This window comes from Podarcis pityusensis, assembly GCF_964106645.2.
Source record: "Podarcis pityusensis genome assembly, chromosome: 6".
NCBI lineage: Eukaryota > Metazoa > Chordata > Lepidosauria > Squamata > Lacertidae > Podarcis > Podarcis pityusensis.
In genome coordinates, this window is record NC_138030.1 from 70,306,551 (window position 1) to 70,367,754 (window position 61,204).

Genomic DNA, 61,204 nt, shown 5'->3' on the forward strand with positions numbered 1-61,204 from the left:
TGTTCAAGTTTGCTTCTGGCTGAAGAAGAGAGAGAAGAGACCAGAAATCCTTCGCCTTAAAAAAAAGGGAACCGAAGATGAACTCTCAGAGAACCAGCTGTTTCGTCCTGGCTTTTGCACTCCTTCAGTTAGTAAACAGGGTAGGTGTGGACGTTTCTTTCTCATTTGCTGAGGATTCTTGCCTTCTCTGGTCTGCTGTGGGCAGAAAGGTGTGTTTTTTTTAAAAAATAAGATATAGTGTGGCTTTGGGGACGCATATACTTAAGTTGGGAGAAGGCAGAGGCAGCCGGCACGCCTGTTGTGAGGGAAGGGAGGAGAATGTATTCTTGCCAGTTCATAGAAATATAAGGAACTTGAGCTCTGAAGTGGCAATGATCAAAGGTGACGTGCCTGTGTTTTTGGTCTGCATTTATGGCAGGGAGGCCGACTGTTTCCTGCTTTGCTCAGTTGTACCTGTTTGTGTCTCACCAAACTTTTTATCCATCTCTCCTCCCCAGGTGCTTTCTTCTTCTTGCCCAGCTGCTTGCCAATGCCCCCTGGAGGTCCCCAGATGTGCCCCGGGAGTCGGTCTGGTCCTGGACGGCTGTGGATGTTGTAAAGTCTGTGCTAAACAGCTCAACGAGGACTGCAGCAAGACGCAGCCTTGCGATCACACCAAGGGACTGGAATGCAATTTCGGCGCCAGCTCCACAGCTCCGAAGGGGATCTGCAGAGGTAAAAACCTTGTGGCTTTGGCTCCCTTTGAAGTGTATATATATAAATATATATATTACCAACCAGTCCTTGTAGCGGTGAAGTTTAGTAATTTTCAGTCCATGTATGGTTATGCTTTGTTGTTGGTAGATTGGCAAAAGGGCATATGACTTCAACAGTCTGGAATGCAATTCACTATGTCTGGGCTGCACTAACAGCGCATAAGGAAAAGTGATTCCTGACTAACTTATTGTTCTAGCCTAGAGCTCTTGGGGATTGCAGGGAACTTTACCATAAATCGAATTTAACAGAGCAGAAAGAAAAGGGGGGGGGGAGAAACACACACCCTGCTTCAGCAGTCTGAGCCCCCATTTACAACTCTCTCCTCTTTCCTAATCTTTGCAGCACAATCAGAAGGGAGACCCTGTGAGTACAACTCCAAAATCTACCAGAACGGAGAAAGTTTCCAGCCCAACTGCAAGCACCAGTGCACATGCATCGATGGAGCGGTTGGCTGTATCCCGCTGTGCCCCCAAGAACTCTCCCTTCCTAACTTGGGCTGCCCTAACCCAAGGCTAGTGAAAGTCCCTGGCCAGTGCTGCGAGGAATGGGTCTGTGATGACTCCAAAGATAACCTGGATGACCTGCAAGGTTTCATGGACAAAGAGTTTGGTCGGGATGCTTCCGAAGGAGAGCTAACCAGGAACAATGAGCTCATAGCCATCGTGAAAGGAGGGCTGAAAATGTTACCCGGTGAGTTTTAAGATGACCAGGGTCATGTTGTTCTTCTGCCAGGGAGGGGGAAGGGGGATTACCACTGGAAATTCTTTAGTGTGGGGGGATTATCTACAGTGTTTTGCTATGCATGTTGATGAGAAGAGAAACAAAGAGCTTGTAAGAATGAGAAATTTATACTCTCCCCCGCTTTCTTTTAGTCTTTGAATCTGAGCCACGCACTCACTTCTTTGAGAACCCAAAGTGCATTGTGCAGACAACCTCGTGGTCCCAGTGCTCAAAGACCTGTGGGACGGGCGTCTCCACCCGAGTCACCAACGATAATCCCGACTGCAGACTAGTCAAAGAGACCAGGATATGTGAAGTGAGACCCTGCGGACAACCGAGCTATGACTCCTTAAAGGTAAAAACAACACAGCCCCCTTTACCGTCCCACAACAATTCCCAGTTTGTTCTTTGGGGGTGGAGGGAGCCTTTTGGCTGGAATTGCAACCTAACTTACGCTGTTGATCTCTTCCTTCCAGAAGGGGAAGAAATGCACAAAGACCAAGAAGTCCCAAGAGCCAGTCAAGTTCACTTACGCAGGTTGTTCCAGCGTAAAGAAGTACCGGCCCAAGTACTGCGGCTCATGTGTGGACAGCAGATGCTGCACGCCTCAGCAGACCAGGACTGTCAAGATCCGATTCCGCTGCGACGACGGAGAGACCTTCACTAAAAACGTCATGATGATCCAGTCTTGCAGATGCAACTACAACTGCCCCCATGCAAACGAGGCCTATCCTAATTACCGGCTATTCAATGACATCCACAAATTTAGGGACTAGGTTGTGATTTGTGCAGGCTTGAGCGGAAGGCTTGCTCCAATTTTTTTTTTTTTTTTTTTTGAAGTAACAGTGGAGAAATGAACTCTTACGGAAGTGGTGCGTTTGTCCATTGGAGGGCAACACTGAGACACACAAAAAATGCACTGTGCAACTGGATACTAATGCAACAGTTTGAGCATACTTAAAGCTTCATAGTACTGGAGCAATCTTATTGCTTCATTTTGGAGCACTTTCATGATGACTGATTTCTGTTTGTAACTGATCTGTTTATACTTTGTCCGTCTGTTCCGGTTATGAAAACCTTCATTTTCTTACTGTTCAACATAATATCATGCTTTAGTTGTTGTTCCAAACTTTTGTTCGAGGTTACATTCCTTCCTATGGTGGGCACTTTTGGAGTCCTCGCCTATGGCAGCTATAGGCACCAGCTATATATTTCATACCCACAAACAGAAATCGGTTCTTTTTAAAGCTGAATATTTTATTTATCAAAATGTAGCTTTTTTGTTTTTTTGGAGGAAAAAAAAATCCCTAATACTGGAATAAGTTGTAAATGATTTAATTTTATATTCAATGAATTAAGAGAATTTATTTATGAAATTAATCATTTAATAAAGAAATATTTACCTAATTTCATTTTTAATATGGTGTGTTGATTTAGGGAAGCAGGAGATGCTTATGGAATTTTAGATGGCTATGGGAAGCAATTTCTAAGAAAAGTTAGTCTCACTAAACTTATTAGCACTAGAGGGCTTCCTTTCAACTAAACATGTTCAGCATTGGCTTTTGAGGCTGCAATCTTATACACACTTATCTGGGAGTAAGTTCCATTGAACTCAGTGCGGTTTATAAATAGACATGTATAGCATTGCATTGTTAGACTTACTTTAGTTCTGCCATCATTTTACCAAAGAAGTTAGTAGCTCTTGCTCGATTAAATTATACATATCTTTGTACTTGTAATCTTTAAACACAGCATTGTGCTTGTTCCAGGTCAGTTCTTAAGGATTCTAAATCAGATCATATACTGATTGTTAAGTACACCGTGAAGCCAAAGTATTTTTTCATTATTGATGGCATTTCTCTAAAATGCAACTCACTCTGCAGCTAAATAGGTTGTTGCTAGTGCTTTTAAGGATTTCTACTGCTGCTGCTTCTTGCAGATGAATACATTTCTTTGTTTGTGGGGGAAAGGTTTCCTTCAGTCTGCAGGAGGTAGTTTGCTTTCACTAAATTCAAACTTAAATGAGCTTGAAGCAATTAGTGGTGTTAATCCTAAATAACATGGTGATTAAAAGTAAACATGTTGTTAAAAAGGAAAAGAATGCTAGGAATTCATAGTATTTTTCCAGCAGGCCAATAACTAGCCTCTCCTTTTGCCTCTGCTTCTCTCCCCACCCCCCTACAATGTAACGTCGTCGAAGAGAGAGTAAAGGAAACAGAACTATTCAAAAGGAACAGAAAGCGAAAACTTATATTTATTGGTAAGTCTCAACTGAGTTCAATGAGGCTTCCTCCCAAGGAAGTGGATCTAGGTGTGTAGCCAAAGTCTAAACAATTTCAATCCTATTTTCTGGTGTTCAGAGTGCTTCAGAGTCCATAATTTATCAATCCTCAACAATCCAGCAACAAAGCTAATTTATATTTCCATTCATAGTTGGGGGCTTAGAGCTGATGGACTGGGACTTGTGCAAGGCCATTCGGCAAGCAGAGCTCACACAAATGCTATATAAAGGTAAAGGTAAAGGTAAAGGGACCCCTGACCATTAGGTCCAGTCATGACCGACTCTGGGGTTGCAGCGCTCATCTCGCTTTATTGGCCGAGGGAGCCAGCATACAGCTTCTGGGTCATGTGGCCAGCATGTCTAAGCCACTTCTGGTGAACCAGAGCAGCACACGGAAACGTCGTTTACCTTCCCGCTGGAGTGGTACCTATTTATCTACTTGCACTTTGACGTGCTTTCGAACTGCTAGGTTGGCAGGAGCTGGGACCGAGCAACGGGAGCTCACCCCGTCGCGGGGATTCGAACCGCCGACCTTCTGATCGGCAAGTCCTAGGCTCTGTGGTTTAACCTACAGCGCCACCCGTGTCCCTAAATGCTATATACCTAGTCTTAAATTGGGCCAAATTGGTATTAACAGCATGAGGCTCTTAATCTCAGGGTTGTGGGTTCAAGCCCCACGCCGGGTGAAAGATTCCTGCATTGCATGCCCCTTCCGACTCTACAATTCTTTGGAAACCCTTTGGCTCAAGCTGTATCATCCTTTCAGTTTCTGATGTTCAGCTACGAGTGCTGATGCCTCGATGCAGCCAAATGGTACCACCCACATACAAGTGGGAAGTAGAATAGAAGGCTTGGGTGAACCTTGAAGTTTACAGAAACACACACACACACACACACACACACACACAGCCAGCCAGCCAGGTATTTAAAAACAAACAAACAAACTAGTAGGTGGGAAAACCCCAAAGCAGCTGTTGGGGGCAGGGTTGTATAAAAATGTCCGGTAGGAGGGGAAATAGAAGAGAACATTCTGAAGAATGGCATGGCTGGCTGACTGGAATGCTGAACTGGAATGCATTCCACACTAACACTTTCCTGAAGGGCCCTCTTGTTCATATTTCTCTTCGCACCTACGTTATAGAAAACTCTGCTAAAAGGGATTCAATGGCTGCTTTTAGATCCAGCCAGGTGGAGACACTTTCCCATGGGATTATAAGAGCACCATGTGCAGCCTCAACACACCCACTGCTAATCATCCATTTTGTAGGTCTACAGTAATGCCTTGAGGGTTTGAGGTCCTGACTGGTTGGTTAGCTCCTAGATGGCTTTAAAGCGAGGCGGGGGAGGAGACGAGACGAATTCATGGACGACAGAGCTACCAATGGTTATTATTAGCCATGGCAGCTAAAGCAAACCTTCCCGTACGGAGGTAGCATACCTGTGAACACCAGGCATTCAGGAAGCACAGTAAGGAAAGACTTTTGTTTGTTTGCGGCATTTCTGAGTCTCCCCGGAGCCAGGGCTCTCTGGGTGATGTACATAACCTTCCTTAAAAGCTTCCAGATGCATTTAACTGTTCTCTTTTGGAAATGGGCTGGCCTGATTTGTCAGGACAGGTCTTGTGAGTCTATATGTACAAGAGGCTCTTTAGGCGGAGCAATTGTTAAACACAAGGCTGGTGTCAAGAGTCTGGCACGGCTGGGAGTCTGCCAAGGCCCATGGTGAAGTGGGAAGGCCCCCTGCCAATTCCTGGAGTCTCCTGCTCTTGCTGCTCTAACTACCTGTTCACCTGCACTTTCTAAGTGAACAATCAGGGAGAGGAATGATGAGAAGGAAAATAAATATTTGCTTGCCTTGTCCTCTTTTCTCTGGAAGGTGGGGCAGGCTGGGGCCAGAGGGAGATGTAGCAAATGGGCCGTAGTGACAAGGAACAGGTGGGAACATCAGTGGGAGGTCCACCGAGAGCATCTTGCCCTAAGGTGCCCCCAAAATAAAAGCGGTGTGGGTCATGCAAGCACTTCTTATATGGATAAGCCATCAGCTGAACACTGCAGCTTGATCAAGCAGGTCTAATTTGATCCCTGGGCAACGTGGAGTTGTTATTCTTTTAAAATAACAGTCCAGTGAGGAAGTTTCGACAGAGGCAGACAGGTGGTTAAAAAAGCTCAGCGGATATTTGAACCCAGGATTCCCTTTCAAATCTAGCATTCCTCACAGCTTCACATCTGTCATCATATGCACATGGGGGAGCTGTGTTGCTACAGTTTCACAACTGTCCTGGAGACATCAGCTATGGTTTCCAGCACCACGCATGCATTCATTCATACATTCATTTTCTACGAAGGTCTAAGGCAAGAACGGACCACCAAATTGCTGGTGTACGTTCGACTAATAAATGTAATACATCACAATCAAATGACTAGCCAAGGGTCTCGATAAGCATAGCTTCCACTTCACTTTTTTATTTTATTCTAATGGCCGCTCTCCTTATCTCTGCTCAGTCATGTTCCTCTCCCCGCAAGGCATTCGAATCTTGAGCTGGTTTGGAATTTAAGTACCACCTGGCCACCAGTCGCAGCTACATCTGAACTTGTCTGTACAATATTTTTGTTGACAAGGGAGGTTTGAAACTAACTGAAGCATGTTTGGCCAGGCTCCTATTTAATCCCGGGAAGGAGCAATGTACTAGTTAAAAGAAGACTAAATGTTGTTTTTCCTCATGGAGCAGGGCGGTGGGTATATGGACAATGAACTGCTTTTTTGATACACCTGCCAGCTGATTTCCTGTGACTGTGCGGAGACGTTCCTGTGCTCAAATGAGTGGCAAGTTTGCAACCAGCAGTTCCTTGAAAAGTTACAGGAATTCACCAGGTATTTCTGTTCGGTGTTTCACCTGAGCAGTGCATCACATTGAATCAAGCCCCTTCCAGCTCAGGGGCAGCTGACAGTATTTCTCCTTGTCCTTCTGCTCTTTTCCTGGATGTTAACAGAGGCAGCATGACTGTTTCTTAAATAAGAAAGAATTATTATACACAGGTAGGACTCTGCAGTTGGGTGCTCAGAGTTGAGGCTTGTTCTCTCACAGTTTGAGGGCCACCACAGAACACTGCAGACTGCAGAGGGGAAAGAGTCTGTAGAAATATGTGGACAATCCTGTAAGCTGATGCCAGCAGGAATTTGGCATGCAAAACTGCCTTAGTTTATTAGACTAACTGGTTGATCTCAAGCACAGTACTGTTTGCACAGATTGAAAGTAACTCTGGGAGGTTTCAGGTAGAAGCATTTCCAAGCCCTGCTTGCTACCTGATGGACTGGAGATGAAAGAGACTGAGGCTGGGCTGTTCTCCATCCAAGGTGAGTGTCCCTGAACTATGGCTCCTCTCCCCTTTAAAGGTTGCCCCATGGAAAATCCACGTGGATGACACACACACACCAACAAAGCATTCTTGGAATGCCTCCCTCCATGGGGTTACTAAGTCCAAAGACATTATACTGGAAAAGACAGAATGTTTCAGGACGATCCAATGGCTTACAGAAATTGCAGTTTGCCGAACTTTGGTTGCTCAAGCTCTTTCATAACCTCTCGTCGGGAAAATTCTCACGATTGCCATTCCTGAAGTCTTCTATGCAGCCAAAGACCCAGCAGTGTCAATATCTTCAGTGGCTTCCAGATGGGTTACAGATATCAAAAATTCCCTGCCTTTTTATATCCCCCTACACCATGGGCAACCCCGGCTCATGAGATATGGAGTGAAAGCAACATAACTGTGGGCAGAAGATCCTATTAATCTTCCAGTTGCCTGACAAATTCAATGGTAAAACTGAGAACGGAGAAAAGAGAGAGGAAAAAGCAATCTATTCTGAGCTAGGACTGTGATTGTAGCTAATTATTTATACAGCAGTTTTAGACTGCACAACACTTCACAGTGTTTAACTGTGCTGGCCCACACAACAGTCTGTGTTGTAGGAGATTATTACTCCCATTTTACAGATGAGAGACATGATGCTACTTCTGCTCTCACGGTGCCTAAATGATCCCTTAGCTCTACTAGCGCTCTGTCCCTTCCAAGGTCAGCTGTGAATACGCAGAGAACATTGTGGAGTCCCAGAGAGACATTTCATTTACATTCATCACTGGGCTTAAAATACCATCCAAAATTAAGGGACTTTCCAGTGAAATATGCAGTCCCCTTCCATCACTTGTTTCTCCCCACCCGCCTCCAGCCACCACAGAGGCACCTCCTCCATCCCAGCTGGGGTACACCATAAAAGGCAGTATAGAAGCCCCAAACGTCTGCCTTCACAGCCACAGGGGGATATCTCTGTCTTTATTCAAGGAAACAGGCAACACTTCCCAGCAAGTCTTGCCCCTGTGGAGCAGTTGCCAGGACTGAAGGTTGCTTCCTTCCATTCTTTCTAAGGCTCCTCCTCTCCTGGATGTTTCCAAAGCAGTTTCAATCTGCGTCTGCACACCTCTGGTCTCCGTTCTGCCCTCCTCATTATTCTGTGCGTTCTTGGAGACCGGGGGGAAAGGGAGCTTGTCACAGCAGGAGCGGGAGAGTCCCTGGCTTCTTCAGCAGCCTCTTAAGCCCCCTCCTCTGCTTCAGCCTCAGAGTCTGAACTGCTCCCTTTCACCAGATCTTCCTGCTCACTAAACCCCGTTGCCCCTTCAGCACCTTCTCCCAATCCTCTTCTTCCGACTTCTCCTCAGTGTGCCACCACCAATCCCCTGGCTCTGAGCCTTCCTTCTCTAGGGTTTCCCTTGGGGGTTCCCCAACTGGTGTCTCCCTCCAATCCTCTTTGTCCACTCAGTCCCTGACATTATATCAGCAGCTTCACCCAACTATAATTTCCTGGGTTTGTTTGTGTGTGTTTTTAAGTGAGCCTGTATATTTTTTACTTTTTATCCAGGTTGATTAGGGCCTTTCACATTTACCGTATTACAATAGAACAGTATACCAAGTCCCTTAGCCTCCCTCCCTCCAACCTGATTCATGCCTTTAAAAAAAAAAAGCTACAGTATTATCACATCTGATATTGGGTTGCTTGGCATGCTTTACGGTCCTCGGATTTGCATGCTCAGAGGTTATCCCCAGATTTCATGTCAGTTAACTTGGCATAGTCTATGACTCTGTAAATGGTTGATAGAAAGGATGCAGAAGACTACAACTTCCACCAGCCCCCGCCAGAATGGCCAATATCAAGGGATGATGGGAGTTGTAGTCCAAAACCGCCTGAATTAAAATAATATGAACATTACTTCAGCCATCTTTCTTGTGAACTTCTATTCCCTTTACTGAATTGGCTGGAAGTCACAAGGAGCCACCCTTGTGCTACAGCAAAACAGGCAAGCCTGGAAGCATTCTCAAGAGAGCATGCTAGATTATGTCAGCTCAAGAAGCACAATGATTTATTACTGGGTGTCAATGTGGTATCCATAAGTAAGTAACAAGGATGCTCCCCACTCCCTGCAGTTTCCTTCTTCCGAGATTACAAATTACACGAAGAATTTTATGTTGTCATAAACAGGAAAAAACATGAAGCCCATCCTTCGCCCACCCTGGTTTCGGCAATGCAGTAATTGTCTTAAACGTCTTGCTCACAAACATGACATCTCTCTGTCTGCACATATTAAACCTTGCAATACTTGTAATATTCCACACTCTGAAATATTTCGCATACCCTCCAACTGCCCCCAAAATACCAGGATCGTCACAAAGAGTCCCGAATTCCCAAGGGACAGCGTTTCTGTGTGTTACTGGAAGTTCAGATCTAACACATTTCTTAGCTCTATCCCTCCCACTCCATTCCCTGCCCCACTCAATATGGCGTCACTTCCTGTTTCTATCAGTTTTATAGATGATGATGATACTACTACTGAGTTTGACTAGATGGTCCAACTCAAGTGTAGTCAATATGGTGGTGCCTTTCAGTCTTTAGACCACAACTCCCATTGAGCATGGACAATGGCCAGGAATGATGGGAGCTGTAGTCTCCTAATTCATTATTTTAGCAGATGGGGAGAATTACAGCCTTGCCGCCCTGCTCCACGCAACTCTAAATTGCACAACTGAACCCCGGAGCAGAATCCAAGGAGGAAGACTAAGGAACACATAGAACTTGGGAAGTTTGCTATGACCAGCCTGCAAAGCACTTCCCAGATAACGGCTTGCATCTCTTCCGGCTTTGGCTGTTTACAAAGTGTGCCGGTGGTATTTATTGCTCTCTGTTATCAGGTTTCTATTCATATCTTTCAGCTTGTTTCGCCTGAGAATGCGGACAAGATTCTTGTTGGAGTGCAGCCAACTATGTGTGTGTTTGACCCTTATTCATCCCAGCTGATTAGGACGGCAAGGCTGGGAAGGACCGACAGGTCGCCAGAGGTTGTTAATGCATCACTGAGGGAGGGTCATGTTCCAAGTGTTTTAAAGAAAGTGGCAATACATCCCTTCTTGGAAAAGTAATTGCTCAGACTGTCCTGATTAGGGTAAATATAATCCATTCTTCAATATTTCACCCTTGGGCCAAGGGTCTGGTTTTAGGGGCAACACAGCAACACCACGAGGCATCATGACACCAATTTGGAAGCTGGTTAAAGCAGTTGTCTCCACATGGAGATCTCTTTTCAATTAGCTGATACTCTGCTGAAGGAATTAATAAAGCCATGTTGCACAGTTCCTTCTGTCAGCTTAGAAATATAGAATAAAGTTGTCTAGATGAGCAGGGCTGGCTTGTTTCCTGCTGCCTCTGGGACTGCTGTGGTGGTGAAGGCCTAGAATTGAGGGAGTTTCTACAAAGGAGTTGTCTGTATCTGATGTACCTAGCTGCACATTATGCATTAGAATGAGGGCACCAATTGGCAACATTGCCATCATCCAAAATATATTAGGGAGCGGTTACCAGGCCTTAGCTCCCCAATATACTATGTGTTGCTTTGAGCAAATACTAACATTATATTTCTACTGGCAGTAGGGGAAGCCATAAGGCACCCATGTTTATAGAAATCATGGGTGAGAAGTCTACTCTCAGGCATCTGGTGAGCTATGATGCTGTTGCTATTTCTGCTGATGTTATCTGCATTCATTTTCTATGAGCTGGGGTGAATTTATTACTATATGGATGACTGGTGTTTTTATCACCTTGTTTTAAATCCTGTATATCTTATATTTGTATATCTTATAGTTGCTCTGAGACGTCCTGAGAAAGGTGTCTTGAGAAATTTAAAACGATGAGGATAATTATAAATGCGGGCAATCGAACTCTCACCAATTGAACAATATGGCATATGGTAGGGAAGCCGCTTTGGAAATGAATGAAAAAGATGAGAAATGCTCTAATTCATTGGAAGTGTTGGAGAAACAGAATTGAAACTGGCAGTACTCCACACAATCAGATGATTTCTGGGAACAGCAAGGATTGGTGGCATCTGCAATACAGATGTAGGAAGAAATCAACGTGGAGGACCAAAGCCAGTTGAACCTAGTAAGGAGGTACGATTCCTAGTAATGGTGACTGATGATTAATAAATGCTGAGTATGCATTAGGATTTCTGAGCTTTATGACATTTACATTCCTGACATTTTGAGTCCAGTCGTTGACAACTTTATAGGCTCGTCAAGGGGTTGATGAAGTCAGAATCTGGTGGAACTCTGCATGGACAACCAGGTTTGGCTTAATGACTAGTCTAAAGGTCATTTGAGCCCAAAGTGGGTCTTACCCCACCGTGTAGGAATCACTGGTGCAAAGTGTGTGCTACAGCCCCTGCATCACACATTCCATTGGAGACAAGGTGAGAGGAGACCAAAGAAGCATCACACATAAGGGGGCTGTACAGCAACAGACTGCATAGGATTTTGTGTGTGTTTGTGTTTGTACATTGACCGAATTAGTCACACAAACCACCTGGGAAACTCAAGTGCCTGGCTTTTGAATTCCTTTTCTATTTGGGTTTTTATAGCAACCTGGTGGCATGTCCAAAGCATAATGAAGGCAAGCAGGCATGTAGCAAGGACAGTAGCAATGGGTTTCCCAACCTTAAAGTTTGTGCTTTTGGATTGTTCTTGACCCCGAATACAGAAGTCAAACTGCTATGCCTTGCCGACTGCCTTCCCCTCAAAAGAGAGTAGCAACACAAATCCAAGTGATGGAAATGAGTGCAAGGAAAATGTTTCTTCCCTGCCAAGGCAATCCACTGTGCTAGCAGAAGCTGAAAGGAGTTGAAATTTGAGGCATCGACTTGGAGGCAGCAAGTTGGGAATGGCTGCTAGAGGCAGTTGTTTCCTCCACTCTCCTGAATCAGTACTCCCATCATCATCATAAAAATATATTTATGAAAATTATTGGTACACTACCTTTGATAGGGACGCGGGTGGCGCTGTGGGTTAAACCACAGAGCCTAGGACTTGCCGACCAGAAGGTCGGCAGTTTGAATCCCCGCGACGGGGTGAGCTCCCGTTGCTCCGTCCCTGCTCCTGCCAACCTAGCAGTTTGAAAGCACGTCCAAGTGCAAGTAGATAAATAGGTACCGCTCTGGCGGGAAGGTAAACGGCGTTTCCGTGCGCTGCTCTGGTTCGCCAGAAGCGCCTTAGTCATGCTGGCCACATGGTCTGGAAGCTGTACATCGGCTCCCTCGGCCAATAAAGCGAGATGAGCGCCACAACCCCAGAGTCGGCCACGACTGGACCTAATGGTCAGGGGTCCCTTTACCTTTACCTTACCTTTGATTAAAAAAAAATCCACATAGAATAACCAACAAACCCACACCAAACAATAAAAACACTATCTGTAAAACAGCATAACATTAGTTGCAATAACACCCAGAAATGCCAGGAGCAGGTAACAATAATCAGGCAAAGTCTGCATGAAGAGGTATGCTTTCAATTTATGGCCGAAGCACCCAACAACCTGTGCCCACTTGATCTCTGGGATAAGGGGTATCATTCTACAAAATAGGCGCCACCAGAAATAAAGCCTGTTCTTTTAACGCTTCAGGCCAATTTCCATATCAAGAAGATATCCCCATTCCAACCCCCCAAATCAACAAGGTTTGCTTAATCACCCTTCCGTAACCCCAGCAAGTGTTTTGTAACTGTGCACACACAGGAGAGTCCCGAGCTGCTCAGAACCAAAGAAGCCACGATGGTATGAAACAAACAAACAAAAACCCCACGGAAAGCCAAGCAAAGTCCCATCCAATTTGCTCACGAGGCAGCTAATGCAGTTTGTCAGCGTTATAAATCTCTGGATTTGTATGAAGACCAGGATTGCCAAGAAGAGTCCAAGTTAGCGGCGGGGCTCGTTTTATCTTCCGCTCTCATCATAAACGCCACAGAGAGGCACAGTCCAAAAGACTGCAAAAAGGCACAATCATAATCATGCTTACTGGTAAAAGAAAAAGTAAGCAACACGGTGATCTGATTTTTAAAAAATATTTTAAAATCAAGGCCTGGCTGACTGCTAATCCTCTTTGCATCAAGGCCTCAAAAGCAGACAGTCAATCAGCCATCCTTCTAAACAGAGGGCAGACAAGGTTATAGGTAGGCAGGCCAGGGGAACTCCGCCTGCCCCTGAACATTGTTCCATGGAATTTGCACAGCAGGGTAGATGGGAATTTGGAGGCTAGCCAACGCTGGGAAGCCATACAAGTCCCTGAGCCAAGCCTTTCACCTTCCTGCATTTCTGAAGCATCAGGAAGCTCCTGGCCAGCATCCCAGCTTGGTAGAACCCATAGAAAACCCCCAGTATTGTAGTATAGGAGAAAGGGCTTGAGCAGAGGGGGGAGGGCAGGAAAGATGCTCATTCAAGATATTGCACATAACATCTGTGAAAAATTATTAGAGGCAACATCAAGTTCATTGCTTGCATTCTCTGAAAGCAGTTGTCTTGATACGGGGGGTGGGGTGGGGACACTGTACAATGCTGCTATCTGCCGGTTAGGGTTGGCAACCGTTAAGATATTTTATCTGCCCAGTTGGGACTTTTGCCTCAACTTCAGATTAAGGTTTTTAAAGAAAAAAAAATTATTTTAAGAAGTGATCCCCTCCCACCCTCACACTCTGATCCACCTTCAGGGGAAGGGCCAGAGCTCAGTGATAGAGCATCTGCTTTGCATACTGAAGGTCTCAGAATCAGTCCCAGGTATCTCCAAGTAGGACTAAGAATGTTCTGTCTGAAACTCTGGAAAGTCATTGCCAGTGATTGCAGATAGCCCTGAGTTAGATGGACCAATAGGCCGCTTCCTATACCTCCCTTCGATCTGACTAGCCCCCTCTCTCTGGTCTTATCTACCAAAAAAAACCCCAAAAGTAAACCCCAGGCTGTACCCTAACCTGCCAAAATCCCACCAAGCTCCCCGCAACTGCACCCCCTTATCTCAATATCTTTCAAAACACACCTAAGAACAATACCTGAGTGTTTCGCTTTTCCTCCAAACTAGAAATACCTGCTTCCTCTCTGGCCCCACTAACCACCACAGCTATCTTATTTGTGTCATCCTTTCCACATCCAAAAGGTGTGCCAATCAAGGGATGTAGTAGTCAGACCACACGTGGAGTCCTGTGTGCAGTTCTGGGCTCCACAATTTAAGATTGGCAAGCTGGAACGTGTGCAGAGAAGGGCAGCCAAGATGATCAAGGGCCTGGAAACCAAGCCATATGAGGAACAAATTGGGTATGTTTAGCCTGGAAAAGAGGAGACTGAGAGGAAGTATGATAGCCAAGTATCTTAAGGGCTTCTACAGGGAGCATGGAGCAAGCTAGTTTTCTCCTGCTCCGGAGGGTAGGATTTGAACCAATGGCTTCAATTTATAAGAAAGGACATTCCAATAAACACCAGGAAGAACTTTCTGACTCCCACAAGCAGAGGTGGATTTAGGGGAGCACAACCACTTTGGTCACGCTGGGTCATGGAGGCACCACAGAGGATGCTACAACTATTATTTAGAATGGAGTACGAGAGGCAGTGGGGCACCGTATTTTGGCATTACACATGCTGGTCGCCGCTGAAATTTGAGCCCCTAAGGTCTTCCACTGCCAGGAGAGGTGGTGGACTCTTTCCTTGGAGGTTTTTAAGCAGAGGTTGGATGGCCATCTGTCATGCATGATCTACTTGAGATTCCTTTTTAAAAAAGAATGATTACCGTATTTTTTGCTCTATAAGACTCACTTTTTCCCTCCTAAAAAGTAAGGGGAAATGTGTGTGCGTCTTATGGAGCGAATGCAGGCTGCACAGCTATCCCAGAAGCCAGAACAGCAAGAGGGATGGCTGCTTTCGCCACACAGCGATCCCTCTTGTTGTTCTGGCTTCTGAGATTCAGAATTTTTTTTTTCTTGTTTTCCTCCTCCCAAAACTAGGTGCGTCTTGTGGTCTGGTGCGTCTTATAGAGCAAAAAATACGGTATGCAATACTGTCTCCACAGAGAAAAGAACATAGCATTAAGTTTATGGCATTAAGAGATTCCTTCATTGCAAGGGGTTGGACTAGATGATCCCTGGGATCCTTTCCAACTCTACGATTCTATGAGAGTAGGAGTGTTGGCTTCCTACCAAACAATACAGCTTGGCAGGAAAGAAGTCTACCTAACATGTCCGGCAATTACCTTACCTTTCTCATCTCTGACTACCCATTCAATTTGTGCATCTATGTGGAGCTGTATTTGTTGCAATTTCTTGTTTGTTTGTCTTGCATGCATCCGATTTCCTTCCATTTCACTGCAAACGTCCACGAAATAAAACCATATGCTCTGCCATAGCAACATTCTAATACAAACACAGACTAATCTTTGTTCACTAGAGTACACAGTTCTTTTTTATTTCTTATTAACACAATCTGCATCTGCATACAGTTCACCCAAATTCCATAGCAACCACACAAATACAAATTAATGTTTTGGGGGGTTTTTAAAAAAAAGTTTTCCGGGAAATAGCTTGGAACTTAAAAGGGCAGAATGCAATGTTTGTAAGCAAACACAGCTTGAATTGAGTAGCACTACTGACTATAATTTTTTTCTGTGTCTATCTTCTTGCAAGTTGAGGACTTCTATAAACTAAAAATATGCTGAAAAAGAGTGTCTCTTATACTAATATACCTTATACTTGTCATTAGAAGCAGCAGAGGCAGAAGGAAAATGCTACACAAATAAAGCTCTATTTCTGAAATTACTTGCAAATCCCAATGCAACTAGTGGGATTTATTAAGTTGCAAGTGGCTTGAAGAACTGAAAATAGATGCTTTGGATGCTAAAGCTTCCCTTACTTTTGCCATTATATGCAGTTGAGAGAAGGAGGCAAAACCAGTCAGAGGCAGCAGCACCAAGTGTTAAATCTCGCAGACCTTTCCTATGACAAGGAAGCACCTGAAACATTCCTGAAGGCTATCTGGAGCATTTAAAAAGACTCAAGAGTATATTGCCTTTTAAAGCATCCTTTCCATGCCTATTCATCCATATTCCCAACTGCATTTGAAAATTTAGCTTCCAGTGATTATGCTTGCCAAATACCTAGGGCATGTTGGTTGTTTTCAGAAGGTGGTGGTAGTAATATATTGTACCAGAAAGCACTGTGTACCATTGTCATGTAGGGATGCGGGTGGCGCTGTGGTCTAAACCACTGAGCCTCTTGGGCTTGCCGATCAGAAGGTCGGCGGTTTGAATCCACGAGACAGGGTGAGCTCCTGTTGCTCTGTCCCAGCTCCTGCCAACAGTGGTGTAGTAAGGTCAGATGGTACCCGGTGCAGAAAATTTATTGTCATACCTCCCCTCCCCCATCGAAATCTAGTTGGACTCCCAAGCCCGGGAGCGCAGGCCTGTCAAAAATGAAGGGGGAAGGGCGCAGCTCCCCCCTTCCCCCAACAACTCAGGGAAGGCGCACCAAATGTCACCCCCCTCAGAGATGACACCAGGATGGTCCGCACCCACCTTGCTCTGCCCCTGCCTGCCAATCTGGCACTTCAAAAGCATGCCAGTGCAAGTAGATAAATAGGTACCGCTGTGGCAGGAGGGTAAACGGCGTTTCCGTGCACTCTGGTTTCCGTCACGGTGTTACGTTGCACCAGAAGCGGTTTAGTCATGCTGGCCACATGACTCTGAAAAGCTGTCTACGGACAAACGCCCGTCCCATCTCAAGCTCCAGTGGTTCACTATAGAGCAGACTTCAGGAATTGTTCATCAGTTCCCACATTCCCTTCTGTTCTGCTGTAGCTGTCATTGCTTACAACCAGCCGCACCTTTTCCTGGAAGGGTGCAATACAGATTCACGTCGAAGTGTTTTTAGAATTGCCTCTTTGTGCACATTCAGGAAGCTGGAAAAGCAAACAGGGTGTTGCGAATCCATTTTGTTTTAAAAGGTTGCTGAGTCACACCTGGCAACTTGCCAGGTGTGGCTCACCCTTTAAATGTGGATTTTTCATAGCCCGGTAAGACATTTTGTTTGGGTGGGCATGTGCAGAATATGACTAAGCCCCACCTACTAGTCCTTCTGCAAGTTCTGCCTATGCCTCCTATGCCTTTATCACTACAGTCGTGGACCTACACGACTGAATCTATATCCAGCCCCAGTGCCAATCCTTATTGATATGTAACATACAATGGTACCTTGGTTCTCAAATGCCTTGGTACTCAAACAACTTGGAACCCAAACAATGCAAACCCGGAAGTAAGTGTTCCGGTTTGCAAACTTTTTTCAGAAGCCGAACGTGCTCCGTTTTGAATGTTACGGTTCCGATTTGAGTGCCACACTTCCATTTTGAGTGTTACGATGAGGTCTGTCTGTTTTTGCTATTTGTTTTGTGTTTTTGTGGCTCTTTTTTTGTTTTGTTTTTGTGTGGAATCCAGTTCAGCTACTGATAGTGTGACTGAAGTAAATTTTTTATTGTTTTCATTTTATGGCTCAATGCTCTTGTTAGATAGTAAAATTCATGTTAAATTGCTGTTTTAGAGGTTGTTTTTAAAAGACTGGAACGGATTAATCCATTTTGCAATACTTTCTATGGGAAAGTGCACCTTGGTTTTGGAACACTTTGGTTTTGGAACAGATTTCTGGAACAGATTAATTTTGAGAACCAAGGTACCACTGTATTATTTTGCTCCCAAGTATAAAACAGTTACAGATGGGTAGCCGTGTTGGTCTGCCATAGTCGAAGTAAAAAATTCTTTCCTGTAGCACCTTAAAGACCAACTAAGTTAGTTCTTGGTATAAGCTTTCGTGTGCATGCACACTTCTTTTCAGTGTATCTGAAGAAGTGTGCATGCACACGAAAGCTTATACCAAGAACTAACTTAGTTGGTCTTTAAGGTGCTACAGGAAAGAATTTTTTACTTCAAGTATAAAACAGTTCATGCTATAGGTTAAGGCAGATGTTACATGAGGAGATATAATTTTGTGACCCAATTTTCAGCCAATTTATATCAGACCATTAATTCTTTTCTCATTGTCAATAAAAAAGTAGTTTTCAGGAACAGATGTCTCAATTTATTCACTTGTTCAGGAAGTAGGCTTGAGACAGAGTCACAATTTCAATCTTCCTTCCCTGTCCTGCTAGCGCCCCCCACTAGGAAAGACTACTAGTTAAAATCTTGGGCAGCTATCTGCAGTCAGTTGCAGAGAATACTTGGCCAGCCAGGCTGTTGGTCTCTCTCAGTATAAGTCAGCTTCTCATAGACTATTCCTTGGGGTCCTCTGAACAGGCAGTTAATCTAGTAAACAGACCACATGAATTGTTTGGCTGTCGCTTTGGTATTGCACCAATTTTCTATGTGCCCTGAAACAATTATGGGGTTTGCTACACCACCCCACCTCCTGTGGGTTGTGTTTTTTTTTGGTAAAACAAAGACAATAAAGTCATTGTAATAAATACTTACTCACTCTTTCATGCGAGGACAATGAGCTAATGTTTATTTAGTACTTTGAAGCTGCAAATGTACCAACACATGAGCTGAAGTTGCTATTGCCGCAGCACTTTTTCCAGTGCTTTGTCCAATCTAGCTTTAAATGACTCAGTTAATGAGATGCTCACCATTTCCTCAGGGAGATCATTGCGCAGTGCAGTTGAACAAGTTGTCAAGACTTTTAGGGTACTCATCCAAAATCTGTCAACTGCTTGATTTTGTTGTGTTTTTTTATTTAAACTGAAGTCCATCCCGATCCACCTGGTCTATTTATGCAGTCTATGATGCAGTTATGGCACACCACTGTCTACAGCTTCCTTATAGCATAAAAGGAGGCAAAAGGTCAGCCCGATGGATCAGGTAGCTAACAATATTCAAGTTCAGGCGATTATCCATGGCCAAATATTATACTGAACAGCTTCAAATGCATATACTGTTTGGCTTCTATCTAATAAATTAGCTCATTTCAGAACCACAAATTAGCATGGGCAGAAACTGAAGTCTTAATGAACCATTAAGGCTGTTGATGGGCATAACCCAGCCAAAGTAAGACTGACTTCAGATACTGATCTCACTTCACGTTTCAACTGTCATCACCAATCCACTATGGAGTGTTATTTTGAGGGCACACAGCAGCTGATCCTTCAGGTGCTTTGTATAAATCAAGAGAGAAACAAAAAGATTGCTGTTCACCACCTTATAAAAGCTAGTTGTGCTGTGATCTTACCACATATGCACACAGCACGGGAAGAGACCACTTACAATGTAAAAAGAAGGGCAATCAACCTAAAGGGTCTTCCCGATATCAAAAGCTTGTTTGAATTACCTATGAACCCGACTCCACGTCATCAGTTACATTAAGGTAAGTTCTTGCCAGTTTGGTCCTTGATAACAGCATCTTGCCAGACAGGTGCTCTTCTAAGCACATGATGGGGCAAAATTTTTCTAGATTCCATCCACTTCTGCTGCATCATGAGCAACAGATTTGGCTCACTATGTGGTAAAATCTTTCAGTAGCATGTTAGAGTAGGGCTGGATCTAGACCCATAAAAGAAGCATTTCAGTTAAATGGGTTGCGAACTTTGTATGAGAAATTGGGTTAGCAAAAATGGAACTCCACAGCGCCATCTTGTGTCACAGTGTTAGAATGTATAAACAATGCATAAAAAGTTTTTTCTTTGCGAATGTAGCTGAGTCCTGGATGCCCTGGCTTTTTCTCATTTTCTTGTTTTCAATAAACTCACTAAGGGAAATTCAACACTAATCTCTCCTTAATATTTACATTGCCTGCATTGTTTTTTTACAAGCTAAATCAATTACGCACACATTTTAAGGTAGCTTAACACTGAGTCAGACCACTGGTCCATCTAGTTCTGTGACTTCTACATGGATTGACAGCCACTAAGGGCTCAGTGGCCTCGCCATGCCAAGCTACCTGAAATTCTTTTACCGAGATGTGCCCTAGGCTGAACCTTGCACAATTCTTTCTAACAATGGCCTGGTTCGTGCATCACAAAAAGGACTGGCTTAGAATGAGCATGTGAGCATGCATGCTCGAGGAGATCAGAGGAGCTTTGCTTCTCCCTGGTCATTCTGCTGTTGCACTGCACTAAGCCTCAGTATGTTATCCAAATCCAGGTTTGTGGTTTAGCTCTCCTTTGCAAACCATGAGCCTTAGAACATAGACCAAACCTTGGCTTCAGCTCATGATTGGTTTGGAAAGAACTAAACTGGAAGCCCAGATTTGGATGACATGTTAAGCCTAATGATGTCTAAGCACAGTGTAGCAGCAGAACAACTGGGAAGGATCAAGTGGCTGCAATCTCTCTAGGAGCCTACAAACTCACCCCAAGCTGTTGCTTGGCTTAATGTTATATGCAATCCAGATCAATATATTAAAGCAGGGATTTATTCCAACAAATACTTTTTTTATGAGTTGGTGCTTCTGTTTCATGTTCTTTACCACACCCAGATATTTGTACTGATGAAAGGAGAGTTAGGTGTTTTATTAAAAGTATTTATAGCTTTCTACTTCAATAAGTGGAAAAAACAGCCAAGCGTACAAAGATTGGCAACAGAGTCCTGTAAAATTGTAATTGTTACATCAGTGATTTTCACAAAGAAAGCTAGAGCTAGGCACCTTAATCTATAAACATAGATTGGAACATAATGTAGAACATACATTAACAGATTGCAGTGCTTTTTAATAGCTGTAGGTTTTGGATTAATAAAAAGCAATGCTCAAAACTAATTTGCTGAATATATGTTCAACGAGTCAGGTGCAAAGCAAGTTGCTCCAACTCCACATCCGACTTTGCTTTGTCAGGAACTATCATGGATTTCCCCTTCTTCCTCAGATGAGTTTTCCTGGTTGGATTTACTGGCATCTAAAGGAGAGAAGGGGAAAAAATACAATATTTATATATTTACTAAGCTAACCCCAGACCTGGTTTTGCACCCTCCACAAATGTTTCCTATTATTCTCTTCAATTTAAATGGATTCTTATCTACTATATGCTTTTTTGTATTTTTATTTATACCACTTACAAACTTTGGTGATTAAGTGGTATAAAAATAGGTGGAATAAATGAATAATAAATGCACATTTCCACAGTACATAGTTACTTGCAAAGTAACTATCATTCATTCATTCATTCATTTATAAATTGTATACTGCCCTTCAACTGTAGGTCTCAGGTGTGGTTCACAATAGAAAAACGCAATATAAAACCACAAAATACACAATAAAGAACAAGAACCAAAAAAATAATCCCACAAACCAATAAACCTCCTCCCCCCAAACACATTTAAAAGGGTTATAAGATGTTCATCATTAATAGGTCGAAGTTCTACCAATTGTTCATGGAGTTACACCTAAACCAATCCCTAATCAGAATACAAGAAGGACTGGGGTTGGACTTCTTGCCTGAGCTTTGTGTTTATTGACTAGACCTGGGCTTCTAGTTCTGGAGGTGCAGCCACATAGGCTTGCAATCTCTGAGGAGTGTTTGGAAGTGTAGGAGGGCTGTGTAAGGGTGAAAGATTGCAACTTCTGGGTTAGCGCCTCCGGTAATGGCTGAACTCCTCTGATCGGGAGGAATTTGCTTCGTGGAAATTAGGGTCTGGCCGCCACGGCGAAGGCGGGGACCCACCAAAAATCACAGGCGGGAGAAGCCTGTGAACATGGGATTCGGCTGGCACCTTTTGCGCCTCCCCTACTCGCGGAGAAACCCGGTTTCGGGGATCTGGAGCGATGTGGGGTGAGTGGCGCGGCGCTTTGAATTGACTGCTTCTTTCACGGAGTGAAGCCACATTGCTGTTGCCGGAGAGCGCTGACTTTTTCCTGTGGACAATTTGATCTCAAAACAACTACCCGTGAGTAGAACGGAAAATTGGATTTTTAAACATCTTAATTTGGCACCGAAACGGGGAGGTTTCAAACAGGAAGTCCGCCTTCCCCTTTTGTATATAGACTGAAGCAAAGAGGCTGCAAGCTAAAGTCTTGGAAAGCCTTTCATAAAGGATTAAACTTCCAGCGGCTAAATCATCAAACCCCCCTTGGAAGCAGGAGAAGAGGGGGAAAATTTTAGATCGCGTAAGCCTGCAGGAGAGAGTGAAGAAAGTTAAATTACCACTGCTCTGAACCTGGAAACGGGCTGCCAGTAAGACTGAAGTTTTGGATATGCTCATTGACTGTGAATAGATCGTTTGTTGACAGTAAGTTAAAGAAGAGAAATACATTGTTTCCATTGTCTCCTTCTGCGTTTAAAAAGTTTGAACTGCGCTTAAAAGAATTGATACAAATAGAAATTGTTTCCCCCTAGAGGAAGCTTTTGAAATTGTTACATGAGCTGAGCTGGGGAAATTTCCACCTGCAAGATAAAACTGTGAGAATCTGGGATTGACCTTGGACCGTTAAGAATGTTGACAGAAGAAGCCTTAGTGGTTGCATTATGTAAGATTAATGATTCACTGGAACAGCTCCATAAGAAGATGGATGCGAGGACTATAAAAAGTGATAACTTGGAACAAAAAGTGACTAATTTGGGACAAAAAGTGAATATTAATACAGAAATTACTCAGGAATCGATACAGGGATCTATTTTGACATGGCAAATTGAGGAGAAGGCGGGGGAGAAAGTGGTTGTTGTGGAACTTAAAGCTGCACAAGTGGAGAGGGAGAGAGCCCCAGCCTTACAGATACAATTTGATGATTATAAGTTGATGCCTTTTAAGACTGAATTTAGAGAAAGTCAGACTTTGAGGATTGGAGCCCCTCTTGGACTGAAGAAGGAAAGTTGGATAGATCCCTTCATGCAGGAATTTATTCACCTTTGGGACCTGGATTTGGGTCAGGAGGAGACTGGAGTTGTGGGGACCGCCAGACTTGGAGGAACTTTGAAATACGACTGAAAATATTTTTTGAATTTCAGTTTTAACTATGGAGATTTGGCTGACTTGTCGAGAAGGAATAAAAACATTGCTAGATGGGAATCTCCCCGAGATCCACTTTTCAGCATCAAAGGAAGGAAAATAAGAACAAGATCAGGAGAAGACAAAGTAAAGTGCATGTATAAATATGAAGACGACTTGCAGAAGGGACTTGGAAAAGAGTTAAGAGCCTCGGACAGAAGATCACCAGGTTGATGGACTATATGGAATTGACGGAAATGACTGGCAGAATCCGAGACCAGGGAGAAGAGACGGTGGAAGAATATTGGAAAAAGTTTAAAATCTATATATGGAAATAATGTAAAATTAATGAGTGTTAGAAAAATGTTGGGAGGGAATTATATGGCTTTAGTAGAAATGTTTTAAGGAATTAAGCATAAATAAGTATTATAGTATTAATGGAAAATAAGGTTAAAATATGTTAAGATAATCACATGACAGAAAATAGAGAAAGATGGAAAGGATTTGCTGAAATAATTAATAGAAATGAAATACAAAAAGGGAGGTGAGAGGAGGTCGATGAAACAAGGGAATGAAAGAGAGGATATTGAGATGGTATGATGTGTTTTTTGAATTGTTTTTGCTCTTGTTTTGTTTAATGTGTTAATGTTAATGTTGTGTTGTGTATTGATTATATATTGTACTGTATTGTTTTTTTGCTTTTCCTTTTCTTTTCTTTCTTCTTTTCTTTTCTCCTTTTTGTAAGGTTTAAAAGTAATAAATATTATTTATAAAAAAAAAGAAAGATTGCTTGGCTGATTCTTGTCCGTCTCCCTTAGACAGAGCAGTCAGGCTTTTTTCTTGCCCCTAGTTCCAATGAGGATGGCTTCCAAGTGGTGCTCAGAGAGCTACTTTCTTTAAAACGGGATGCCTGTGACTGCTGTCTCACAAAAACTGAACAGCAATAGACTTTTTTCTTTTTAAAAAATGTATACGTTCCTTTCTACTGCACAAGGCAGCTCACAACAATTCAAATCACAATATGAAAATATAATAAAAATGTTCCTTTCTGATGTGCTGTCGGAGACCACGGGTGCAGTTTCAAGTGAGTGCTTCTAGCAATTCGTTGGCCAGGAAGACCACTGAGAGGGAATTTTCCTGAGTGAGTTTCTTTTCTATTTTATTAAACATTTCTTTCGTAGGACGAAAGGATGCAATTTTTTCTATATTCAATGTAACACCTGACTGATGGAACAATACTACAGTATCTATTATCTAGCCTCTCCTTCAAGGAATAAAGGCAGCATCTCTCCCCCCGCCCCCGTGAGAAAAGTTAGATTGAGAGATAGCGACTGGGTCAAGGTCACCCGGTGAGCTTTAAAGCTGAACCCGGGTGTTCCCAATCTTAGTCTGTAACTCTCAGCATACTGGCTCTCATAAGAAACCGTATTTATAAAGCAAAACTGGATTCGTGGAACACAGGGTGTGGTGATGTGTCACTAGGTGGAAAGACTCAACATGACAGCCATCATTTGTAATGTCAGGCAGAACAGAATTTGGCATTTCGTTAAAACTTCTGATTTACACAGAGCACTACTGAGAATTGGTCTTGTTTCATGTTGGAACCCTTTCAACGAAACTAAGACATGACGCATACATGTTGCCTTTTTGTATAGTTCAACATTTCAACATAGCGTTTGCAAGTCTGAGCCAAAGCGAAGATGTTACAGATTCAAGCTGTCCAGAGTTCCAGGACTGACTGATGTCATCATTTCCTGAAGTGTTTGTCAACCTTCTCCTCCCTCTCCCACCCTCCTGATCACCCCAATTCTCCTGCCACAGCCCTACCAACCCCTCCTCAGATGAGGTCAACAGATATATATATATACACACACATATAAAATGCATTTTACAAAGGAAATACACATAATCTTTCTTATGGGTATTTTCACTTAACTAACATTGCTTAACACCAATGTGCCTTTTTGTACATATGAGGCCAAAGGCTTCTTATTAGAGAAATATTACTAAGATGGAATTAATGGGGAATTGCTACGTAATCATGAAATGCTGAGCAGATGGTCAGCAGGGGTAACACTGGGATCAAGTGTGCACCTGTATAACTTCAATGGAATCTAGACAAGAAAATAAAAGCACTTCACCCAGAAACGGCTGAGGTCACATTTTGTCTACATTAAATCTAGTGTATAATCAATTAACATCTATATGCCAGAGATGTACTGAGTACTGAGATAGAAAGAAATGTTTTTGTCCCTAAGTCTTGTAATAACTTCTATAATCCTTTAGTAATTCTAGCTGTGACTATGCTTGCAGACAGAAAGGCGAACACCTGTACTTTCTTTAAACAAGACCAACCATACTAACCCCATAAAGCAGCGTAAACAATCTGATTTAAAATGACTTTTAATTTGAAGGCTAGGGCCCTTTTTCTATTATGCTTTCATCGCAGAACACTGCCTGCTTTTTAAGTGGAATTTTATTGTGTATGCATATATAAATTCAGGTTGTGTCCTTTGTCAATTTATGCAGCGAAAAACACATACTTTCTAACATATTGCTCAGTTACAAATGTAACTAATGAAATATCAATCTTATTCAAAGACAAGAATATAAATCCAGAATTTTGGTGATCTCATTGCAAGGACCACTGCAAGATCTTTCCAAGGTGACCAGAACAGAAAGAATCTGCTGTTTCAATAGGCTCATGAATGTTTTCAAAGTTTTCAAAGTCTCATAAGGAAAAACATTCCAGATATTTCAATTCTAGAAGTGTTTGGTTGTGACCTGCACTTATATCCACATTACTACTGACTATCTATCTATGTAAAATAAAATAGAAAAATTCTATATAGCCAGCAACTAAAATACCATGGGAACGCAAAAGCTTGCTAAAAAATGGCCAATCGGGCACAATTCACAGCAGCTTCTTAGCAAGAAGGTTTTGTAAGGTTCAGTTTCCCATTCAGATTAGCTAGTGCTCACATGTTCTACAAATGGAAAGGTGTGATCCACATTATGCTATTAGCAGCTAGATTAAATTCTTTTTTTTTTTTTTTTGTTCAAGCTACTGAACACACTTATAGAGCAAGCTTTTTGAAAAAGGTTATTTTGATGTAAACCACCTTGCACCCTGGTTATATATACAAAACATATGTATACATAGAAACATAAGCAAGCAAAGCAGGATATCAGAAAAACTTCCTTAGCCCCAAACTTATTCCAGAAGACAACAATGGCATCTTTCCTTGTTAAGATGTATGCCATTACTGTGCCTGCTCAGCACTGCCAGTGCAACACTGTAGCTATTTACCACTGAAACCTACCCTGATGTGTTTGATCTTTGTTATTTGTTACGGTAATTATTATTTGTATTTATAACCTCCTCTTCCATCAAATAGTTGCGCGATGGGTTGCAAAAGCGTAACCATTGCAAAGACCACGCACAATTAAAAATCAGGAACAAAAAACTGCTGCACAGAAAAGAGCTACACTAAAATACCACGATATACAACTAAAATACAATGCAAGGGATTAAAACATTGTTCCAGCTGCATGTAAAAGCTCATCTTCCATTAAGTACAGCACCCTCAACTCCTGAAAACATAGCAAAATTCCTTCCAAAGGAGGAAGGGAGTCTGCAGGTAGCCTTTTCTGTGTGGTATCTAGGTATAACATGGAGTCAGTCTATGGTAGGAAAATATGTTGCTATGCACACTGGAAAGTTACTGCAGCGACCAGAGAGGTAAGGTTGTGTAGAGCCCCACCTTTTTGAGATTTATTTGTTCTTTTTTCTTTCGCATCCACTCTACCCATAAATATCGGCCAAATGTATAGGCTATAAAACTCAAAAACACTTTGGCATGTTCAGATCTGTGCAGTTTGCAAAGCAGATGCCTTATTTGTCACAAGAATGTAAGAGAGCCTTGCTAGATCAGGCTTAAGGCCCATCTAGTTCAGAATCCTGTTTCTCACAGTGGCCAACCAGATGCTATGGGAAATCCACAAGCTGCGTACGCATGAAATAGCCCTTTTATGCCTTAGCAACTGATATCTGGACCATGCTTCCTCTGAGCCTGGAGGCAGCATATAGCCATCATGTCCAATATAAACATTAACATATTTATGTGGCAGAATATTAAAATATTATTTCTTCCTAGCATACTGACTCTGGAATATAGGATATGACCAGGAAAAAGAAATGGAGTAATTCTGTTCCAAGGTATTTTGAAGGTTTCACAGTAGAGGAAGCAAACTTTTCTCAGTTATGTAACCAACCATAATTTGTAAGAAATATTCAAGCATTGCCTGGTGCCTTCAAACTTCCAGTTACCAAGCAGGCATTTGATCTGGTAAAACAAATCAGCTGCAGATGTTAACAAACGCAATGCTGCAAAATTGTCTGGAAGGTTATTCATATAACAGGTATGTGTTTATTTACCCTAACAAATTTGATGGCTCAAAAACTCGGAACTATGGTTTTGACGCATTTTAGATCTATTTTACATTATCATAAACTGGTAAATAAAATGCTAACGGTGTTACAGTGATTAAATTACTTAAAACCTAACTAGAAAGGATCAACATATACACTGATAATATATATAATCCAAGTAATTGCAACAGGGGGAAATGCTTTATTATTTACAAGCTGATGCTCATTCCTGGTTTTAACAGGATAAAGAGCCTTAATTCTTGTTGGCATAAAATGTTATTGCATTGTAATGTATAGTTTCTTACCGTGGCCAAGAATCACCATATCCGTCTGGAATTTCTTCAAAACAATATGCAAAGTTGGGTATTCTATGACAACCTTCCCTTTCAAATTGTCTCGAAGGCCTTTGCTGACATCCAGTTCTTCGTACCTTTGAAAAAGTAATTGCAAAAGTTTATCGGCAAGCAGATATTTCAAAGTGTTAGCAAATCAAACTTATTCACAGGCATTGCGACAAATCTCTCCTCCTCCAAATCCAGTGGCGGCCGGTAGGGCTGTAAAGGCGGTATGGCACACCTCTTTTGCCGACTGCTGCCATTTACTAAGAGGGACAATGTGAGAAGCACGGAGGTGCTGGACTGGCTTCGCTATGGCACCCACGCCGTACTGCGCTCTGCACTGATCAAATCCAAGGAAAGGGCAGTTCTGCAATCCAACATTGTGTCCAAAATGTGGCTAGTTTGTGCTGGAATACGGGCCTATATAAGTAATTCCAAGTCTCGTTTTGTTGATTACGTCATAAAAACCTCCCATTTCAGACTTCCCTTCTGAAGTACCATGGCCATTGAGGATTAGGTCCGCCATTTTAAGGGACAGAGTTAGAAAATAAAAATCTGAAAGGGAGGCTATCAGTGTACTCTGGGATAGATGTGAACCAAATTTCAGCTTCCTGGAAATAAAACAAACATTTCATAACCTGTTGAGCCAGTCAATCGAAACCACTGTTTATCTATATATACTCTCTCTCTCTCTCTCTAGTAATTCAGTTTGTATGCTGTGCTGTACACATGGAGGCACATTCCAGGCTGCCACTGGAAATCCCCCAAAGCTCATTCAAGTATTTGAAGCAGCAATTGCATGCCCACAGCTCAACACTCCGTACCAATGTGCAGTTCTCTGATGGGTTGTTGGCCTCTGCCTCGAGACAAACAGAAAAAAATGGTTCATTTTTAGGCTCTTCGATATAACTTGGGCTGCAGGCATGTATCAAACTTTGGTTTTGCAAGTGATGTGGATATATATCACCTGCAACCCTTTTATGATTCTTTCGTTTTCATATTCCTCTAGTAACAAGAGTGACTTGATTAAACCCAATAAATAATCCGACTATTTTAGGCACGTCCAAGCAACGTGAGGGTCCTTTGGGACCTGGAAAAATGGGTGTATAATGGGGGCGGGGAATAACAGGGGGTGATAATGCACGCTGCACCGATGTGCATAGGGACCAGATCCCCTGTGCAAAATGGTTGCCGCCTATATAAAATTGCAGCTTCCCAGCCATGGCACCCATATACCCTTCTTTGCTGCCCACCAAGGCTCTCCCATTTTCTATTTAAAAAAAATGGGGGGATGTTACCACTTTTGGGGAGTGCTGGCTTCTTTGTCCATTTTATTTGTTTTAATGGGATGCAGGTATTTTGCGTGATCTGGGCATTACAAGTTTTTCTTCTGTGAAGAAATGTGTCCTGGGCTCAAAAAGGTTGGGAACACATGTTTACAAATAGCTCAGTCATTTGAGGGAGATATATAAATGCTTCCTTTAAAAATAATAATAATAATAATAATTCCAGTAATCGGAGTATCTTCTATCTGACTTTAGTGTACACGGCATTAATTAAGAACTATCGTAGTTAGATGGCAATGGTAGGATAAAATTATATCAATATACATGTGCAAAACTTTGAAAGTCCCAGAATGGCAGAATTATGTAGCAAAACAAAACCAGAAATCTAGTTGACGAAATTAAGAACTATTTGTTTGTGGAAATAGAATTTAAAATGTCATAACTTCATAGTATAATCCACAGCTACTCACACCAGCAGCTCCAAACTAAACTCCCAAAAGAAAACCTCATTTTATTTATGTGTTCTGGCTCATCCATGTGACTTGGATCAGCCAGCCAATTCCATATAAGGGAGACTTTCTCCTTCTTGGGAGGATGCATTCAAAGCCAGGAGCAGGCATCATCATAGCATTTCTAAATAACTGAAGTAATCCTAAGAACTTAACTGTGCCTATTCCTAATAATTATTACATAAGCAAGCTACGGTCCTTCCAGACCTATACATTTCAAGAGCAAAAAAAACAGAGAAAACTTCAAGTCCTAAGGCTATTAATAGCCAACACTATCTCAGCAATTATTACAAAAAAAGCAAAGTGAGCTGTAATTCCTCAATTGCCACCAATCTACTAAATCCAGTGAATAAAAAGTTTAGATATAAAGTATTTGCCTGAAATAGATTCCCAGTATGTTGCCTAGCCTTGACTTCCACCAACTGTATTATCTATTGTAGAATTCCTTACCAGTTACCACAATATTTTAAATTGATATTACTGGTATACCTCACTGCTTATTGCATAACACTGTGTCAGGAGTCAGATTTTTAAAAGTCAAGATGTTAAAAATTTGCAACTTGCTTTTTCTGGTTCTGGAAGAAACAACTTTAAGCAATGGTTATGTCCCTCAAATCCAACTTCAATCATCATGAAAATATTTGGTTTCATGTTTCTTTCAACCCAGAGTAATTATGACCAGCTCTTTCTGAAACCTTTTAAAAAGGATAACAGTATATTGCATTTCTTATTCAATGAATGCATTCATAAGTTGTGGATTAACACATGAACAGAACCATATTTACTGATTTATTTACAGTACTTTAATGCAAAATATGGCAATACCTTTCTATTGGCAAGAGTCTCAACACATTCTTTTCTGGTTAAGCAAACATCTACCACCAAAAGGCTAAAGTCATTCACATGCCACAATACACTTTCCATTATCTCATGTTTTAGACAAAACATCTTTAGCGTCCAGCTTGGCATAGCATAAAACATTTGTACTTTAAACTATTTTATGATAGTAAATTATTCAAGTGTTAGATCACCAAGGCATAGCTTTAAGTAAACTTTATTGGTTGACAGACAGTGACAGTTTTTGGCAAATAGCCAAGACTTTGGTGCAGTACGAAGAGCAAAAGAATCTTTAGAGAACAGTTTTTTCCTGTAGTGATCTAACTAAATCTCTGGAACTTACTATTATATTTTGCTTTTACCTTCTTGGCTTCCCTCTCCCCATAAAAAGAAACAAACTGTTAACTGTATTCTGCTCTCTCTCAAATACAGCTTCTATTTGCTTTGCTTTCATAAATTAAAAAGTGTCCCATTTATAAAATCTATCAACACATTTCACGGCACTTCAAACACCCCTCCCCAAAAAACTGTTGCAAATATTAAGTGTTTCAAAGTAAATGACAATGTTAGACCAATATTTTACCATTTTATTACTTCTATCGATCACATTTTTGCACAGACCAACTTAATATTTTTTAAAATCCCATAAACAAACCGCATATAAAACCAGTAATAAACAAAAGAAAGACTCATAGAATCGTAGAGTTGGAAGGGACCCAAGGGCCATCTAGACCAACCCCCTGCAATGCAGAAATTTCAGCTAAAGCATCCATGACAGATGGCCATCCAACCTCTGCTTAAAAACCTCCAAGGGGAAGCAGAGCCCACAACCTTCCATGGAAGACTGTCAAACGCCTCTTCCTGTCAGAAATTTCCCCCCTATGTTTAGTCAGAATCTCCTTTCTTGTAACTTCAAGCCGCTGGCTCAAGCCCTACGCCCCAGAGCAGGAGAAAACAAACTTGTTCCCTCACCCAAAGTATGTATTTCAAGGAACAAATCCCACCCACCCCACCTTAAGTCCACTTTTGGACCAGTCCTTGGAACAAGTTGCACTCTCTCAGCCTAACTCATCAATGGTTACCGTTAATGATGACCGTGTACTGGCTCCAGAATCAGAGGCAACACACCTCTCAATGGCAGTCACTGGGGGAGAACAGCGGGAGAAGGCAGTGGTGCTCCTGTCATTGCTTGTGGGATTCCTACAGGCATCTGTGCTGGTCAAAATGGGCCCTTGCTCTGTGGTCCATCAGGGCTTGCGATTAAGAGGGTGCAACTGTATTTGGCGTTCTTGAATTTTATCCTTGAGGGTGGGAGGTTTTTTTTTTTTAATAATAATTTTTATTCACCGACCAATCAAATCAAATCAAATCACATCACATCACATCAATTCCGAATTACAAAGCCGAATTTTAAATTTTTGGGTGGGAGGTTTTAAGATAGATCGATTGTGAAGATAGTTTCTCACAAGTCAGAGGCTGTGGTCTCCTTAGTGACACGTTCAGGAGCTCTTTTAGTGGAATTTGTGGTCCACCTTTGGTGACATTGTTTTAGCACCAGATGAAACACTGATGTACTGAGATTATGCTGTTTTGCTTGTGTGGCTGTTGCATGTTTTAAAATGGGTATTAATTGCCTGGAGACCTTTAGATAACAAGTCTAATGATAAGCAATAATAATAATAAGGTAAAGAACCCCTGGATGGTTAAGTCCAGTCAAACGCGACTATAGGGTTGCGATGCTCATCTAACTTTCAGACTGAGGGAGCCAGCGTTTGTCCACAGACAGCTTTCCGGGTCACGTGGCTAGCAGGACTAAACCACTTCTGGCACAACGGAACACGGTGACGGAAGCCAGAATGCATGGAAACGCTGTTTACCTTCCCGCCAGAGCGGTACCTATTTATCTACTTGCACTGGCATGCTTTTGAACTGCTAGGCTGGCAGGAGCTGGGACCGAGCAATGGGAGCTCACACTGTCACGGGGATTCAAACAGCTGACCTTCTGATCGGTAAGCCCAAGAGGCTCAGTGGTTTAGACCACAGTGCCACCCTCCCAATTAAGCAATAATACCATTGTAAGGAATATGAGGCTCTAGTGTCTTGATACAGGGGACAGTCTGCTGGAATCATCAAGGGCAAGCTCCCCCCTGCTCAGCATTCCCGCCAACTGGGGTTGGTGGTATCGTTTTTGCTGCTATTTGGATGTTTTGTACTTTATTGTTAGGCATTATTTCAGTGTTTATTAACATGAGATGTTTGTTTGCCCTTATTGATATTAGCGTGACTTTGTGTTCTGCTTTGTAACTGTTAAAGCATCATCACGAAATGTTGCATTTATTCTGTGCGTTGTTGTGAGCCACTCTTTTCGAGCATGGTTCTAGCATGGAAAAGTGGCATACAAATAAGATCACGATGTACACACCTGCAATTTATGTTTGTGTGTGTGTAAAAAGATTGTATTTTCTAGAATTATCCTATGATGACTACCATATTAAAGGATTTCAAACAGCATCTGAACAAGTATCATCAGTGCAACATGATGGAATGGATTTACCTGTTGTGCCCCAAGAAAAACGATGATGCTGAAGAGAGACAATATTGGCAAGAGCTTTGCGCCTGCATTTTAATGCTTTAATTTTGTCCATTATGACTGACCAGAAGCCGCATAAGCTCCGAAAGAGCCTACTGGCTTGCAAGAAGGCCAAAAAGGCAGCCAACTAATCCTTCTGAAAACTGCTGCATTCTACAGAACCCTCCATCATAAATGTATACCTCTCCAATGGAGCCTCCAGCTATTATCTTAGTGGTGAACTCAGTCATCCCTGCCAGCTCAGACAGCAGGAAATTCCCTGCTAAGATCAGTCCTTCCTGCATGTCATCTGCACAGCCTTTCGTTTTAATAATGGCATTTTTGTAGTCTGTGATTAAAGATAAAAACGAAAATCCCGTTGAGTCTACTCTCCTATGATAAAGCATGACTGCTCCATTGAAGCATCTTCACTGGAACAATGTATTTGTACTTCGTGAGGAAAAAAACTCTTTTAACACAGACTTTGAAATCCCCCCCCCCCCCAAAACATGCTGACATCAACATACAATGAAAAATGGAAGTACTTCCTGAAGCAGCTATGGGCACCATCCCATTTTATTAGAGCATTCCTTGACAGAAATATTACTGCCAAAACACAAAATATAAATGAATTTTGGTACTACTGCTACTAATAATGCAGAAAGTTAAACCCCATTTCAGGAGGGGGAGTTAGAACAGAGGAGATGTCCACTGCACTTAAGAATCCTTTCAAGTACTAAGTTTTGAGGGGCTGCAGTGCTGCAGAGATAATAACTAACAGATGGACATTCATTCCTAAGTGGTGAATAACTCTTCCTTGTGGTTATGATTTGTGAACGGGAAAATAGTGACATGCTCTTCTCAGTTATACAGCAAGGGGGGAAACTACATTCTGGATTATAAAATTCAGTTCCACCTACAACTGTAGCATACCTTAAACTTTGCACTTATGTTTGTCTCGTTACTAATGTGATCATTCAGATTTGTGAAGTATTAAGGGAGCTAATGTTTTCCGAAAGGATTTATAAAGAGCTTTGGCACTTGAACTAGAACTTGGTTTAAGTCCCCATAAAAAGGATTACAACACTGCAATAAAATGCAACTTCCTGAAAATAGATATGCTTTGTACACTGAAATTATCAAATATTCCACCTCGGCTAACCAAAAGTGTCTGTGCATACCAGTCACTTGTGTATTTGCCAGCTGAAGATCAAGATGCTGCTTCAGATGCATTTTTAGGAAGGATAGCAATTATCTTCCCTTCACTGCTACTTAGCTCCAATTAAGACATTTTGCCCAGCTAACAAAAAATAATTAGTTTCAATTGTTTGCCTCATGAAGCATATTTCACCATGAAAGCCTGACTTTTAATAGGATATATCCTTTACATTTAATGCTCCATTACATAAACGTTTGTTTACTTATAGGCAGCCACCTTCCACCTTTTGGAATATGGCTGACCCAAAGTGGCTTACAATTTCAGCCTAAAACTAGCAATGGAAGCACTAGCTACACAAGAGAATGGGTGTTGTTTAGGAGAAAGGATTCTGAAAAAGATGGGTTTTTAAGGTCTACTCAAAAATAAGTGGCATGGAGGCCACACATTCCTCTGTGGGGGATAAGTTCCACTATTTAGAGGCCAGGATATATAACTATAATCATTTGAATTGTAAACCGGCATTGTATATCTTTGCCTATGTAAACCAAAATGGGGGACATGACAATATATGAAGAGAAAGTCCCTAGAGTCTGTGTCTGACATCTGAAGAACATTTTTGTCTTAAAAACATGCCACTTGTAGTCACTTAGGACAGCTCCACCACATGGCAGATGCAACAACTGGAAAGAAGTACCTTCACCACAATCACTGCTATGCAGTAGGGTCAAAGATCAGATCTTATCTGTGATTAATTGGTCAGGTCTGCTCTAGCCTAGCATCTTTGTTCTAGTCATCATTCCTGTCACTTCATTACACAAGCTCTTAATAGGCCAAGGATTTGCCTAGCTTCTAGCTTGCAGTAGGAAAACCCCAAGACCTTTCAGGAAACCACCGGGATCCACCTGGCGATGGACTATGTTAATAGATTCCCCCATGCCTATACAGTTTTAGATTCTCTGTAAGTCCTGCCACATAAAGATCTGTCCATAATAAAGGAGCCGCACAAAGCTACCAATCATTCCTGATCATCTTCGTATCCTGGATAAAATACCAGATCAAGAGCATGCCCTGCCACAAATATGACTGATCTACCATTGCTATAGAAATTATGGAATTCTGAGCCACACCCAAGAAAGAGATCTTGGTATCAATGTTAAATGATGGCTGCCCCTTACACAGCTAAGTGTCTTCCTGCTTGAGCTGACTGTGGAGTTGGAATTACATCAAAGGAACACCGATTCTGTCTCAAGACCCCAGTGCTGGGAGAACACTCTCAAAATTACATGGCTTTGGGGTAACTTATCCTGAAAGGGAAACAGAACCCATGACCAAGTCCTCACCCCACCATGTCCAGGCAACTGATGAATCAAAAACTGAGGCAATTAAATCACCTGATATGGAGAAATCATGACGGCCTGAATCCTGCAATGATCGAGGAGAAACAGCCAAGAGAATGATGAGGACAATAAAAAGAAGATATGACACTCAAAGCAGGAGAGCACTTTTGATGCAGCAGTAGACAGAAGCCACTTTCCCTTCTCAGCACTCTTCTCTTTTCTGCCGTATTCATGTAGCACAGGAAAAAGGACTACAGGCAAGAAGTAGATAATAGCCCACTATGGCTCACGGGATTAAGTTATGTATCAAGACCCAGGTTTTATTGACAAGCCTGGAACGGAAACCAATGAGCTGGTGTTTGTTTGCTAGCTTGATGTAGGAACAGACTACAGACTTTGGCAAGCCTTAAGACATTATTATTATTATTATTATTATTATTATTATTATTATTATTCCCTACATCTGTAGATTTCAAGGCAGTTCACAACACAGCATTACAATATACAAGCCACAACATACATAATAAAAATAAGAACAACCCAAACTAGGAACTAGGAGGGACAGATGTATAGGGGCTACAGGCCACAAGGCAAGGGCCCTGATTTCTACTGAAAGGACTCACTGGATGTAAAGGAACAGTGCCCAGTGCAAACATTTCAGAGCCTAATCCAACAAACAGCCATTCACTTAGCAACAATCAGTGTTTGTCCTGCAAGTGCAGCCGCATTGCGTCTCTGTAAGTTTACAGAAGGCAGCAGCACAATGGCAGTCAAATCTCAGGAAAGCAGATGGTAGGAAAATATGCAACAAGTGAGGCACAATAGGAGGAAATATGAAAGGTAGTTAGGGAATCCCCGAAAACAAGCGCACACCCCCTACAGTTTCCAAGTGTAACACTATTAAGTGACGCTCCATAATGCAATGATCCAAAGGAAAAGGCTTGAAAAGCTAGTCTAGAACTTAAAAGGGGAAAAGATAGGTGGTTAAAGTTACCGCAGCTTCCAGAACTCAAAATGTCCACAAAAAAAGTTGGTGATTCCTGGTCTAGTTACAAAACATCAACATCAAGGGAATTTAAGATATTAACTTAAACATAAATGAAATTTATAAATACCTGTTAATTTTGTAGCTACGAGAGATCTAATTTAATACACAGATGTCAAAGAGTATAAATGCAGAACTTAACTATGAAGTGGGAACCGCCTAGCACATACAGAATCATCATGTTAAATCTTCTCTCCTACACCAAACGAGAACTTTAATTTTTAAATGAAAGTTCAAAACATATCTTGTTGCTGTATAATGGTGCTACATGCTGATGAAGTTGCATGTTGTACAAATGAATTACCATGGCAAAAGACACATGCAAAACTTTGACATAATTGTTTTGCTATGCACTGGTAATCTATGTGTAGGAAAGATGACATGTGTGCCACAAATGTTATCTGGATTTATATCAACCGAAACATGTTTGAAGCATACACTCAGAAGCTTAAGCTCTGGCAGCTAATCATCACTACTGATGGGAAACTGATTGGGAGCAGTAGGGCTGCCTGTCAATGGAAGTCTCCACCAAATTACGTAATCAAAAGTATTTGCCACAAACCCTATACAGTGGTACCTCAGGTTACATACGCTTCAGGTTACAGACTCCGCTAATCCAGAAATAGTGCTTCAGGTTAAGAACTTTGCTTCAGGATGAGAACAGAAATCGTGCTCCGGCAGCGTGGCGGCGGCAGCAGGAGGCCCCATTAGCTAAAGTGGTGCTTCAGGTTAAGAACAGATTCAGGTTAAGAACAGACCACCGGAACGAATTAAGTACTTAACCTGAGGTACCACTGTATCTGCCAATTTCCTAAACAGGAGCTTGGGAAAATAGGTCACAATTGTTAAATTTTGATTTGGGCAAAGATGTTCCATCTATGAAATACCTAGTAACTGTTTTGCTTCAAAGAATGAAGTCCCAGCAGTTTTTCTCTTATACCTTAGAACAGAGCTTTCCAATCTTTTCATGTTGGCGACACACTTTTTAGACATGCATCCTTTCGCGACACAGTAATTCAGTTTTACTAGCAAACCGGAGGTTAAAGTAACCCCTTTCCAGCCCCGGGAGGAGCGCGGGGAGTGTTCACACAACACACCTACACACTGCAGCCGACACACAAATGTGTCATGATATAAAGCTGTGCCTTAGAATTTTGTCCAGAGATTTTGATGAAGCTTGTTACAGAGCAAACTAGGGCACCATTTCAAACCACAGCATACAAATTCTCACCTTGCTTACACAATGATGTCTTTTAAACAGAGTCCACGCCACTTCTGGATTCATATTATGAAATTGTAAGCTGCCCTGGAAATGCGAATGTGGCCCTGGAGGCACATATAGTACAAATCCCACATATATAAGCAAAAATAAGTATCGATTAAACACTGCTTATTGTTGAAGAGTTGTCCTTGTTACTTATACCAATTCCCATGCAGATTCATTCCATCAGGTCCAACATCAGATGTAAACGGTATATTATTGATACTGGCCAGTCCATGATCTTGATATAATTGGGACATTTCTGTGATGTGAACAAATAGATTCTGCTGTGTTACATAATGTACAATTTTGCCCAAACTAAATCACACCAGTATGGGATGCCTCCTGCAAAATATCCCAATGGGATCATCTGGCCAATAGCTGAAAGACATAGAAAAACCTTGAATGCGAAAGCTATATTGATTGACTGAGCACTATACCATAGTCAATGATAGTCTAGAACCATGTTTCCCAACATAGGGCACACGCCCCACAGGGGGGCAATTTGATTTTTAAGGGGGGGCAATTTGAGAATGAGTTATTAACAGTGAATGGCATTTTAGGCTTTCTCCATGTGAATAGGAGTTCACTTTTTGAATAATAAGAATTATATGTAACCGGGGTGGGGTAGGGCATCAGGATTTTAGAGATGCTTAGGTGGGGCATGGCCAAAAAGGCTGGGAACCACTGGTCTGGAATCATATTGTCTCTTTTTTTCAGGGGTATGTGAAGATCAATGAGTAGCTTCAGGGACAGTCAAAGATACTGATGGTGCAATTATATAGAGTTCTATCTGACCACTGGCTGACACTTGTTGGTTTCTGCAGCTGGCCAATTCTGAGCAACCATGAGCCTCCCATGAAATTTGGATCTAGGTCATGGATTTCAGATCTGCAAATGCCATATAAGCGCCACTTGACCCACCACTGTGTCCTCCTAACCCCCAAAATAAGGCCCTGTGTGCGTGCGTGCGTGCGCACTTATGTGTGTACACGCACAGAGACACAATAGTGGTCTTCTTGCCTAACTACAGTTATGACAAAACCTAGTGGGAATAAATAGCTGATGCAACAAGCATTACATAACTCTATGTAGTCATTTGTGGTTCTGGACAAGGCCACTGGGAACAGAAACACGGACTCTTTAATCTACTGTGGAGAGAATGAAACTTTACGAAAAGGAATAGTTACTTCTATGTACTGTATTCATTTTATTTGGCATGTTTTCTTCCATGAATAAGAGAAAGTTGAGGTTATTCTCCCAATTAACACACACTGAGTTATAAAACACAAGTATCTTAATCTCCGTACTTTTAACATTCCCATCACAGGTCTTCACATTCTTACAAAGGTTGTATTTGCTGCCTGCCAAAAATTCACTAACCCTTGCAAAACAAACATGTTCCCTCTTCTCTGCCAAGGAAGGAAGGTCAAACCTCTCCTGACAAGGTCAGAGGAACAGTTCTAGTTCATTACTGTCGGAAAGAGATAAACAGAGGGATTCCCTTTTGGCAACATAAAATGGAAAATCATTCTGGGGATTCTTTTCGACAGCAACATGTAAGATTCCCATCTCAAAACCAGTGAAAGAAACAATCCAAAGAATACTATTCCCAGCTATGCCTTTATCCCCTTTTCACCTCAAAACACCAGCTCATATTCAGTTACATCCGTATACTATGACATATGTATTTATTGCTCCATTCTAAAGTTTCTAGAATGTCTGTGGGTTGTATGAACTTTTACAAAACAGTTACAGGTCACAACGGTTAAAGTGATTTCAACTAGATGGTTACAGAATAGACCCTTGAGTTAAGGCACTATCAACACCCTGTAAACGCACTGTTTGCTCTGTGCAACTCTTCAGATTTACAGCATTTTTCTTTATACTTTTGAAAATTCTGGAGCTGTTAACCAGAGATAAGAACTGACTAGACACAGGCTAATTCCTTTAAGGTGGTGCTGGCAGACTGAATCACAAGTAAATGGAGATAATCAGTGAACTAATGAAAATGTTACAATGATGGAATGCAAACATTCAAAGTGGGACAAGTTTCGATATTAAGATCCCCCATATTTATTTGAGGATCTATTGCATTTAATAACATTTAGCAACATTTTGATTGCTCCCTAATTGACTGCTTCTATACTACAAGGATTTTTTAACAAACTTTTTGATTCATTTCTAGTCCATAAGGGGCAAATTAAACTGAGGTGGTTGTTTTGGAAGGTGATTAATAAAGCAATGATGAGCATCATCATCATCATCAACATCATAATGGCAACTAAATTGCTGCACTATCAACAGCCAGCACAAGGAGTCCTTAACAGTATAACAGGGCTTCCCACCCTCTCCTCTTCCCGTGCCCCCAATCTGAGCACTAGGAGAAAGTGATTGAACCTGGGAATTTCTGTATGAATAGCAGATGCTCTGAATGGCAATAAGCTGCAGCCACAGAAGGAGATGTCCACACACAGATTATTTGCTGGATCAGGAACTTCAGAGGCAGATCCAATTTATATCTGAAGGTAAGTGTTGCCTATTTGCATCCATTGGCCTTTGATGGAGTGCATGGGCATACAAAAAGGCTATTAGTCACAGGTAGATACTTCTTAAATATGCAACTAGACCTGGAACAGAGCCAGTGTTGATCTACTAGCCAATTCGCTAAAGGTTGGCCAGGTTTTCGATACAATGACACAAGCCACCCTTGCTAACATACTACAGTGGTACCTTGGGTAACATACGCTTCAGGTTACAGACTCCGCTCACCCAGAAATAGTACCTCGGGTTAAGAACTTTGCTTCAGGATGAGAACAGAAATCGCGCAGCGGCGGCGCAGCAGGAGGAGGAGGCCCCATTAGCTAAAGTGGTGCTTCAGGATAAGAACAGTTTCAGGTTAAGAACAGACCTCCAGAACGAATTAAGTTCTTAACCCGAGGTACCACTGTATTCATGGTTATTTCAAAGTGTATTTAATGTAAGCAGGAGTTTTCTTACTAAGCATATGAGACAAAGCCAGCTTGTTTTTCAGCAGAATGTAAATACCCAAAGGAAACTGACACAACATGAGAAACAAAAGCAGATTCTACAGCAAAGACTCTTAAGGTATGCTTTTAGGTATGCAAAGCTTTGTCAAGATCACACAAAAATGACGTACTTAAAGAGTAATTCGTTTCACCAAAAGTTTACTTTCCCTTGGAACAGTGGTGAGGGAACAGGAGGTAGAAAGCTTCTCAAGAACTCTCCTCATAGACCACAAGTTTTCTAAGCCACAGCTATAAACTAAGCTGTTATGCTTGGATGAAGTTCAACAGATCATGGTTACATTTTTAAAAGCAAATGTTTTTGTCGAGGACTGTCCACTTGATTACAGCTACTGGGTCTATAATCCATGCAAGTGCTAAAATGAATGGTAGCAAGTTGCAATCCTTAAAATACTTGCTTTCCATCCCTGGTTTCTGCAGCTGCAAAAGAACTGGAAGTGTGCATTTCAGTGTACCCGATTCTTTCTCCTTCACAGCAGCCACTTCAAGTTTTGAGCCATGGCTTTAACTTTCCCATGCCTAACTTCTTATGACACCAAGCCTGGGAAATGTGGGCGTGGCTCACCCAAAACAGCCTGACAGGCCTATCTCCATGGCCTTATGGGCCTAAATTTGGCCCACAGTCTGGAAGATCCCCATCAATGCCATAAAAATAGTTAGCCACTTTTAAGTTATATAGGAAAATAGCACTGATAGAACTTAAGGCACTGACAAAACCGAAAGGTAACCATCATCTTTACATATCCTTAAACTGAACTAGGAAATGTCTATTTGGGCACAAAAACGGATATCACACAGCTGAAATAAGCATCCGTTCTGAAAGTAAAACTTAAGACTGACGTTTTGTTGCAGATTTCCCATAAGGAGAAGGACTATACTACCTCAACAAAGAACAAAGACTTCAAACAAAGAGAGCATTAAGCACAAAAGTCTTACAAGACTCACTTGCAGTCTGTCTCTTTCCCACACTATGCTTGAAACAAGTCGCCAAATACATCTGCTCTACCACTAGCTTTAAAGAAAGTAAGGTCACCTTGAGATATCTTGATTGGTACACAATGGCCTGGTTCGCGCATGAACCATGGTTTATTGCTTTAGCACCATGTGCCTCAATAAGCCCAAATGAAGCATTGCATTTGCTGCTCCCCTGCAGCTAAGAGGCTGAGTGATGCTTTGTTCAGTTTCAGTTTTACTGTATTATCATTACATTTAAGCCTGGGATCCAAGTTTAAAACAAATTCTAGTATATTTTGTAACAAGTCAACATCAGACATGGGTTATGAAACCTTGGTTCAAATACAGTGGTACCTCAGTTTACGAACTTAATCCGTTCCGGAAGTCTTCTTAAACCGAAACCGTTCTTAAACCGAGGCGCGCTTTCCCTAATGAGGCCTCCCGCCACCAGTACCTTTCCACCATTCGGATTCCATTCTTAGACCGAGGTAAAGTTCGCAAACTGGGACACTACTTTGGATTTTGCGGAGTTCATAAACTGAATCGTTCGTAAACTGAATCGTTCGTAAACAGGACTGTTCTTAAACCGAGGTATGACTGTATAATGTTAAGACCAGATTCATAAAAATTAAATTCAGTGCAATAGGAGCAGGAGGAGGATATGCATAAGCCCACAGCTTCACTTGGGCCAGACTTGTTCAAGCCTGCCCACAGTGCTAAAAACATGGTTTAGCATTATATGTGAACCAGGCCAATTAGTGCTTTCGATATGCAACCATCAAAGTAGATTCTGCAACAAAAGAAAAGTATGTAAGGTGGAATTTAATGGATGTTGCTCTGCTGAAGAAAGACATCTATCAGCAGAACGGACAAAGAGACACTTTTCAGCAACTCTGCACTGAAGGGTTAGAGAACCGTCCTGAGGAAGGCTGCAGAAGAGAAGATGAATGGCTGAAAATTGCTTCCTTCCCTATTCTGCTGATGTATGCCTTCTACCAGTGAAGTTACACCCACTGAATTCCCATATGCTCCGATACTAGCTTTCAGGCTGGAGTCTACTACACTGGGATCAGCAGAAGTACAGCACTAAACCAGCAGTCAATTGATGGGGTCCCCACCATACAAGGAGCAAATCCCTAGAACAGTGTTTAGGTCCTAAGAACATAAAGCAGAGACTCTTCACAAAAGAAAAACTATATATTATTAATGGCTAGCGCAGGTGTCACGCTAGTCAACTGTTTAAGGATCTAGCACAGGACACGTGGTTTAACATCTGCACTGATATTAACCAGACTTAACTGTACCCTCGAGACACACCTAACTGAGCATTTGAAGCCAGGTAATGCTGGCTTTCTATGAGAAATAGCTCAAGGGAAAAGCTGTCCTGCAATAAAACTTTGTCACATTCAAGTGTCAGAAAGCCATACCAGTCATTCATGAATTATCACCAGGGTAGTGTTATACTTTGAATTAAAACAATTAATTAAGTATCTCAAACACTCATTGTGTCAATTAATATCAACTTCTTTGGTTACAAAGACTTGTCTGACCACTCTCCTGGGAAAAGGAGAAGGTGAACTTCCCTAACCAGATTGTATAATTTGGCAGCAGTTTCTTTCCTTCCTTTACTGGAAAAAGCAATATCCCCTACTGCATGAAGTCATTCTGAAGGCATCCCAAACATAAAGCACTAGACAAAGTTATTAATTTATTCTGAAGAGGACAAATAGATATTTCTAAAAGGAACGCAATGAACTGCAAAAAAACCCCATTCAGTATGCATCAGCTAAGCCTCACTTGGAACTGACTGCCCCCCAAAACAACAGAAAAAGAAGAATAAAATCACCTACTGTGTTACCAGATGGCAAATTTGTTTTAGAAATTTATCCAGATTTTGATCATTGGCTTTTGCATCCTACTCAGAGGGAGAGTCTAGAATTTAGAATATATAGCAAGCCTGATGTTGTTGTTTTTTACGCCATAGTATTTCTTTACTGATACCTAGCTGTTATCACCCTGAACACCTATATCTGATTTGTACAATATGATTGCATTATCGGCATTTCAGATATTATATTTTTGGAATTCTGGGTAACACACAATTCAGATACCCTCACAGAACTGGAGCCAGTCAAGATTACGCAGAAGCAGATCCTAATGCTTTCAATGGAACTTACTCTAAAGTAAGGGCAACACTATATAACCATTTCCTAACCTCTCTGAGTAATTTACAATCCCGTCTTTCTTCTCCTTTTCACATTCCACCCTCTCTTTTGCCTGGGACTTAATTAGTTCAGCTCCCGTGCTGCACCTGTTGTTTCTGAGGTAGGCGAGTCTATTTATGGACTTCCTTTGTGGATGCTGTTAAGCGTGTAGATCTGTGGATTTCTCTTTGTCACCAAACCCAGAGCAAGAAAGAAAGGTAGGACTGGAAACCTGCTTGGACTAAAAAGGACTAAAAGCCACTGAGTGGGCTGGTGCGGTAGTGGGTGATACAGGAGTGCAGATTCCCCAATCTCAGTCTACATCTACCACAGTGGCTCTCCAGGGGTTCAGAAGCCCTACCTGGAGATGCTAGGGAATGAATGCGGGCTCTTTCACACACAAAACATGTGCTGCATCACTGAGCAGCAGCTCTTCCCTAAAGTAAAGGTAAAGGTAAAGGGACCCCTGACCATTAGGTCCAGTCGTGGCCGACTCTGGGGTTGCGGCGTTCATCTCACTTTACTGGCCAAGGGAGCCAGTGTACAGCTTCCGGGTCATGTAGCCAGCATGACTAAGCCACTTCTGGCGAACCAGAGCAGCACACGGAAACGCCATTTACATTCCCGCCGGAGCGGTACCTATTTATCTACTTGCACTTTGATGTGCTTTCGAACTGCTAAGTTGGCAGGAGCTGGGACCGAGCAACGGGAGCTCACCCTGTCACGGGGATTCGAACCGCCGACCTTCTGATCAGCAAGCCCTAGGCTCTGTGGTTTAACCCACAGCGCCACTCGCGTCCGTAAAGTACCACAAGTGAAAAGAAAGTAACTGTGTTCTTCCATGCATGTCTTGCGTTTTGGACCTAAGGGACAACATTTCGCTCCACATTCTTCTAAGCTGGCCATTTTATAGCTGCCTTACTACTCAAAAGGTATATGGAGATACAGAGTTTGCTGATTTGTAAAACAAAAATCTCTTACCTGATGGAGTTTTGTGGTCTGTTTTCCACTTTCATTAAAATTCGTATGTCTGACTGAGGGGACATTGCATAGGTTTTTAATCTGAAATGAAAGGCATAACATTAGATAAACCTTGCCACATAACAAGAAATCTTTCATTCAAAACAAACCAGACCAAGTAATGTGCTTGTTGAGTGTAAGCCATGATGTATCACAAGACTGCCCAATATGCTTTAATGACTGATTTGTATCTCAACAGAACGTTAGGATGCTAAATATTTAGAAGCACGTACCTTTGATGAATGACAGGATCAGACTCTTGAGGATCAACATACCGCTTTAGAATGTCATACAGTGGCTTATCATCTGCGACCCTTTACACAAAAAGACAAAAGTGTATCAATCATGAAGCTTAATACTGGCAAGAACTAGAATAATCAGGTCAACATGTGTGAAACAGTAGTTATATAAGCCCCAGTGTCAGAGCTGTGGAAAAGGCTATAGCACAACAGCACATTCAAGAAGAAAAGAGGACCTGACTTCTCTGACACTGGTCCAAGAATACCAAGGGCCTTTGAGGAAAGGTTTTCCTGTTCTAAATGTCTCATTTCCATAATACAGAGATGAGCTGGTGCTTTAATTTTAAAGAAATCTTCCATATCTTTCAATCTGTTCTATGGGAAGACAAGCTTTCTCCCACCTTTTCTAGATAAGAAATTATAGCTGGGAGAGTGCCTAACTGAGCAATGGTAGTCACCAAGCAAGATACAAAGTGGATGATAATAATTCAAGAAACATCTATGTGTTGCAACAGGGTCGGCAAAGACCATATAATGATCAGACCTGCCCTTGACTGCATGGTGAATGAATAAATAAAACCTAAAAACTATGGAACACATTCAGTTTTATAACAGATCAGTTACAACTCTCAGTAGTAAAGATGGACATTTTAAAACAATAGGTTTTAAACCAAACCACAGAAACAGTATTTTTAAAAACAAGATTTAAATTTTATGCTATGAATTCAGTTTATTGTTTAGCCAAGAAGGCTGCAATAATCATTTTTATGAAACAAAAAGCAAAACAAGCTGTGATACAATACAACAGTAGTGGTTTACATTTCATGGTAAGCAGAGGCTAACAAAAACATTTGGGTACCTTTTTTCTGTGAATTTAGCATGACTATGAGGAAATAGAAGCTTCAAGTGCCAGTAGAACTTTTGTTCCCTGAAACAAAACCAGCACAGACTATTAATACTTCATTGTGTAAACTATTAATCACAAATGCAATTGCCTGAGCTCTGTGGCAGAGTCCAAAATAAACAAGGTGGTAGGAAAAGGTAGATCAATATCATCACGAAAGGATTGTTCACATGATCACTTATGCAGGTAACAAACTTCTTAAAATCACTTCCACCTTGGGTTGTTTATACAAGTCAATTCAACCCAACATTGAACAGAACTAATGACTACTGCATCACTCAAAGCACAATGGTGCCTTTACATTCTGTATAGCTTAAAATGTATGAACTGCTGCTTCCCTGATATTTAAGATGTGATAATACTTCTTTTATTATACAAGGCTATATATATATAAATTCAAGTATCAAGTTTAAGAGGCTCTGATATCAGTGACTGGAAACAATGCACTGTTGCCATAGCAAAGTTACTTTGACTATTGGGCAGATAAAACATTCAGCTGAGTCCAACTTGCTACAGAAACATGCACAGTAGCAAAACAGTAGACAAATCTGTTGCTATGTACAATTAAATATTCACTTGAGATATTGTTGGATTGATCAGTATAGTAACGAGCAAAGCACTTTGCAATATTTACACAGAAAGCAAGATGCAAGTTTCGCTAGCGTGAAGATGCCATGTTTTAGAAGCTGACCAGGCAGAAAACGAGTATGCTGTAAAACATATTCTGGATGGGATTTGCAGTCCAATGATGGGATTTGGAGGTCCACAGGATAGCCACCCTTGCTGTACAAGGGATCCACTTGCTTACAGAATAAACGGCAGCTGAAAGTGGATTTCCTGAGGCTATCTGTTTTCATGTCCAGTGCCCCATTCTCTCTTACCCCTGCGGAATCTCACTGCCACGAATGTAGGAAATTTAATCTGAATTATCTTACTAGAATTCACAAGATCACAGAACAGGCTTAGCTGTAGCGCTTTGCTTTTTTTTTTTTTTTAAAGGTAAGAGTAATCAAAGGCAAGTTATGAGAAAGAAAAATGGACTAAGGTTTTGGAAACATTAACCACAAGTTATATAAACCACTTGTTGCATTGACATGGATGTCAAGTGGGGCAAAATTAAGCCAAAGTAATTATGAAAAGGTTTATTCTTCTTTAACTAGTGGTTACTTGTTTGTCCACTGGATAGGGGCCACCACATGCTAAGCTTCTGTTTTTTAGCCAGTCTAATCATGAGTCCTTGAGAGGGTCTGTCCACAAGGCTGCAAAAAATAACGCTGAGGTATGTTAAGAGCAACGGTGGAGCCACAGGCACGGGAGGACAATAGCTACTACCCAAACATAATTATACATAAATGCATTACTTCATTCTGTTCAGAACTAGACATTAAGGAGGGGAAATGAGAACCGGGATATGCAATAGCATTTTCAAACGACCCAACTGCTGCTTTAATACAGACCTTAAACTTATTTAAGAAATTTATATCCCACCTTTCTCACAGAGCCTCCAAGATGGTTTGTCCTGCACCAGTAAAATGGGGGGGGGGGGCTAGAGGAGGTCTGCAAAGGTGATGCAGCATTCATTCCTGAACCTTAATGCATGTACAGCCAGGCTTAATTCACTTTTCAGTAAATGAGGTCCCTGCAGTGTTATATATGTCTCATAAGCTTCTGTAAACAACACAGATCCAGACTAATTAAGTGATTATAGTCTCCTGTGAACGCCCGCCCCCACCTAGAAATCTCATTAAAGTACATGAATGCTGAGCCTTTTATGACACACCGACCACTGAAGCGCCAGTGTGACATAGCTGAGGTCCTAAACCACGTAAGGCACCAGAGGAGCCTCTGTTTTACTGAAGCTTAGCTAAGCATCAGTAACAACCCAGTAGAGATTTGATATATAAGCAAGAAAGTTGTGCTAACTTTCCTGCAAGCTCAACTATTTCTTGATCCCTATAATCTGTATAACAAGACAATTCACCTAGAACTGACTGAAGTCCATTTTCATGCTACACAAATGGCTTACCAGAAAGGCCTCACAAGAGCAGGAAAACTACTTTGCTAGGTGAATAATAATAATAATAATAATAATAATAATAATAATAATAATTTATACCCTGCCCATCTGGCTGGGTTTTGCCAGCCACTCTGGGCGGCTTCCAACAAAATATTAAAATACAATATTAAAAGCTTCCCTAAACAGGGCTGCCTTCATTGTCTCCAGATGTCTTCTAAAAGTCCAATAGTTGTTTATTTCTTTGAGATCTGATGAGAGGGCATTCCACAGGGCGGGTGCCACTACTGAAAAGACCCTCTGCCTGGTTCCCTGTATTTTCGCTTCTTGTATTGAGGGAACTGCCAGAAGGCCCTCTTGCTGAAGCATGATGCAGCAGATTTAAAATTTGCAAGAAGGATAATTCCAAGGCGACTAAACATGTAACAATTTAAAAACGTTCAAGATTCTTCATTGATTGAAAACAATGTCTACTATATTGGCTACATTTGCACATAAACCTTGGCTTACTACTACACACAAGCAAACTGCTCCCCGCTTCAATCCACCTGCTTTAGTGTTACATCTGAAGCACTAATCACGGGCTGCTTTGCTCCCATTACTCTCAACAAACAACGACACAATAAAGTTTGGTCTTGGCTTACTGACCATGGAAAACATCACAAACCCCTTGTCCGGATATAACATTAAGCTAGGGATCATGGTTTGCTTTCTCCCAGCACAAGCTCAAAGGAACGAAGCGAGCACAATTTTCTTGTGCGTGATAAGCCAATGTTTACAGCTTACCATGACATGCAACTGCTATTGTTCTTTCAGTTCATTTTTATGATCAGAATGGAAAAGCTACATTACTGTTCTCAATACATGGAAGACAAATAGCATTGCAGCATTTGACAGAGTACACAATTCTGACAGTCTGTCTAAACTGTATTGTTAACATGTATCTACATCAACATGAATTTTACACATCGTGCCTTGGAGCTTAATGTGGATTCTGAAACATGAGTTCAAGCATCATTGTGTCAAGACATCATGGCTTGACAACCACTGAATAATGCATTTTAAAGCTACACTTTACATGTTTTTGTTTCCCCTGATTGCTTCGCACCTGTACTGCTTGATTTACACTACATGGGTAGCATAATGAACGTGTTTTTAAATGGCTGCTGTTGATAGTATTTTGTCTGCATTCTGCTGACTGGAGGAGAAACCCAAATGAACAGAGACCATGACAATACTGGCTTACAGCTTGTGGCCAAGCTAAATCTATTTTTGTTAGAGGCGGAACAAAAATGGTTCAAAGTGTATGCAAGAAATATCAATGTACCCAATGTACCTTAATTCTAGACAAAAACATGATCTGATCTGCCTAGTCTATATGCCATACAGCTGGGGAGTGATATAATCTAAAAGGCAGGGAGGCTCTGGCCCACATGCCAAACCATCAGGCCTTCACACTTGTCCCACAAGGCCATTTTGACCAAGCCATGACAATGTGCATTACAGCTGAAGGGGCAGGTCTTAGATGCAAAGGGCTTTGCAGGCACTACCAACCAGATCACCAGAGGTTCTTGCAAGCCCCTTGAATAGCACTTCCAAAGCATCTGACAATCAGCTGAACTTGGTGCTTTGGACGTACTGCCCTAGGTGTTTTGCAAGCTTTCAGGGCAGGGGGAATGCAGTTTTTAAAAGAAGCATTTCCCCCTCTGCAGGGACTTCAAAGTGGTTTCCCCTAACCGACCATCAGTTCAAGGGATGAAAATTTAAAGTAAGCCTTTTTGAAAGACTGCTCCCAGTGCCAATCAACTGATTGCAGCTGAAAATGCATCTTCAAAGGAGGCTGGTCTAATTGACAACCAACTGACTGGGGTTTACAACTACCTCCTTTGATCCGTGTCAGGTGTCAGTTACCTGACCACATTACGATGCAGGGTGAGTGACATGCTGGCAGTCCTATGCACCTGTCAACATTGGCCCACTCTGGTGGGGAACATAAGGATCTAGCCTGCTGGCAGGTTCCAGTTCTCCACCCCGAACTAAGGCTTGGAAATATTTTATATTTTTGGCAGCCTTATGTTAAGGGGTCAACATCAGTTTTTGGAACCTCATTCTACATTTGAAAGAATATTCCCAATTTTTTTGCTACCCAAATACCAGCCAGGCACCTGCAATTTTTTCCTGCCTTGGAATGGTGACCCAAACAGAACCATACATAGTAGAGTGTCATAGTGAAGAGCGCTGGTAAAAATGTTAAGGAAACCCAGGTTCAAATCCCCACTCACCCATGAAGTTCATTAGGTGACCTTGTGCCTGTCATTATCTCTTAGCTTAACCTACCTCACTGAGTTGATGTGAGGATAAAATGGGATGGAGGAAACAGGGAGCTCCTTGCAGGAAGGGTGGGTAGCTTATTAAAAAAACAACAACTGCACATACCAATAAGTTACATGCACATCATTGTAAATTATTACTGGCCAAATGGTTTTCTGGATTTACTTAGGGTAAAATTGCTGCAAGCTAAAAGGTTGTCAGACTTAATAATTATTTGAGTCCTGTTGCTAGGAAGAAAAGATGCAGCATTGTATTTTTTGGAAGAAAGAAAAAATGCATTTGCTTTGCAAAGCTGCATACAGGCACTATCTTTTATATCCTAGACGTAAGTGTTAGGTAACTTTTTTGCAAATTCCTGTGATACTTTGCTGCTTAGTTCAGAAAATACATGCTCAATAGAGAACTATTTGGGCTGGTTTCATAATTACTCCTTGCAAGCACATCAGTGTTGGAGAATCTGTTTGCTAATATGCTGCAAGAGAGACATCTACTGGTTTATAGTGAAACGTCACATTTCCGCTCCATCACTATCTGTCAATGAGAGTTGATTTTATAGTGTTCCTTCCAAGTTATTACTCTAGGGCTTCTCACCTTCCATTTCTATCATTGTTTTCTGAGGACTTTCTGTTTGCCAGAAACAAAAACAATTCCTTTGGCATAAACCACACACATAAACAAGTGATCCATAAGTACCTGGTCACTAGTAAACAGAAAGCCTCTACCTACCACTAACAGAAACACAAGTGGATTCATTAAATGGTCCCAAAATTCTTGATTGCCCCATACAGAACAAAACAAAAATATTGCAAAGTAAAGGACATCTGAAGCCACGTCCCAGAGATTAAGAGCCTCATGCTCTACCAACTGTAGGTGCATTATGTTACTGAAAGTATATTTCTAATTTCACTTGACAATTAACATGCTGCCCAATTCACATCCTTTTGAAAAATCCCAGTATTTCCTAAAATGTGCATTGTAGTTCAGAAATACTATGGGATGGAATTCAATGTTCAACTTCAGCTTGCAGATGGAATGAGCCCCCCTCTCCCCTCCCCAGGCACACTGTTAGTGCAGGGTTCTTTGGACATCCCCTGGAGCCAACTGCAAGGGAGGAGAGAAAGTGGGTGGGGAGTCCCATTGTGCAAGCAGAAGTCTTTGTCCCGGGCTTAAGTTGATGGGGTTACTTAGGTGAATCCTACCCTATATTCTCCCAAAAAGAAGAAATGCAAGTTATTTTCTACTCCCTCTGTCAAAATTTTGCTTCATCAAATATTCATTAGAATGTACGGAAACTGTTTGGTGAACATATTGCATTAATGTCAACTATATTGTTTATATAACCTAAATACCCATCAAGGGATTGTTCCTATTGTCCAACTATCACCATGGCATAAGTTTAGCACACAGTAAAGGAATTAATTAAAGAAAAAAATCTTGAAAATACCACGGGCTAAAATCAAGCACAAAGCTAAGCATATACAAGCCTTTTTATTTCAGTGGGCTTAATACTAAATTGTGACATATGGGCTTAAATTTAATGCATGAGAATGGCATTTAGAAAAGGTCTCTATAACTTGGGACTTTTCAACTTAGCACAGTCCAAACCTATTTTTGAAGTCTTAGCAAACCTTGACCAAAAAACAGGTATCACTGAGTTTCTGGTCAAGTCACCTTTTCTGGCTGACGGGCTAGCTTTAACTTAGTGGGCCATAAGTTATTCAGAATGACAACTTTTGATGACATTATCCCCATAGTAATATTAACTAGAAACTTACTTGTTGTTAAAGAACGTAGAATTCTCTCGTCTCTTTGTGAATCCAATTGGCAAAGTTCGTAGGCAGATGTCGAACCTTCGAGCTCGGTTTCTCAAAAAATTCACCTGATTGAGTGTTTCAAAAGACAGAAAAAATAATTGCTGACAATTTCAAAGTCCAGGCTAATGGTCTTGCTTTTATGCAATGCTAAGCCATGGTTTAGTAAGTGTTACAAGAATGAGCTGCAGTAAGCTTTGCACTTGCATGCTGTGACCATAAGGAGAAGTTTGGAAACTGCTGCTTTGGTTTTTGATTTACTGTTGCTCGTTGAGATACCTGAACATGGATGAAACATAGCTTATTGTAATGATTGTTTACTGAAACAACCCAAATGCAAACCAGTTTATGAAGCTGGCTTGTTTCAACAAAGCATAGTTAAGATTAACCACAGTTTATCTAGGTTTGCATATCTGTAGTTAATTTAAAACAGAAGGGGAAACTTCTGGTCTCCTCCTTACAGATATACCAAAGGAAGAGAGGGTGGAATGTTTGAGTCTAACGCCCAATGCAGCTTGTTTGTGAAACACTAAACTGTGGTTTAACATTACATCCAAACACAGCCAATGAAAGAGAGCAGTGGCGAAAGAGCTGAGTGAGAGGCAAGTACAATTTCTACCTGAGGACCTAAACCCTCCTGGCTCAGATAGGTGTTGGGCTTAATTTTCAGGAGTTAATATTATTATTGATTTATACAGTGGTACCTCGGGTTAAGTACTTAATTCGTTCCGGAGATCCGTTCTTAACTTGAAACTGTTCTTAACCTGAAGCACCACTTTAGCTAATGGGGCCTCCTGCTGCCGCCGCACCGCCGGAGCACGATTTCTGTTCTCATCCTGAAGCAAAGTTCTTAACCCGAGATACTATTTCTGGGTTAGTGGAGTCTGTAACCTGAAGCGTATGTAACCCGAGGTACCACTGTACTATTTTAGTATAGTAGTCTTTACAGAGATCAGATAAATAACCAAAAGTTCAATTCACAAGCTACACAAGTAGTTGCTCTCATTAATGGCTTAATATAAAACATATATATAGCTGGAAGTAAATCCCATCAATTTCATTTGGATTTATGTCTCAGTAAGATGTAACTAAAAGCATAATTATACTTAAAGCTGTAGTTTAAAGGCCTATCAATGTACATTTTTAGTAGCACATAAATGCCATTATTTGATGAAGAACTATTTATGTATTACTGTATAAATAATACATCAGAACTCTAAAACAAATTTCACCCATGCTGTCCCCTTAAGATTCAGAAGATGTTTGATTGGTTTTATACACAACTAAAATAAAAACTATTACTTCTGCATTAATAATCCAGACCACGATATGAGATCCTCCTGCTTTAAATTCAGATACCAACAACCACATATTACAGCCTCCAGGTCTTACCACAACTCTGAAGACATTTGCTAAGGTGTGCATGCATATATACATTCTATATGTTATAATTTTGTTACCAGCAACAATTCTATAGTGTATATTGGTGTACAAAATGCTTCTCTCATAGCACCACAAATTCTTAAGTGTACAGCCAGGTTGAGAGTGGCAAGTTGCCAATTTCCCTCCCTTTGCAGGGTTCTTCTTCCTTAACAGTAACCCAGCAGGAAGTAATTCAACAGGTGGCATTTCCCATCACGGCGTATTTGTGCTAGAAAGTAATCTACCTGTGTGACCAAATGGAGAGAGGGAAAGAGAGAGAGGAAATACTTTTTCTCACCTTGGCTCAGTGACACCCTCTCACAGATGAGTGGGCAGAGAAGATAGGCAATTTCTAAATTGGGTAAATGTTTTCCGCTGGCATCACCTTTGAATCCCACTCCCATATTTCTCATGTGAGGAACAGAAATTTAAATGCCCATGTTTATTAGTAAACCGTTACAGGAAGCACAGTAAAGCAGTCTTCTGTGGTGTCAAAGGTTGCAGACATTCTGCAGTGTTCCTGGATATTACTCACTATATTCAACACTTGGGCCCATTAATAACTAAAACTCTATTCCACAATGCACAGTATATGCACTCTATAACAGCTACAATAATGATATGGTACTGCAAATCACGTACTGCAAATACAATGCTAAGTAGTAATGTGATTTTGTTAAAGCAAAAACAAGCACCCAGGAACACACCTAAGCTTATGTGTTACATGTGTTCTATTTCTTTTCAGATACTGTATATTTTAATCACCTTCTGCATATTTTTAAAGACTTGTCTTTAGCAATAATTTTAATGTTTCATATTTATGTAAGCCACATATACCAATCTAGTGGTATATAAGTTCTGTTAAATAAAAATAAACAAATAAAAATGTTCCGACCCTCTAGCAACCAAGAGGCTGAGATGAGATTCTTTCACGTTGCAGTTTCACGGGATAGAAACCTGAGCACATTCCTTCTAAATGAGTAAAGAAAGTTTTTACCAAAATTGTTCCTGCGCTCTTTTAGACCCATGAAACTCAGTTCCCTGATCCAACCCATAAAATTTAGACATTATCAAGCTATCAGGACATAATGTAATAAGCTGGATTGGATCTTGTTCCCGCTAATACAGGCAAATGCTGTAGTTTCGTTCCTCAAATTCTTTTCAATCTGACTTGAAGGACAAATATTTTAAAACTGCTATTAAAAAGAGTTATTAGTGCTGTTTCTGAAAGCACAAGACTGAGATGATCTTGATAGTGGAGTTAGCGTGGCATTACTCACTAAATGTGTTATCTCTGGAGGAAAACTAAGTGTGAACAACACAATCTCTCATTGTATCATACACTGCAACCTTTAAGTGTCAAAAGGAACTAAATGAATAATGTCATTAGATTACATTATAATGTCCAAAGGCTGCCCTCCACTTTGAGGGTAGATGGATGTACCGTATGTATCACACTCCCCAAACCTGCACATTTGTCCTTGTCAACCACAGGCCATCTATATTTGGCCAACCCAGGTGCACAGCTCATTTTGGACCAGTCTCCAAAGGAGGTTTCATTGGGGCTACTTTGCTGCTGCAGAGATCCAGATGGGGAGGCAGGCTTGGGAAGAGATGGAAAGTGAACAGTCCCCCAAACCCCTACTAAACTTAATGTAACTTACCAAGGTGGACAGGGGAGGGGGCGGAATGGAAGAAGCCACTGTTCTACAAAAGTTGGCTTGAGATGCCATTCTATCTGGCCAATTTCTCCAACCTTTTAAAATACAGCAAGATCTGGAGGACAACACCTTGGCTACTACGGGGGGGCGGGGAGAGCATGTTGACACACAGAAAAGCAGCCAAACTGTCTGACTACAAACAAAATTAAGCCCTGTCACCAATTAGTATCGTTACGTTTACAAATGACTAAATTCAGAAGAGATGGGTTTTTAAAAAACGCATCCTCTGAGTTAATGAGGTTTTGTTTCTTTACTTTGCTTTTAGAAAATCTGCTACCAATAGGGGTGACTGAAAGTGAAGAAGCAATGGGGAAAGGGGGCACTTAAATCTTTTCCCCATTCATTTCTCTGCTCAAAACAGCTGGATATCATTTTTGTTGTTCTTGTGGGTTTTTAAATGAACACAAACCTTTGGACACATCAGGTGTGTGTGTGTTAAATACACACATTTGTGTATAATTTGTACTTAAGTGATTTTCTTTGACAAATTTCTTTAAAGCATTAACCTTCAATTAGAGGGATCACTTTTTGAATCTGGTTCAGTATGTTTCTCAGTTTGAAGGATAATAAGCAACTACTGTGACTGAATCAAATTCTTCCTTCCACCCCCATCTGGTATTTGTCATTTAAGTTTCTAATACCACCCTTTTGTTTTTAAAAAAGGCAATGAACATTTGTTTTCTGTAGTATGCTCAAGGGAGCTACAAAGACTTACAAATTTATTGCTTTTTGGTCTATGTGAAGTGTCGTCTCGAGCAGCGCCATCAGCCGTTCTTCCGACATCTTCCAGAAACCTGTAATCTGAAATTGAGAAGGGCAACGGGGGAAAGGCTCAAATGAAATTAGCTCCCAATACCCTTTACAACGTGTTTCTTAAGGGATCGTATGAAAGTGATGGGTTTTAGCATAAGTTCACAGCAAATAAGAGAGGGTGTGCATTGAAAATTTGTCATTTGTTTGCTGTGCTTTCTAAAGCTTAAATATGTGATATTATTGATGGGGTTTTAAAAATGTGAACCACCATATCTGAAGCAGCAAGGCAGGACAAAAATGTTTTAAATGAAATAAATGCCTGTGCTAATACCATGCTAACTACTTACCTATTGTGCATTACTCACTTGCTTCATACAGGGCCAGATTTCTCTAAGGTGGACAAAGTTTGTAGGGTAGCAAGGAGCAGAAGGACCTGTTTTCTTTCATTCACCCCACAAGCTGTATTTAATGTGCCATGTAACAGCTTTGTGCAACTATACATTTGCTGATGGTGGCTATACTTAGGCTGCAGTCCTAAACCGTGAGTTCAAAGCAACTTATTTATATGTAAACACACTAAGGATTGCATTATTACTTCAGTAGTGCCACCCAAGGCCTTGTGCCTGCTGGCAATGCAGATAGGAAACTCCAGCGCTATATACCGTATTTTTGCACCATAAGACGCACCTAGTTTTTAGAGGAGGAAAACAAGAAAAAAAATATTCTGAACGAAACAGTGGATGTATGATTTTTGTGGTTCATGCTGTGGCCACAGACATGTGATCTGGTGGTGAATTTGGGGCGACCCAATGTAAAAATCCTGATAATCCACGGGCTTTTACCTCCCCACTCCCAGGCAGCCTCAGCTAGCATCCCTTTTCTCTCTTCTGATCCCACCGATCAGCTGTTTCCTTTCAACACTCCCTTCCCTCTTGTTTGCCTTAGTGTCTTTTCCTTAGCTGGAGAAGTTTTTTGCTCCTCCTTTTCTTCTAATTTCTCTCCTTATTGCTTTAGTTTTCCTGTTTCCCACCTTTGCAAGTTTGCTGTCTTTACCTCCCCCCTCCCAGGCAGCCTCCTTTATCTCTAGCGTCCCTTATCTCTCTCCCTGGCAAACGATCAGCGGCTTTGTTTCAACACCCACTTCCCTCTTTCAAAAAAAAAAAAAAAGGCATGCACTGCTTTTTGCCCCTGGGCAATTCGGCTCCAGGGACCACACATTCGCTCAGACATTTTCCCTTACTTTTTAGGAAGAAAAAAGTGTGTCTTATGGAGCGAAAAATACGGCAATGGTAGGTATAGAACACTGTAGGTGTAGAACACTGCCTCCTCCATACCCACCCATTGCAATAACACCCTGGGGCTTTAGAACAATTGAGATTTTTAAAGACTCTCTTACCACTTAGAAGATTTAAATCACTGAACTCATTTATGGAAACAAATGCTGTCTTTTCTCTTACTCCATTACAACTGAATGCAGTCTTATGTTGCTTCACGCAAGCCAAACTGAAAGCACACAGAGAAAGCAAAGCAATCTTGTCACTCTCTTTTCAGTACATAAGAAAAATATAAGCAAGGGATGCCCATCAGTTTATATCTACCTGCATGAGTATTTCATACAACGGGGGCATCGATATTTTGCTTCTTCTGTATTGCAGATTTCACAACTGAAAGGAGAGAAAAATGAAGGGGCATCTTTACATTGGAACAACATGGGTGAGTGCTAAAGCACCATTTTGAGTAAGCGTCCCTTCATGCTAATAAGCAGTAAAAGCAATAGATGTATTTGGTAAGTGTGTGTGTGTGTGTGTGTGTGTGTGTGTACACACAGTGGTACCTCGGGTTACAGACGCTTCAGGTTGCAGACTCCGCTAACCCAGAAATAGTACCTCAGGTTAAGAACTTTGCTTTAGGATGAGAACAGAAATTGGGTGGCGGCAGCAGGAGGCCCCATTATCTAAAGTGGTACCTCAGGTTAAGAACAGTTTCAGGTTACGAATTGACCTCCAGAACGAATTAAGTTCTTAACCCAAGGTACCATTGTGTGTGTGTGTGTGTGTGTGTGTGTGTGTATCCAGAATGTTTTTGTTGCATACAAATAGTATTTAAGAACCCATCTTATATTAGTGGCCTAGAACATCTCTCAATAACAAGGATTAAGTAGTATTGATATGCTTCCAGCAAAAGGCTCTGGGATTCAGACACAAGTAATATGAGTAACTCAGAGCCTTCAGTCAGAAACAACAAAACATGAACTAACGCTCCTCTAATGAGCTGCCACTATTCTGAAAAGGTTGGACAGGTATTTCCCCAACACCAAGCTTGCACTTGCTTTTTACTTCTCCTCTTCTATTCATTAGCAAGTGATCTTCCTGCCCAATGATGGATGATGGTAACATCTTAATAGCAAAGTCAATGATTTTATATCAGAGTTCCTATTTTAGTGGGGGGGAAAGTTTGATCAGAGCATGTGTGTTCTGAAATGAATCCTTTGGGTAGAGAATGTGCCCGATCACAAGAAGTATCTATGATCCACAAAGTTCTTCACATACTCCCATCAGAGCACAATGACCTTATTTACGCGCAGTCATCTCAACTTCTGGTTTAACTGCTGTCCCTCTTTTTCTTGCAAAAACATTTTTAGAAATTAAATTTAAAAGCTAGGTCAGACTGACCCAGGCTATGGTTTAAAACAGTAAATTCGAGGAAATGGTTTACAGATCAGCCAAAAGGCAACAGTGAGCTAATAACTCTGGGGCTATGGTTTGGGGCTGCCATTTTTTTCCTCTCCTGACAGAGAAAAAAGACTTAAGTGTCTTAGTTAGTGCTGTCTACTTTATTGTACTCGATATGGAACAAGTCAAAATACACAAAAATCACGCATTGTTTGAGCATAGATCATGCATTGTTTGAGCATAGACCACCTCAGAAACAATGGTGGTTTCACCCCAGGGCCTTGCGGGACCGGGGCCAATACAGCTTGGGTCTTCCTTCCACATGCCAGGCACTGGTGGCAGAGGGAGTCAGGCTCAGACAAGCCCTATACCTTTGATATACTTACCGCCAGGAGAAAATGCCACCACGCTCTGACCCTCAAACCGGTCCTGGGCGATGTATCGTTACATCGTACACATTTAATAAATAAGTAACAAATAAGGTGTTGTTTTTTTAAATCCATATTAAGAAAGGCGTGGGCTATCTGGTAATGGTAAAGGGACGCCTGACCATGAGGTCCAGTCGTGGCCGACTCTGGGGTTGCGGCGCTCATCTCACTTTACTGGCCGAGGGAGCCGTCCTACAGCTTCCGCGTCATGTGGCCAGCATGACTAAGCCACTTCTGGCAAACCAGAGCAGCGCACGGCTATTTGGTATCCCTTTTAAAATAAGTTGCCTTGACCCAAAGTGAAGAGAAAAGCTAATTTAGCCCCAGATTATCTTCCACAGAAGAAAACTTCTGGAAAACTACAATCCGCTGCCTGCAAGGACATCACAACATATTGCCCCTGCCCCCACATAATAATAATAATATAGATGATAAATTTTATTTTATTATACACACACTACTACTACTACTAATAATAATAATAATAACGCTGCTCCTTAAATATTATCCTGTTAACTTTGCTCGCCTTCCGGTCCTTCCAGACACGTTTCTCTCAACGCCGCGAGGAACCCTCTGGCTTTGCGCGCGCGCCCCGCGTCGCCTCCAGGGTGCGCGTGTGAATGTGTGGGCACGTGTGTCGGACTCCCCCCCCCCTTTCCCGCTTTCCTCCCGCCTCCCAAGCCAACCTAATATTAATAACTCTGGGGCAGGAGGGCAGTGGGGAAAGAGGCCAAGGAGACATTCCTCCCCGCCTCGCACACACACACCTTCGCAGCGACATCTTCCGCCTCGCGCTCCCTTCGCTCTCTGCCGCCGCCGCCGCCGCCGCCGCCATGCTCAGCAAACGGCTTGCCCGTCGAGGTGGCTCCCCTTCCTCTTTTTCGAAGTCCTAGACAGTCGCCTCGCCTCGGCGGCGCGCGGGGGAAAGGGAGGCTGCTGACCCCTGGCGGGAGCTCGGGGAAGTGCAGCGAAAAGGATGCCTTCGAGGTTGGGCAGTGGTGGGAGGAGGAGGCAGGGAGCATCCTCGTTCCGCGGGGCTAAAGCGCCAGCCTTAGGAATGCTGTGCGCAGTTTGGAGGAGCGCAGTCCCGCGCGCAGGCGGATCCCCAAACTTTCCCCGTTTGAAAACGGCTGAGGGGAGCTTGGCTGACCCATTTGAATTGGTATTTCGGTGGTTTCTTCCCCCCTCCCTGCCCTTGCTAGGCTGTGCCTGGTTTGGGTTTTGGTTGTTTTAAAATTGTGTTTTTTGTTGTTTTAAAATTTTCCCATGGCGCCTCCTTTCATTTATTTCTGTCACACTTCGAATTCCATAGACGGTACAAAAAATGCAACAGAAGGAAAGCAGTTAAAGCTCAGCGTTAAAATATGGGTGGGAATGGAAGTGTTTTATTATGCATTTTGTTAGGCATTTTGTGTTTTCATGTTGTGTTTTTAGGTTCCATCTTTGGAGGAAGGGCGGTGTACAAGTTTAATAAATAAAACGATATAATCAGTAATGCGGATGCACTGCACAGGCCATCTGAATGAAGCTTGTGGACCTCTGGCAGATTGTTCAGTTGGTTGGTTAAGAGGGTGATGCTGAGAAAGCCAAGGTCGCAGGTTCGATTCCCGTAGCTGCAAATTTCTTCATTGTAGGGGTTGGACTAGATGATCCTTAGGGTCTCTTTAAACTCTACAGATCTACAATTCTATGATCCATGGACCACTATGTGGGGGCCTTATCTGGGAGTAAGTCCTGTTGGACCTAATGGAACTTCGTTCTTCTGAGCCGACGTATGGGACTCCAGCATCCTTAGGCTTGGCCTAAGTCAGGAAAATTCCTGACATTTTCTGGTTTCTGGATGTAAAAATGGCATCCAGG

At 41.7% G+C, this 61,204-nt stretch overlaps 2 protein-coding genes across 2 annotated transcripts in view; one reads left to right on the forward strand and one right to left on the reverse strand.

Moving 5' to 3' along the window:
- The window catches only part of LOC308478714 (CCN family member 1), a 3,145-nt gene extending 262 nt beyond the window's left edge, over positions 1-2,883 (forward strand). Inside the window, exons 1-5 of the mRNA XM_081008761.1 lie at positions 1-140; positions 498-714; positions 1,099-1,446; positions 1,629-1,831; positions 1,953-2,883. The exon at positions 1-140 is cut by the window's left edge and continues 262 nt beyond it. Coding sequence (XP_080864887.1) covers positions 78-140; positions 498-714; positions 1,099-1,446; positions 1,629-1,831; positions 1,953-2,252 — 1,131 coding nt within the window. The 5' untranslated portion in view covers positions 1-77 and the 3' untranslated portion in view covers positions 2,253-2,883. The remainder of the gene's footprint in view (positions 141-497; positions 715-1,098; positions 1,447-1,628; positions 1,832-1,952) is intronic.
- Positions 2,884-20,629: 17,746 nt separating this feature from the next.
- ZNHIT6 (zinc finger HIT-type containing 6) lies at positions 20,630-60,267 on the reverse strand. The gene is made up of 10 exons (XM_081008812.1): positions 60,112-60,267; positions 57,843-57,908; positions 57,641-57,747; positions 56,207-56,292; positions 52,313-52,416; positions 46,148-46,216; positions 45,283-45,363; positions 45,011-45,091; positions 27,789-27,913; positions 20,630-21,025 (listed from the first exon to the last, which is right to left on the reverse strand). The coding sequence occupies exons 1-10, from the start codon at positions 60,177-60,179 to the stop codon at positions 20,961-20,963; spliced, it is 852 nt and encodes a 283-aa protein (XP_080864938.1). The 5' UTR covers positions 60,180-60,267; the 3' UTR covers positions 20,630-20,960.
- Between the last annotated feature and the right edge of the window lie 937 nt (positions 60,268-61,204).

Coding starts and splice junctions, on each gene's coding strand:
- ZNHIT6 (XM_081008812.1), bottom strand. CDS start 60,179: ATGGCGGCGGCGGCGGCGGCGGCGGCAGAGAGCGAAGGGAGCGCGAGG. Junction 57,909..60,111: donor CGGAAGATGTCGCTGCGAAG/GTGTGTGTGTGC, acceptor CTCTCCTTTCAG/TTGTGAAATCTGCAATACAG. Junction 56,293..57,640: donor TGATTTAAATCTTCTAAGTG/GTAAGAGAGTCT, acceptor TCTCAATTTCAG/ATTACAGGTTTCTGGAAGAT.